The sequence below is a fragment of the Triturus cristatus genome, chromosome 8, assembly GCF_964204655.1.
Source record: "Triturus cristatus chromosome 8, aTriCri1.1, whole genome shotgun sequence".
NCBI classification, from domain to species: Eukaryota; Metazoa; Chordata; class Amphibia; order Caudata; family Salamandridae; genus Triturus; species Triturus cristatus.
The window spans coordinates 113,262,367-113,334,455 of NC_140591.1; positions in this window are offsets into that span (position 1 = coordinate 113,262,367).

The window sequence follows — 72,089 nt, forward strand, 5'->3', positions numbered from 1 at the left end:
GGCCAGAAGAGTTGTCTACAGTGACCATGTGTGTCTTTACCGGCGCCGACGGCCCCGGGGTTCCTCGAGTCAGCTGTCCATCATAGTGGGGGAAAGGGCGGGAAGACGATGCCCACCGCTGGTGTGTGGGGCGGGGCCAAACGGGCGTGGCTTCCACGCAGTTCACATGCCTCTTGTTTATAAAGGGCCAGAGACCGATCAGAGCAGCAGATGAGGAGACAGAACCTCCTGGAGTCAGGAACCACACGGGGATTGCGCTCGAGCAAGTCATGGATGCACAGCTCTATCCAGGATCACAGCTAATTGTTGACGGTAGATATGGGGAGAACAGCACACCTGCCCAGCCTCGACCTAGCTCCCGAATGTATTGTGCTGATGAATGCGTTACTGAATTTGAGCTTCAACTCGGGCACCTGCTTTATTTATATCTGTAAGTGCTTCCTGTTGAGGTTTAATTTTTGTGACAGGAGCATCGTGCCAGAATGAATCCTGCCCTGCATATTTACCCACGAAGATGCCACCGCCGTTTTGTGCAATACCTCTACTCAACTGGAGTACTTTCTACTGGCTAATCAGTAAGTGCTACCTCGTTGGGTAAATGTATAGTGCTTTTCCTACACTACAACTGCGTAAAGGGCCAGAAGAGTTGTCTACAGTGACCATGTGTGTCTTTACCGGCGCCGACGGGCCCCGGGGTTTCTCGAGTCAGCTGTCCATCATAGTGGGGGAAAGGGCGGGAAGACGATGCCCACCGCTGGTGTGTGGGGCGGGGCCAAACGGGCGTGGCTTCCACGCAGTTCACATGCCTCTTGTTTATAAAGGGCCAGAGACCGATCGGAGCAGCAGATGAGGAGACAGAACCTCCTGGTGTCAGGAACCACACGGGGATTGCGCTCGAGCAAGTCATGGATGCACAGCTCTATCCAGGATCACAGCTAATTGTTGACGGTAGATATGGGGAGAACAGCACACCTGCCCAGCCTCGACCTAGCTCCCGAATGTATTGTGCTGATGAATGCGTTACTGAATTTGAGCTTCAACTCGAGCACCTGCTTTATTTATATCTGTAAGTGCTTCCTGTTGAGGTTTAATTTTTGTGACAGGAGCATCGTGCCAGAATGAATCCTGCCCTGCATATTTACCCACGAAGATGCCACCGCTGTTTTGTGCAATACCTCTACTCAACTGGAGTACTTTCTACTGGCTAATCAGTAAGTGCTACCTCGTTGGGTAAATGTATAGTGCTTTTCCTACACTACAACTGCGTAAAGGGCCAGAAGAGTTGTCTACAGTGACCATGTGTGTCTTTACCGGCGCCGACGGGCCCCGGGGTTCCTCGAGTCAGCTGTCCATCATAGTGGGGGAAAGGGCGGGAAGACGATGCCCACCGCTGGTGTGTGGGGCGGGGCCAAACGGGCGGGGCTTCCATGCAGTTCACATGCCTCTTGTTTATAAAGGGTCAGAGCAGTGTCTCTGAGGCAGACAAGGAGAAGGAGCCGCCTTGGCACAGGAACTACTCGAGGATTGCGCTCGAGAAAATGAAGGATGCAAAGACCACCATCAAGGATTGCAGCTATCATTTCAGGGTGGAAATCAGGAGAAGGCACATCTGCTTAACCACGCTCACGAATTCTACACGAGGATTGCGCTCGAAAAAATGAAGGATGCAAAGACCACCATCAAGTATTACAGCTAACATTTCAGGGTGGAAATGGGGAGAAGGCCCCTCTGCTTAACCACGCTCACGAATTCTAGACGAGGATTGCGCTCGAAAAAATGAAGGATGCAAAGACCACCATCAAGTATTACAGCTAACATTTCAGGGTGGAAATGAGGAGAAGGCACATCTGCTAAGCTACCACCAGGCTCACGAATTTTTTGGCTCATAATGCGTTACTGAATTTGAGCTTCCACTCGGGCACCTGCTTTATTTATACCTGTAAGTGCTTCCTGTTGAGGTTTAATTTTTGTGACAGGAGCATCGTGCCAGAATGAATCCTGCCCTGCATATTCACCCAAGAAGATGCCACCGTTTTGTGCAATACCTCTTCTCAACTGGAGTACTTTCTACTGGCTAATCAGTAAGTGCTACCTCGTTGGGTAAATGTATAGTTGTTTTCCAACACTAAAGCTGTGTATAGGGCCAGAAGAGTCATCTACAGTGACCATCTATGTCTGTAACGTTGCCACGGCGCCGACGGCCCCGGGGTCCCTCGAGTCAGCTGTCCATCATAGTGGGGGAAAGGGCGGGAAGACGTTGCCCACCGCTGGTGTGTGGGGCGGGGCCAAACGGGCGGGGCTTCCATGCAGTTCACATGCCTCTTGTTTATAAAGGGTCAGAGCAGTGTCTCTGAGGCAGACAAGGAGAAGGAACCGCCTTGGCACAGGAACTACTCTAGGATTGCGCTCGAGAAAATGAAGGATGCAAAGACCACCATCAAGGATTGCAGCTGTCATTTCAGGGTGGAAATCGGGAGAAGGCACATCTGCTTAACCACGCTCACGTTTCAGGGTGGAAATGGGGAGAAGGCCCCTCTGCTTAACCACGCTCACGAATTCTACACGAGGATTGCGCTCGAAAAAATGAAGGATGCAAAGACCACCATCAAGGATTGCAGCTATCATTTCAGGGTGGAAATCGGGAGAAGGCACATCTGCTTAACCACGCTCACGAATTCTACACGAGGATTGCGCTCGAAAAAATGAAGGATGCAAAGACCACCATCAAGTATTACAGCTAACATTTCAGGGTGGAAATGGGGAGAAGGCCCCTCTGCTTAACCACGCTCACGAATTCTACACGAGGATTGCGCTCGAAAAAATGAAGGATGTAAAGACCACCATCAAGTATTACAGCTAACATTTCAGGGTGGAAATGAGGAGAAGGCACATCTGCTAAGCCACCACCAGGCTCACGAATTTTTTGGCTCATAATGCGTTACTGAATTTGAGCTTCCACTCGGGCACCTGCTTTATTTATACCTGTAAGTGCTTCCTGTTGAGGTTTAATTTTTGTGACAGGAGCGTCGTGCCAGAATGAATCCTGCCCTGCATATTCACCCAAGAAGATGCCACCGTTTTGTGCAATACCTCTACTCAACTGGGGTACTTTCTACTGGCTAATCAGTAAGTGCTACCTCGTTGGGTAAATGTATAGTTGTTTTCCAACACTAAAGCTGTGTATAGTGCCAGAAGAGTCGTCTACAGTGACCATGTATGTCTGTAACGTTGCCACGGCGCCGACGGCCCCGGGGTCCCTCGAGTCAGCTGTCCATCATAGTGGGGGAAAGGGCGGGAAGACGTTGCCCACCGCTGGTGTGTGGGGCGGGGCCAAACGGGCGGGGCTTCCATGCAGTTCACATGCCTCTTGTTTAAAAAGGGTCAGAGCAGTGTCTCTGAGGCAGACAAGGAGAAGGAACCGCCTTGGCACAGGAACTACTCGAGGATTGCGCTCGAGAAAATGAAGGATGCAAAGACCACCATCAAGGATTGCAGCTATCATTTCAGGGTGGAAATCGGGAGAAGGCACATCTGCTTAACCACGCTCACGAATTCTACACGAGGATTGCGCTCGAAATAATGAAGGATGCAAAGACCACCATCAAGTATTACAGCTAACATTTCAGGGTGGAAATGGGGAGAAGGCCCCTCTGCTTAACCACGCTCACGAATTCTACACGAGGATTGCGCTCGAAAAAATGAAGGATGCAAAGACCACCATCAAGTATTACAGCTAACATTTCAGGGTGGAAATGAGGAGAAGGCGCATCTGCTAAGCCACCACCACGCTCACGAATTTTTTAGCTCATAATGCGTTACTGAATTTGAGCTTCCACTCGGGCACCTGCTTTATTTATACCTGTAAGTGCTTCCTGTTGAGGTTTAATTTTTGTGACAGGAGCATCGTGCCAGAATGAATCCTGCCCTGCATATTCACCCAAGAAGATGCCACCGTTTTGTGCAATACCTCTACTCAACTGGAGTACTTTCTACTGGCTAATCAGTAAGTGCTACCTCGTTGGGTAAATGTATAGTGCTTTTCCTACACTACAACTGCGTAAAGGGCCAGAAGAGTTGTCTACAGTGACCATGTGTGTCTTTACCGGCGCCGACGGCCCCGGGGTTCCTCGAGTCAGCTGTCCATCATAGTGGGGGAAAGGGCGGGAAGACGATGCCCACCGCTGGTGTGTGGGGCGGGGCCAAACGGGCGTGGCTTCCACGCAGTTCACATGCCTCTTGTTTATAAAGGGCCAGAGACCGATCAGAGCAGCAGATGAGGAGACAGAACCTCCTGGAGTCAGGAACCACACGGGGATTGCGCTCGAGCAAGTCATGGATGCACAGCTCTATCCAGGATCACAGCTAATTGTTGACGGTAGATATGGGGAGAACAGCACACCTGCCCAGCCTCGACCTAGCTCCCGAATGTATTGTGCTGATGAATGCGTTACTGAATTTGAGCTTCAACTCGGGCACCTGCTTTATTTATATCTGTAAGTGCTTCCTGTTGAGGTTTAATTTTTGTGACAGGAGCATCGTGCCAGAATGAATCCTGCCCTGCATATTTACCCACGAAGATGCCACCGCCGTTTTGTGCAATACCTCTACTCAACTGGAGTACTTTCTACTGGCTAATCAGTAAGTGCTACCTCGTTGGGTAAATGTATAGTGCTTTTCCTACACTACAACTGCGTAAAGGGCCAGAAGAGTTGTCTACAGTGACCATGTGTGTCTTTACCGGCGCCGACGGGCCCCGGGGTTTCTCGAGTCAGCTGTCCATCATAGTGGGGGAAAGGGCGGGAAGACGATGCCCACCGCTGGTGTGTGGGGCGGGGCCAAACGGGCGTGGCTTCCACGCAGTTCACATGCCTCTTGTTTATAAAGGGCCAGAGACCGATCGGAGCAGCAGATGAGGAGACAGAACCTCCTGGTGTCAGGAACCACACGGGGATTGCGCTCGAGCAAGTCATGGATGCACAGCTCTATCCAGGATCACAGCTAATTGTTGACGGTAGATATGGGGAGAACAGCACACCTGCCCAGCCTCGACCTAGCTCCCGAATGTATTGTGCTGATGAATGCGTTACTGAATTTGAGCTTCAACTCGAGCACCTGCTTTATTTATATCTGTAAGTGCTTCCTGTTGAGGTTTAATTTTTGTGACAGGAGCATCGTGCCAGAATGAATCCTGCCCTGCATATTTACCCACGAAGATGCCACCGCTGTTTTGTGCAATACCTCTACTCAACTGGAGTACTTTCTACTGGCTAATCAGTAAGTGCTACCTCGTTGGGTAAATGTATAGTGCTTTTCCTACACTACAACTGCGTAAAGGGCCAGAAGAGTTGTCTACAGTGACCATGTGTGTCTTTACCGGCGCCGACGGGCCCCGGGGTTCCTCGAGTCAGCTGTCCATCATAGTGGGGGAAAGGGCGGGAAGACGATGCCCACCGCTGGTGTGTGGGGCGGGGCCAAACGGGCGGGGCTTCCATGCAGTTCACATGCCTCTTGTTTATAAAGGGTCAGAGCAGTGTCTCTGAGGCAGACAAGGAGAAGGAACCGCCTTGGCACAGGAACTACTCGAGGATTGCGCTCGAGAAAATGAAGGATGCAAAGACCACCATCAAGGATTGCAGCTATCATTTCAGGGTGGAAATCGGGAGAAGGCACATCTGCTTAACCACGCTCACGTTTCAGGGTGGAAATGGGGAGAAGGCCCCTCTGCTTAACCACGCTCACGAATTCTACACGAGGATTGCGCTCGAAAAAATGAAGGATGCAAAGACCACCATCAAGTATTACAGCTAACATTTCAGGGTGGAAATGAGGAGAAGGCGCATCTGCTAAGCCACCACCACGCTCACGAATTTTTTGGCTCATAATGCGTTACTGAATTTGAGCTTCCACTCGGGCACCTGCTTTATTTATACCTGTAAGTGCTTCCTGTTGAGGTTTAATTTTTGTGACAAGAGCATCGTGCCAGAATGAATCCTGCCCTGCATATTCACCCAAGAAGATGCCACCGTTTTGTGCAATACCTCTACTCAACTGGAGTACTTTCTACTGGCTAATCAGTAAGTGCTACCTCGTTGGGTAAATGTATAGTTGTTTTCCAACACTAAAGCTGTGTATAGGGCCAGAAGAGTCGTCTACAGTGACCATGTATGTCTGTAACGTTGCCACGGCGCCGACGGCCCCAGGGTCCCTCAAGTCAGCTGTCCATCATAGTGGGGGAAAGAGCGGGAAGACGTTGCCCACCGCTGGTGTGTGGGGCGGGGCCAAACGGGCGGGGCTTCCATGCAGTTCACATGCCTCTTGTTTATAAAGGGTCAGAGCAGTGTCTCTGAGGCAGACAAGGAGAAGGAGCCGCCTTGGCACAGGAACTACTCGAGGATTGCGCTCAAGAAAATGAAGGATGCAAAGACCACCATCAAGTATTACAGCTGACATTTCAGGGTGGAAATCGGGAGAAGGCACATCTGCTTAACCACGCTCACGAATTCTACACGAGGATTGCGCTCGAAAAAATGAAGGATGCAAAGACCACCATCAAGTATTACAGCTAACATTTCAGGGTGGAAATGAGGAGAAGGCGCATCTGCTTAACCACGCTCACGAATTCTACACGAGGATTGCGCTCGAAAAAATGAAGGATGTAAAGACCACCATCAAGTATTACAGCTAACATTTCAGGGTGGAAATGGGGAGAAGGCCCCTCTGCTTAACCACGCTCACGAATTCTACACGAGGATTGCGCTCGAAAAAATGAAGGATGCAAACACCACCATCAAGTATTACAGCTAACATTTCAGGGTGGAAATGAGGAGAAGGCACATCTGCTAAGCCACCACCAGGCTCACGAATTTTTTGGCTCATAATGCGTTACTGAATTTGAGCTTCCACTCGGGCACCTGCTTTATTTATACCTGTAAGTGCTTCCTGTAGAGATTTAATTTTTGTGACAGGAGCATCGTGCCAGAATGAATCCTGCCCTGCATATTCACCCAAGAAGATGCCACCGTTTTGTGCAATACCTCTTCTCAACTGGAGTACTTTCTACTGGCTAATCAGTAAGTGCTACCTCGTTGGGTAAATGTATAGTTGTTTTCCAACACTAAAGCTGTGTATAGGGCCAGAAGAGTCGTCTACAGTGACCATGTATGTCTGTAACGTTGCCACGGCGCCGACGGCCCCGGGGTCCCTGGAGTCAGCTATCCATCACAGTGGGGGGAAGGGCGGGAAGACGTTGCCCACCGCTGGTGTGTGGGGCGGGGCCAAACGGGCGGGGCTTCCATGCAGTTCACATGCCTCTTGTTTATAAAGGGTCAGAGCAGTGTCTCTGAGGCAGACAAGGAGAAGGAGCCGCCTTGGCACAGGAACTACTCGAGGATTGCGCTCGAGAAAATGAAGGATGCAAAGACCACCATCAAGGATTGCAGCTATCATTTCAGGGTGGAAATCGGGAGAAGGCACATCTGCTAAGCCACCACCACGCTCACGAATTTTTTGGCTCATAATGCGTTACTGAATTTGAGCTTCCACTCGGGCACCTGCTTTATTTATACCTGTAAGTGCTTCCTGTTGAGGTTTAATTTTTGTGACAGGAGCATCGTGCCAGAATGAATCCTGCCCTGCATATTCACCCAAGAAGATGCCACCGTTTTGTGCAATACCTCTTCTCAACTGCAGTACTTTCTACTGGCTAATCAGTAAGTGCTACCTCGTTGGGTAAATGTATAGTTGTTTTCCAACACTAAAGCTGTGTATAGGGCCAGAAGAGTCGTCTACAGTGACCATGTATGTCTGTAACGTTGCCACGGCGCCGACGGCCCCAGGGTCCCTCAAGTCAGCTGTCCATCATAGTGGGGGAAAGGGCGGGAAGACGTTGCCCACCGCTGGTGTGTGGGGCGGGGCCAAACGGGCGGGGCTTCCATGCAGTTCACATGCCTCTTGTTTATAAAGGGTCAGAGCCGTGTCTCTGAGGCAGACAAGGAGAAGGAGCCGCCTTGGCACAGGAACTACTCGAGGATTGCGCTCGAGAAAATGAAGGATGCAAAGACCACCATCAAGGATTGCAGCTATCATTTCAGGGTGGAAATCAGGAGAAGGCACATCTGCTTAACCACGCTCACGAATTCTACACGAGGATTGCGCTCGAAAAAATGAAGGATGCAAAGACCACCATCAAGTATTACAGCTAACATTTCAGGGTGGAAATGGGGAGAAGGCCCCTCTGCTTAACCACGCTCACGAATTCTAGACGAGGATTGCGCTCGAAAAAATGAAGGATGCAAAGACCACCATCAAGTATTACAGCTAACATTTCAGGGTGGAAATGAGGAGAAGGCACATCTGCTAAGCTACCACCAGGCTCACGAATTTTTTGGCTCATAATGCGTTACTGAATTTGAGCTTCCACTCGGGCACCTGCTTTATTTATACCTGTAAGTGCTTCCTGTTGAGGTTTAATTTTTGTGACAGGAGCATCGTGCCAGAATGAATCCTGCCCTGCATATTCACCCAAGAAGATGCCACCGTTTTGTGCAATACCTCTTCTCAACTGGAGTACTTTCTACTGGCTAATCAGTAAGTGCTACCTCGTTGGGTAAATGTATAGTTGTTTTCCAACACTAAAGCTGTGTATAGGGCCAGAAGAGTCATCTACAGTGACCATCTATGTCTGTAACGTTGCCACGGCGCCGACGGCCCCGGGGTCCCTCGAGTCAGCTGTCCATCATAGTGGGGGAAAGGGCGGGAAGACGTTGCCCACCGCTGGTGTGTGGGGCGGGGCCAAACGGGCGGGGCTTCCATGCAGTTCACATGCCTCTTGTTTATAAAGGGTCAGAGCAGTGTCTCTGAGGCAGACAAGGAGAAGGAACCGCCTTGGCACAGGAACTACTCGAGGATTGCGCTCGAGAAAATGAAGGATGCAAAGACCACCATCAAGGATTGCAGCTGTCATTTCAGGGTGGAAATCGGGAGAAGGCACATCTGCTTAACCACGCTCACGTTTCAGGGTGGAAATGGGGAGAAGGCCCCTCTGCTTAACCACGCTCACGAATTCTACACGAGGATTGCGCTCGAAAAAATGAAGGATGCAAAGACCACCATCAAGTATTACAGCTAACATTTCAGGGTGGAAATGAGAAGAAGGCGCATCTGCTAAGCCACCACCACGCTCACAAATTTTTTGGCTCATAATGCGTTACTGAATTTGAGCTTCCACTCGGGCACCTGCTTTATTTATACCTGTAAGTGCTTCCTGTTGAGGTTTAATTTTTGTGACAGGAGCATCGTGCCAGAATGAATCCTGCCCTGCATATTCACCCAAGAAGATGCCACCGTTTTGTGCAATACCTCTACTCAACTGGAGTACTTTCTACTGGCTAATCAGTAAGTGCTACCTCGTTGGGTAAATGTATAGTTCTTTTCCAACACTAAAGCTGTGTATAGGGCCAGAAGAGTCGTCTACAGTGACCATGTATGTCTGTAACGTTGCCACGGCGCCGACGGCCCCGGGGTCCCTCGAGTCAGCTGTCCATCATAGTGGGGGAAAGGGCGGGAAGACGTTGCCCACCGCTGGTGTGTGGGGCGGGGCCAAACGGGCGGGGCTTCCATGCAGTTCACATGCCTCTTGTTTATAAAGGGTCAGAGCAGTGTCTCTGAGGCAGACAAGGAGAAGGAACCGCCTTGGCACAGGAACTACTCGAGGATTGCGCTCGAGAAAATGAAGGATGCAAAGACCACCATCAAGGATTGCAGCTATCATTTCAGGGTGGAAATCGGGAGAAGGCACATCTGCTTAACCACGCTCACGAATTCTACACGAGGATTGCGCTCGAAAAAATGAAGGATGCAAAGACCACCATCAAGTATTACAGCTAACATTTCAGGGTGGAAATGGGGAGAAGGCCCCTCTGCTTAACCACGCTCACGAATTCTACACGAGGATTGCGCTCGAAAAAATGAAGGATGCAAAGACCACCATCAAGTATTACAGCTAACATTTCAGGGTGGAAATGAGGAGAAGGCACATCTGCTAAGCCACCACCAGGCTCACGAATTTTTTGGCTCATAATGCGTTACTGAATTTGAGCTTCCACTCGGGCACCTGCTTTATTTATACCTGTAAGTGCTTCCTGTTGAGGTTTAATTTTTGTGACAGGAGCGTCGTGCCAGAATGAATCCTGCCCTGCATATTCACCCAAGAAGATGCCACCGTTTTGTGCAATACCTTGACTCAACTGGGGTACTTTCTACTGGCTAATCAGTAAGTGCTACCTCGTTGGGTAAATGTATAGTTGTTTTCCAACACTAAAGCTGTGTATAGTGCCAGAAGAGTCGTCTACAGTGACCATGTATGTCTGTAACGTTGCCACGGCGCCGACGGCCCCGGGGTCCCTCGAGTCAGCTGTCCATCATAGTGGGGGAAAGGGCGGGAAGACGTTGCCCACCGCTGGTGTGTGGGGCGGGGCCAAACGGGCGGGGCTTCCATGCAGTTCACATGCCTCTTGTTTATAAAGGGTCAGAGCAGTGTCTCTGAGGCAGACAAGGAGAAGGAACCGCCTTGGCACAGGAACTACTCGAGGATTGCGCTCGAGAAAATGAAGGATGCAAAGACCACCATCAAGGATTGCAGCTATCATTTCAGGGTGGAAATCGGGAGAAGGCACATCTGCTTAACCACGCTCACGAATTCTACACGAGGATTGCGCTCGAAAAAATGAAGGATGCAAAGACCACCATCAAGTATTACAGCTAACATTTCAGGGTGGAAATGGGGAGAAGGCCCCTCTGCTTAACCACGCTCACGAATTCTACACGAGGATTGCGCTCGAAAAAATGAAGGATGCAAAGACCACCATCAAGTATTACAGCTAACATTTCAGGGTGGAAATGAGGAGAAGGCGCATCTGCTAAGCCACCACCACGCTCACGAATTTTTTAGCTCATAATGCGTTACTGAATTTGAGCTTCCACTCGGGCACCTGCTTTATTTATACCTGTAAGTGCTTCCTGTTGAGGTTTAATTTTTGTGACAGGAGCATCGTGCCAGAATGAATCCTGCCCTGCATATTCACCCAAGAAGATGCCACCGTTTTGTGCAATACCTCTACTCAACTGGAGTACTTTCTACTGGCTAATCAGTAAGTGCTACCTCGTTGGGTAAATGTATAGTGCTTTTCCTACACTACAACTGCGTAAAGGGCCAGAAGAGTTGTCTACAGTGACCATGTGTGTCTTTACCGGCGCCGACGGCCCCGGGGTTCCTCGAGTCAGCTGTCCATCATAGTGGGGGAAAGGGCGGGAAGACGATGCCCACCGCTGGTGTGTGGGGCGGGGCCAAACGGGCGTGGCTTCCACGCAGTTCACATGCCTCTTGTTTATAAAGGGCCAGAGACCGATCAGAGCAGCAGATGAGGAGACAGAACCTCCTGGAGTCAGGAACCACACGGGGATTGCGCTCGAGCAAGTCATGGATGCACAGCTCTATCCAGGATCACAGCTAATTGTTGACGGTAGATATGGGGAGAACAGCACACCTGCCCAGCCTCGACCTAGCTCCCGAATGTATTGTGCTGATGAATGCGTTACTGAATTTGAGCTTCAACTCGGGCACCTGCTTTATTTATATCTGTAAGTGCTTCCTGTTGAGGTTTAATTTTTGTGACAGGAGCATCGTGCCAGAATGAATCCTGCCCTGCATATTTACCCACGAAGATGCCACCGCCGTTTTGTGCAATACCTCTACTCAACTGGAGTACTTTCTACTGGCTAATCAGTAAGTGCTACCTCGTTGGGTAAATGTATAGTGCTTTTCCTACACTACAACTGCGTAAAGGGCCAGAAGAGTTGTCTACAGTGACCATGTGTGTCTTTACCGGCGCCGACGGGCCCCGGGGTTTCTCGAGTCAGCTGTCCATCATAGTGGGGGAAAGGGCGGGAAGACGATGCCCACCGCTGGTGTGTGGGGCGGGGCCAAACGGGCGTGGCTTCCACGCAGTTCACATGCCTCTTGTTTATAAAGGGCCAGAGACCGATCGGAGCAGCAGATGAGGAGACAGAACCTCCTGGTGTCAGGAACCACACGGGGATTGCGCTCGAGCAAGTCATGGATGCACAGCTCTATCCAGGATCACAGCTAATTGTTGACGGTAGATATGGGGAGAACAGCACACCTGCCCAGCCTCGACCTAGCTCCCGAATGTATTGTGCTGATGAATGCGTTACTGAATTTGAGCTTCAACTCGAGCACCTGCTTTATTTATATCTGTAAGTGCTTCCTGTTGAGGTTTAATTTTTGTGACAGGAGCATCGTGCCAGAATGAATCCTGCCCTGCATATTTACCCACGAAGATGCCACCGCTGTTTTGTGCAATACCTCTACTCAACTGGAGTACTTTCTACTGGCTAATCAGTAAGTGCTACCTCGTTGGGTAAATGTATAGTGCTTTTCCTACACTACAACTGCGTAAAGGGCCAGAAGAGTTGTCTACAGTGACCATGTGTGTCTTTACCGGCGCCGACGGGCCCCGGGGTTCCTCGAGTCAGCTGTCCATCATAGTGGGGGAAAGGGCGGGAAGACGATGCCCACCGCTGGTGTGTGGGGCGGGGCCAAACGGGCGGGGCTTCCATGCAGTTCACATGCCTCTTGTTTATAAAGGGTCAGAGCAGTGTCTCTGAGGCAGACAAGGAGAAGGAGCCGCCTTGGCACAGGAACTACTCGAGGATTGCGCTCGAGAAAATGAAGGATGCAAAGACCACCATCAAGTATTACAGCTAACATTTCAGGGTGGAAATGAGGAGAAGGCGCATCTGCTAAGCCACCACCACGCTCACGAATTTTTTAGCTCATAATGCGTTACTGAATTTGAGCTTCCACTCGGGCACCTGCTTTATTTATACCTGTAAGTGCTTCCTGTTGAGGTTTAATTTTTGTGACAGGAGCATCGTGCCAGAATGAATCCTGCCCTGCATATTCACCCAAGAAGATGCCACCGTTTTGTGCAATACCTCTACTCAACTGGAGTACTTTCTACTGGCTAATCAGTAAGTGCTACCTCGTTGGGTAAATGTATAGTTCTTTTCCAACACTAAAGCTGTGTATAGGGCCAGAAGAGTCGTCTACAGTGACCATGTATGTCTGTAACGTTGCCACGGCGCCGACGGCCCCGGGGTCCCTCGAGTCAGCTGTCCATCATAGTGGGGGAAAGGGCGGGAAGACGTTGCCCACCGCTGGTGTGTGGGGCGGGGCCAAACGGGCGGGGCTTCCATGCAGTTCACATGCCTCTTGTTTATAAAGGGTCAGAGCAGTGTCTCTGAGGCAGACAAGGAGAAGGAACCGCCTTGGCACAGGAACTACTCGAGGATTGCGCTCGAGAAAATGAAGGATGCAAAGACCACCATCAAGGATTGCAGCTATCATTTCAGGGTGGAAATCGGGAGAAGGCACATCTGCTTAACCACGCTCACGAATTCTACACGAGGATTGCGCTCGAAAAAATGAAGGATGCAAAGACCACCATCAAGTATTACAGCTAACATTTCAGTGTGGAAATGGGGAGAAGGCCCCTCTGCTTAACCACGCTCACGAATTCTACACGAGGATTGCGCTCGAAAAAATGAAGGATGCAAAGACCACCATCAAGTATTACAGCTAACATTTCAGGGTGGAAATGGGGAGAAGGCCCCTCTGCTTAACCACGCTCACGAATTCTAGACGAGGATTGCGCTCGAAAAAATGAAGGATGCAAAGACCACCATCAAGTATTACAGCTAACATTTCAGGGTGGAAATGAGGAGAAGGCACATCTGCTAAGCTACCACCAGGCTCACGAATTTTTTGGCTCATAATGCGTTACTGAATTTGAGCTTCCACTCGGGCACCTGCTTTATTTATACCTGTAAGTGCTTCCTGTTGAGGTTTAATTTTTGTGACAGGAGCATCGTGCCAGAATGAATCCTGCCCTGCATATTCACCCAAGAAGATGCCACCGTTTTGTGCAATACCTCTTCTCAACTGGAGTACTTTCTACTGGCTAATCAGTAAGTGCTACCTCGTTGGGTAAATGTATAGTTGTTTTCCAACACTAAAGCTGTGTATAGGGCCAGAAGAGTCATCTACAGTGACCATCTATGTCTGTAACGTTGCCACGGCGCCGACGGCCCCGGGGTCCCTCGAGTCAGCTGTCCATCATAGTGGGGGAAAGGGCGGGAAGACGTTGCCCACCGCTGGTGTGTGGGGCGGGGCCAAACGGGCGGGGCTTCCATGCAGTTCACATGCCTCTTGTTTATAAAGGGTCAGAGCAGTGTCTCTGAGGCAGACAAGGAGAAGGAACCGCCTTGGCACAGGAACTACTCGAGGATTGCGCTCGAGAAAATGAAGGATGCAAAGACCACCATCAAGGATTGCAGCTGTCATTTCAGGGTGGAAATCGGGAGAAGGCACATCTGCTTAACCACGCTCACGTTTCAGGGTGGAAATGGGGAGAAGGCCCCTCTGCTTAACCACGCTCACGAATTCTACACGAGGATTGCGCTCGAAAAAATGAAGGATGCAAAGACCACCATCAAGTATTACAGCTAACATTTCAGGGTGGAAATGAGAAGAAGGCGCATCTGCTAAGCCACCACCACGCTCACAAATTTTTTGGCTCATAATGCGTTACTGAATTTGAGCTTCCACTCTGGCACCTGCTTTATTTATACCTGTAAGTGCTTCCTGTTGAGTTTTAATTTTTGTGACAGGAGCATCGTGCCAGAATGAATCCTGCCCTGCATATTCACCCAAGAAGATGCCACCGTTTTGTGCAATACCTCTACTCAACTGGAGTACTTTCTACTGGCTAATCAGTAAGTGCTACCTCGTTGGGTAAATGTATAGTTCTTTTCCAACACTAAAGCAGTGTATAGGGCCAGAAGAGTCGTCTACAGTGACCATGTATGTCTGTAACGTTGCCACGGCGCCGACGGCCCCGGGGTCCCTCGAGTCAGCTGTCCATCATAGTGGGGGAAAGGGCGGGAAGACGTTGCCCACCGCTGGTGTGTGGGGCGGGGCCAAACGGGCGGGGCTTCCATGCAGTTCACATGCCTCTTGTTTATAAAGGGTCAGAGCAGTGTCTCTGAGGCAGACAAGGAGAAGGAACCGCCTTGGCACAGGAACTACTCGAGGATTGCGCTCGAGAAAATGAAGGATGCAAAGACCACCATCAAGGATTGCAGCTATCATTTCAGGGTGGAAATCGGGAGAAGGCACATCTGCTTAACCACGCTCACGAATTCTACACGAGGATTGCGCTCGAAAATATGAAGGATGCAAAGACCACCATCAAGTATTACAGCTAACATTTCAGGGTGGAAATGGGGAGAAGGCCCCTCTGCTTAACCACGCTCACGAATTCTACACGAGGATTGCGCTCGAAAAAATGAAGGATGTAAAGACCACCATCAAGTATTACAGCTAACATTTCAGGGTGGAAATGAGGAGAAGGCACATCTGCTAAGCCACCACCAGGCTCACGAATTTTTTGGCTCATAATGCGTTACTGAATTTGAGCTTCCACTCGGGCACCTGCTTTATTTATACCTGTAAGTGCTTCCTGTTGAGGTTTAATTTTTGTGACAGGAGCGTCGTGCCAGAATGAATCCTGCCCTGCATATTCACCCAAGAAGATGCCACCGTTTTGTGCAATACCTCTACTCAACTGGGGTACTTTCTACTGGCTAATCAGTAAGTGCTACCTCGTTGGGTAAATGTATAGTTGTTTTCCAACACTAAAGCTGTGTATAGTGCCAGAAGAGTCGTCTACAGTGACCATGTATGTCTGTAACGTTGCCACGGCGCCGACGGCCCCAGGGTCCCTCAAGTCAGCTGTCCATCATAGTGGGGGAAAGGGCGGGAAGACGTTGCCCACCGCTGGTGTGTGGGGCGGGGCCAAACGGGCGGGGCTTCCATGCAGTTCACATGCCTCTTGTTTAAAAAGGGTCAGAGCAGTGTCTCTGAGGCAGACAAGGAGAAGGAACCGCCTTGGCACAGGAACTACTCGAGGATTGCGCTCGAGAAAATGAAGGATGCAAAGACCACCATCAAGGATTGCAGCTATCATTTCAGGGTGGAAATCGGGAGAAGGCACATCTGCTTAACCACGCTCACGAATTCTACACGAGGATTGCGCTCGAAAAAATGAAGGATGCAAAGACCACCATCAAGTATTACAGCTAACATTTCAGGGTGGAAATGGGGAGAAGGCCCCTCTGCTTAACCACGCTCACGAATTCTACACGAGGATTGCGCTCGAAAAAATGAAGGATGCAAAGACCACCATCAAGTATTACAGCTAACATTTCAGGGTGGAAATGAGGAGAAGGCGCATCTGCTAAGCCACCACCACGCTCACGAATTTTTTAGCTCATAATGCGTTACTGAATTTGAGCTTCCACTCGGGCACCTGCTTTATTTATACCTGTAAGTGCTTCCTGTTGAGGTTTAATTTTTGTGACAGGAGCATCGTGCCAGAATGAATCCTGCCCTGCATATTCACCCAAGAAGATGCCACCGTTTTGTGCAATACCTCTACTCAACTGGAGTACTTTCTACTGGCTAATCAGTAAGTGCTACCTCGTTGGGTAAATGTATAGTGCTTTTCCTACACTACAACTGCGTAAAGGGCCAGAAGAGTTGTCTACAGTGACCATGTGTGTCTTTACCGGCGCCGACGGCCCCGGGGTTCCTCGAGTCAGCTGTCCATCATAGTGGGGGAAAGGGCGGGAAGACGATGCCCACCGCTGGTGTGTGGGGCGGGGCCAAACGGGCGTGGCTTCCACGCAGTTCACATGCCTCTTGTTTATAAAGGGCCAGAGACCGATCAGAGCAGCAGATGAGGAGACAGAACCTCCTGGAGTCAGGAACCACACGGGGATTGCGCTCGAGCAAGTCATGGATGCACAGCTCTATCCAGGATCACAGCTAATTGTTGACGGTAGATATGGGGAGAACAGCACACCTGCCCAGCCTCGACCTAGCTCCCGAATGTATTGTGCTGATGAATGCGTTACTGAATTTGAGCTTCAACTCGGGCACCTGCTTTATTTATATCTGTAAGTGCTTCCTGTTGAGGTTTAATTTTTGTGACAGGAGCATCGTGCCAGAATGAATCCTGCCCTGCATATTTACCCACGAAGATGCCACCGCCGTTTTGTGCAATACCTCTACTCAACTGGAGTACTTTCTACTGGCTAATCAGTAAGTGCTACCTCGTTGGGTAAATGTATAGTGCTTTTCCTACACTACAACTGCGTAAAGGGCCAGAAGAGTTGTCTACAGTGACCATGTGTGTCTTTACCGGCGCCGACGGGCCCCGGGGTTTCTCGAGTCAGCTGTCCATCATAGTGGGGGAAAGGGCGGGAAGACGATGCCCACCGCTGGTGTGTGGGGCGGGGCCAAACGGGCGTGGCTTCCACGCAGTTCACATGCCTCTTGTTTATAAAGGGCCAGAGACCGATCGGAGCAGCAGATGAGGAGACAGAACCTCCTGGTGTCAGGAACCACACGGGGATTGCGCTCGAGCAAGTCATGGATGCACAGCTCTATCCAGGATCACAGCTAATTGTTGACGGTAGATATGGGGAGAACAGCACACCTGCCCAGCCTCGACCTAGCTCCCGAATGTATTGTGCTGATGAATGCGTTACTGAATTTGAGCTTCAACTCGAGCACCTGCTTTATTTATATCTGTAAGTGCTTCCTGTTGAGGTTTAATTTTTGTGACAGGAGCATCGTGCCAGAATGAATCCTGCCCTGCATATTTACCCACGAAGATGCCACCGCTGTTTTGTGCAATACCTCTACTCAACTGGAGTACTTTCTACTGGCTAATCAGTAAGTGCTACCTCGTTGGGTAAATGTATAGTTGTTTTCCAACACTAAAGCTGTGTATAGGGCCAGAAGAGTCGTCTACAGTGACCATGTATGTCTGTAACGTTGCCACGGCGCCGACGGCCCCGGGGTCCCTGGAGTCAGCTATCCATCACAGTGGGGGGAAGGGCGGGAAGACGTTGCCCACCGCTGGTGTGTGGGGCGGGGCCAAACGGGCGGGGCTTCCATGCAGTTCACATGCCTCTTGTTTTTAAAGGGTCAGAGCAGTGTCTCTGAGGCAGACAAGGAGAAGGAGCCGCCTTGGCACAGGAACTACTCGAGGATTGCGCTCGAGAAAATGAAGGATGCAAAGACCACCATCAAGGATTGCAGCTATCATTTCAGGGTGGAAATCGGGAGAAGGCACATCTGCTAAGCCACCACCACGCTCACGAATTTTTTGGCTCATAATGCGTTACTGAATTTGAGCTTCCACTCGGGCACCTGCTTTATTTATACCTGTAAGTGCTTCCTGTTGAGGTTTAATTTTTGTGACAGGAGCATCGTGCCAGAATGAATCCTGCCCTGCATATTCACCCAAGAAGATGCCACCGTTTTGTGCAATACCTCTTCTCAACTGCAGTACTTTCTACTGGCTAATCAGTAAGTGCTACCTCGTTGGGTAAATGTATAGTTGTTTTCCAACACTAAAGCTGTGTATAGGGCCAGAAGAGTCGTCTACAGTGACCATGTATGTCTGTAACGTTGCCACGGCGCCGACGGCCCCAGGGTCCCTCAAGTCAGCTGTCCATCATAGTGGGGGAAAGGGCGGGAAGACGTTGCCCACCGCTGGTGTGTGGGGCGGGGCCAAACGGGCGGGGCTTCCATGCAGTTCACATGCCTCTTGTTTATAAAGGGTCAGAGCAGTGTCTCTGAGGCAGACAAGGAGAAGGAGCCGCCTTGGCACAGGAACTACTCGAGGATTGCGCTCGAGAAAATGAAGGATGCAAAGACCACCATCAAGGATTGCAGCTATCATTTCAGGGTGGAAATCAGGAGAAGGCACATCTGCTTAACCACGCTCACGAATTCTACACGAGGATTGCGCTCGAAAAAATGAAGGATGCAAAGACCACCATCAAGTATTACAGCTAACATTTCAGGGTGGAAATGGGGAGAAGGCCCCTCTGCTTAACCACGCTCACGAATTCTAGACGAGGGTTGCGCTCGAAAAAATGAAGGATGCAAAGACCACCATCAAGTATTACAGCTAACATTTCAGGGTGGAAATGAGGAGAAGGCACATCTGCTAAGCTACCACCAGGCTCACGAATTTTTTGGCTCATAATGCGTTACTGAATTTGAGCTTCCACTCGGGCACCTGCTTTATTTATACCTGTAAGTGCTTCCTGTTGAGGTTTAATTTTTGTGACAGGAGCATCGTGCCAGAATGAATCCTGCCCTGTATATTCACCCAAGAAGATGCCACCGTTTTGTGCAATACCTCTTCTCAACTGGAGTACTTTCTACTGGCTAATCAGTAAGTGCTACCTCGTTGGGTAAATGTATAGTTGTTTTCCAACACTAAAGCTGTGTATAGGGCCAGAAGAGTCATCTACAGTGACCATCTATGTCTGTAACGTTGCCACGGCGCCGACGGCCCCGGGGTCCCTCGAGTCAGCTGTCCATCATAGTGGGGGAAAGGGCGGGAAGACGTTGCCCACCGCTGGTGTGTGGGGCGGGGCCAAACGGGCGGGGCTTCCATGCAGTTCACATGCCTCTTGTTTATAAAGGGTCAGAGCAGTGTCTCTGAGGCAGACAAGGAGAAGGAACCGCCTTGGCACAGGAACTACTCTAGGATTGCGCTCGAGAAAATGAAGGATGCAAAGACCACCATCAAGGATTGCAGCTGTCATTTCAGGGTGGAAATCGGGAGAAGGCACATCTGCTTAACCACGCTCACGTTTCAGGGTGGAAATGGGGAGAAGGCCCCTCTGCTTAACCACGCTCACGAATTCTACACGAGGATTGCGCTCGAAAAAATGAAGGATGCAAAGACCACCATCAAGTATTACAGTCAACATTTCACGGTGGAAGTGAGAAGAAGGCGCATCTGCTAAGCCACCACCACGCTCACAAATTTTTTGGCTCATAATGCGTTACTGAATTTGAGCTTCCACTCGGGCACCTGCTTTATTTATACCTGTAAGTGCTTCCTGTTGAGGTTTAATTTTTGTGACAGGAGCATCGTGCCAGAATGAATCCTGCCCTGCATATTCACCCAAGAAGATGCCACCGTTTTGTGCAATACCTCTACTCAACTGGGGTACTTTCTACTGGCTAATCAGTAAGTGCTACCTCGTTGGGTAAATGTATAGTTGTTTTCCAACACTAAAGCTGTGTATAGGGCCAGAAGAGTCGTCTACAGTGACCATGTATGTCTGTAACGTTGCCACGGCGCCGACGGCCCCGGGGTCCCTGGAGTCAGCTATCCATCACAGTGGGGGGAAGGGCGGGAAGACGTTGCCCACCGCTGGCGTGTGGGGCGGGGCCAAACGGTCGGGGCTTCCATGCAGTTCACATGCCTCTTGTTTTTAAAGGGTCAGAGCAGTGTCTCTGAGGCAGACAAGGAGAAGGAGCCGCCTTGGCACAGGAACTACTCGAGGATTGCGCTCGAGAAAATGAAGGATGCAAAGACCACCATCAAGGATTGCAGCTATCATTTCAGGGTGGAAATCGGGAGAAGGCACATCTGCTAAGCCACCACCACGCTCACGAATTTTTTGGCTCATAATGCGTTACTGAATTTGAGCTTCCACTCGGGCACCTGCTTTATTTATACCTGTAAGTGCTTCCTGTTGAGGTTTAATTTTTGTGACAGGAGCATCGTGCCAGAATGAATCCTGCCCTGCATATTCACCCAAGAAGATGCCACCGTTTTGTGCAATACCTCTTCTCAACTGCAGTACTTTCTACTGGCTAATCAGTAAGTGCTACCTCGTTGGGTAAATGTATAGTTGTTTTCCAACACTAAAGCTGTGTATAGGGCCAGAAGAGTCGTCTACAGTGACCATGTATGTCTGTAACGTTGCCACGGCGCCGACGGCCCCAGGGTCCCTCAAGTCAGCTGTCCATCATAGTGGGGGAAAGGGCGGGAAGACGTTGCCCACCGCTGGTGTGTGGGGCGGGGCCAAACGGGCGGGGCTTCCATGCAGTTCACATGCCTCTTGTTTATAAAGGGTCAGAGCAGTGTCTCTGAGGCAGACAAGGAGAAGGAGCCGCCTTGGCACAGGAACTACTCGAGGATTGCGCTCGAGAAAATGAAGGATGCAAAGACCACCATCAAGGATTGCAGCTATCATTTCAGGGTGGAAATCAGGAGAAGGCACATCTGCTTAACCACGCTCACGAATTCTACACGAGGATTGCGCTCGAAAAAATGAAGGATGCAAAGACCACCATCAAGTATTACAGCTAACATTTCAGGGTGGAAATGGGGAGAAGGCCCCTCTGCTTAACCACGCTCACGAATTCTAGACGAGGATTGCGCTCGAAAAAATGAAGGATGCAAAGACCACCATCAAGTATTACAGCTAACATTTCAGGGTGGAAATGAGGAGAAGGCACATCTGCTAAGCTACCACCAGGCTCACGAATTTTTTGGCTCATAATGCGTTACTGAATTTGAGCTTCCACTCGGGCACCTGCTTTATTTATACCTGTAAGTGCTTCCTGTTGAGGTTTAATTTTTGTGACAGGAGCATCGTGCCAGAATGAATCCTGCCCTGCATATTCACCCAAGAAGATGCCACCGTTTTGTGCAATACCTCTTCTCAACTGGAGTACTTTCTACTGGCTAATCAGTAAGTGCTACCTCGTTGGGTAAATGTATAGTTGTTTTCCAACACTAAAGCTGTGTATAGGGCCAGAAGAGTCGTCTACAGTGACCATGTATGTCTGTAACGTTGCCACGGCGCCGACGGCCCCGGGGTCCCTCGAGTCAGCTGTCCATCATAGTGGGGGAAAGGGCGGGAAGACGTTGCCCACCGCTGGTGTGTGGGGCGGGGCCAAACGGGCGGGGCTTCCATGCAGTTCACATGCCTCTTGTTTATAAAGGGTCAGAGCAGTGTCTCTGAGGCAGACAAGGAGAAGGAACCGCCTTGGCACAGGAACTACTCGAGGATTGCGCTCGAGAAAATGAAGGATGCAAAGACCACCATCAAGGATTGCAGCTATCATTTCAGGGTGGAAATCGGGAGAAGGCACATCTGCTTAACCACGCTCACGAATTCTACACGAGGATTGCGCTCGAAAAAATGAAGGATGCAAAGACCACCATCAAGTATTACAGCTAACATTTCAGGGTGGAAATGGGGAGAAGGCCCCTCTGCTTAACCACGCTCACGAATTCTACACGAGGATTGCGCTCGAAAAAATGAAGGATGTAAAGACCACCATCAAGTATTACAGCTAACATTTCAGGGTGGAAATGAGGAGAAGGCACATCTGCTAAGCCACCACCAGGCTCACGAATTTTTTGGCTCATAATGCGTTACTGAATTTGAGCTTCCACTCGGGCACCTGCTTTATTTATACCTGTAAGTGCTTCCTGTTGAGGTTTAATTTTTGTGACAGGAGCGTCGTGCCAGAATGAATCCTGCCCTGCATATTCACCCAAGAAGATGCCACCGCCGTTTTGTGCAATACCTCTACTCAACTGGAGTACTTTCTACTGGCTAATCAGTAAGTGCTACCTCGTTGGGTAAATGTATAGTGCTTTTCCTACACTACAACTGCGTAAAGGGCCAGAAGAGTTGTCTACAGTGACCATGTGTGTCTTTACCGGCGCCGACGGGCCCCGGGGTTTCTCGAGTCAGCTGTCCATCATAGTGGGGGAAAGGGCGGGAAGACGATGCCCACCGCTGGTGTGTGGGGCGGGGCCAAACGGGTGTGGCTTCCACGCAGTTCACATGCCTCTTGTTTATAAAGGGCCAGAGACCGATCGGAGCAGCAGATGAGGAGACAGAACCTCCTGGTGTCAGGAACCACACGGGGATTGCGCTCGAGCAAGTCATGGATGCACAGCTCTATCCAGGATCACAGCCAATTGTTGACGGTAGATATGGGGAGAACAGCACACCTGCCCAGCCTCGACCTAGCTCCCGAATGTATTGTGCTGATGAATGCGTTACTGAATTTGAGCTTCAACTCGGGCACCTGCTTTATTTATATCTGTAAGTGCTTCCTGTTGAGGTTTAATTTTTGTGACAGGAGCATCGTGCCAGAATGAATCCTGCCCTGCATATTTACCCACGAAGATGCCACCGCTGTTTTGTGCAATACCTCTACTCAACTGGAGTACTTTCTACTGGCTAATCAGTAAGTGCTACCTCGTTGGGTAAATGTATAGTGCTTTTCTTACACTACAACTGCGTAAAGGGCCAGAAGAGTTGTCTACAGTGACCATGTGTGTCTTTACCGGCGCCGACGGGCCCCGGGGTTCCTTGAGTCAGCTGTCCATCATAGTGGGGGAAAGGGCGGGAAGACGATGCCCACCGCTGGTGTGTGGGGCGGGGCCAAACGGGCGGGGCTTCCATGCAGTTCACATGCCTCTTGTTTATAAAGGGTCAGAGCAGTGTCTCTGAGGCAGACAAGGAGAAGGAACCGCCTTGGCACAGGAACTACTCGAGGATTGCGCTCGAGAAAATGAAGGATGCAAAGACCACCATCAAGGATTGCAGCTATCATTTCAGGGTGGAAATCGGGAGAAGGCACATCTGCTTAACCACGCTCACGTTTCAGGGTGGAAATGGGGAGAAGGCCCCTCTGCTTAACCACGCTCACGAATTCTACACGAGGATTGCGCTCGAAAAAATGAAGGATGCAAAGACCACCATCAAGTATTACAGCTAACATTTCAGGGTGGAAATGAGGAGAAGGCGCATCTGCTAAGCCACCACCACGCTCACGAATTTTTTGGCTCATAATGCGTTACTGAATTTGAGCTTCCACTCGGGCACCTGCTTTATTTATACCTGTAAGTGCTTCCTGTTGAGGTTTAATTTTTGTGACAGGAGCATCGTGCCAGAATGAATCCTGCCCTGCATATTCACCCAAGAAGATGCCACCGTTTTGTGCAATACCTCTACTCAACTGGAGTACTTTCTACTGGCTAATCAGTAAGTGCTACCTCGTTGGGTAAATGTATAGTTGTTTTCCAACACTAAAGCTGTGTATAGGGCCAGAAGAGTCGTCTACAGTGACCATGTATGTCTGTAACGTTGCCACGGCGCTGACGGCCCCAGGGTCCCTCAAGTCAGCTGTCCATCATAGTGGGGGAAAGAGCGGGAAGACGTTGCCCACCGCTGGTGTGTGGGGCGGGGCCAAACGGGCGGGGCTTCCATGCAGTTCACATGCCTCTTGTTTATAAAGGGTCAGAGCAGTGTCTCTGAGGCAGACAAGGAGAAGGAGCCGCCTTGGCACAGGAACTACTCGAGGATTGCGCTCAAGAAAATGAAGGATGCAAAGACCACCATCAAGTATTACAGCTGACATTTCAGGGTGGAAATCGGGAGAAGACACATCTGCTTAACCACGCTCACGAATTCTACACGAGGATTGCGCTCGAAAAAATGAAGGATGCAAAGACCACCATCAAGTATTACAGCTAACATTTCAGGGTGGAAATGAGGAGAAGGCGCATCTGCTTAACCACGCTCACGAATTCTACACGAGGATTGCGCTCGAAAAAATGAAGGATGCAAAGACCACCATCAAGTATTACAGCTAACATTTCAGGGTGGAAATGGGGAGAAGGCCCCTCTGCTTAACCACGCTCACGAATTCTACACGAGGATTGCGCTCGAAAAAATGAAGGATGCAAAGACCACCATCAAGTATTACAGCTAACATTTCAGGGTGGAAATGAGGAGAAGGCACATCTGCTAAGCCACCACCAGGCTCACGAATTTTTTGGCTCATAATGCGTTACTGAATTTGAGCTTCCACTCGGGCACCTGCTTTATTTATACCTGTAAGTGCTTCCTGTAGAGGTTTAATTTTTGTGACAGGAGCATCGTGCCAGAATGAATCCTGCCCTGCATATTCACCCAAGAAGATGCCACCGTTTTGTGCAATACCTCTTCTCAACTGGAGTACTTTCTACTGGCTAATCAGTAAGTGCTACCTCGTTGGGTAAATGTATAGTTGTTTTCCAACACTAAAGCTGTGTATAGGGCCAGAAGAGTCGTCTACAGTGACCATGTATGTCTGTAACGTTGCCACGGCGCCGACGGCCCCGGGGTCCCTGGAGTCAGCTATCCATCACAGTGGGGGGAAGGGCGGGAAGACGTTGCCCACCGCTGGTGTGTGGGGCGGGGCCAAACGGGCGGGGCTTCCATGCAGTTCACATGCCTCTTGTTTTTAAAGGGTCAGAGCAGTGTCTCTGAGGCAGACAAGGAGAAGGAGCCGCCTTGGCACAGGAACTACTCGAGGATTGCGCTCGAGAAAATGAAGGATGCAAAGACCACCATCAAGGATTGCAGCTATCATTTCAGGGTGGAAATCGGGAGAAGGCACATCTGCTAAGCCACCACCACGCTCACGAATTTTTTGGCTCATAATGCGTTACTGAATTTGAGCTTCCACTCGGGCACCTGCTTTATTTATACCTGTAAGTGCTTCCTGTTGAGGTTTAATTTTTGTGACAGGAGCATCGTGCCAGAATGAATCCTGCCCTGCATATTCACCCAAGAAGATGCCACCGTTTTGTGCAATACCTCTTCTCAACTGCAGTACTTTCTACTGGCTAATCAGTAAGTGCTACCTCGTTGGGTAAATGTATAGTTGTTTTCCAACACTAAAGCTGTGTATAGGGCCAGAAGAGTCGTCTACAGTGACCATGTATGTCTGTAACGTTGCCACGGCGCCGACGGCCCCAGGGTCCCTCAAGTCAGCTGTCCATCATAGTGGGGGAAAGGGCGGGAAGACGTTGCCCACCGCTGGTGTGTGGGGCGGGGCCAAACGGGCGGGGCTTCCATGCAGTTCACATGCCTCTTGTTTATAAAGGGTCAGAGCAGTGTCTCTGAGGCAGACAAGGAGAAGGAGCCGCCTTGGCACAGGAACTACTCGAGGATTGCGCTCGAGAAAATGAAGGATGCAAAGACCACCATCAAGGATTGCAGCTATCATTTCAGGGTGGAAATCAGGAGAAGGCACATCTGCTTAACCACGCTCACGAATTCTACACGAGGATTGCGCTCGAAAAAATGAAGGATGCAAAGACCACCATCAAGTATTACAGCTAACATTTCAGGGTGGAAATGGGGAGAAGGCCCCTCTGCTTAACCACGCTCACGAATTCTAGACGAGGGTTGCGCTCGAAAAAATGAAGGATGCAAAGACCACCATCAAGTATTACAGCTAACATTTCAGGGTGGAAATGAGGAGAAGGCACATCTGCTAAGCTACCACCAGGCTCACGAATTTTTTGGCTCATAATGCGTTACTGAATTTGAGCTTCCACTCGGGCACCTGCTTTATTTATACCTGTAAGTGCTTCCTGTTGAGGTTTAATTTTTGTGACAGGAGCATCGTGCCAGAATGAATCCTGCCCTGTATATTCACCCAAGAAGATGCCACCGTTTTGTGCAATACCTCTTCTCAACTGGAGTACTTTCTACTGGCTAATCAGTAAGTGCTACCTCGTTGGGTAAATGTATAGTTGTTTTCCAACACTAAAGCTGTGTATAGGGCCAGAAGAGTCATCTACAGTGACCATCTATGTCTGTAACGTTGCCACGGCGCCGACGGCCCCGGGGTCCCTCGAGTCAGCTGTCCATCATAGTGGGGGAAAGGGCGGGAAGACGTTGCCCACCGCTGGTGTGTGGGGCGGGGCCAAACGGGCGGGGCTTCCATGCAGTTCACATGCCTCTTGTTTATAAAGGGTCAGAGCAGTGTCTCTGAGGCAGACAAGGAGAAGGAACCGCCTTGGCACAGGAACTACTCTAGGATTGCGCTCGAGAAAATGAAGGATGCAAAGACCACCATCAAGGATTGCAGCTGTCATTTCAGGGTGGAAATCGGGAGAAGGCACATCTGCTTAACCACGCTCACGTTTCAGGGTGGAAATGGGGAGAAGGCCCCTCTGCTTAACCACGCTCACGAATTCTACACGAGGATTGCGCTCGAAAAAATGAAGGATGCAAAGACCACCATCAAGTATTACAGCTAACATTTCACGGTGGAAGTGAGAAGAAGGCGCATCTGCTAAGCCACCACCACGCTCACAAATTTTTTGGCTCATAATGCGTTACTGAATTTGAGCTTCCACTCGGGCACCTGCTTTATTTATACCTGTAAGTGCTTCCTGTTGAGGTTTAATTTTTGTGACAGGAGCATCGTGCCAGAATGAATCCTGCCCTGCATATTCACCCAAGAAGATGCCACCGTTTTGTGCAATACCTCTACTCAACTGGGGTACTTTCTACTGGCTAATCAGTAAGTGCTACCTCGTTGGGTAAATGTATAGTTGTTTTCCAACACTAAAGCTGTGTATAGGGCCAGAAGAGTCGTCTACAGTGACCATGTATGTCTGTAACGTTGCCACGGCGCCGACGGCCCCGGGGTCCCTGGAGTCAGCTATCCATCACAGTGGGGGGAAGGGCGGGAAGACGTTGCCCACCGCTGGTGTGTGGGGCGGGGCCAAACGGGCGGGGCTTCCATGCAGTTCACATGCCTCTTGTTTTTAAAGGGTCAGAGCAGTGTCTCTGAGGCAGACAAGGAGAAGGAGCCGCCTTGGCACAGGAACTACTCGAGGATTGCGCTCGAGAAAATGAAGGATGCAAAGACCACCATCAAGGATTGCAGCTATCATTTCAGGGTGGAAATCGGGAGAAGGCACATCTGCTAAGCCACCACCACGCTCACGAATTTTTTGGCTCATAATGCGTTACTGAATTTGAGCTTCCACTCGGGCACCTGCTTTATTTATACCTGTAAGTGCTTCCTGTTGAGGTTTAATTTTTGTGACAGGAGCATCGTGCCAGAATGAATCCTGCCCTGCATATTCACCCAAGAAGATGCCACCGTTTTGTGCAATACCTCTTCTCAACTGCAGTACTTTCTACTGGCTAATCAGTAAGTGCTACCTCGTTGGGTAAATGTATAGTTGTTTTCCAACACTAAAGCTGTGTATAGGGCCAGAAGAGTCGTCTACAGTGACCATGTATGTCTGTAACGTTGCCACGGCGCCGACGGCCCCAGGGACCCTCAAGTCAGCTGTCCATCATAGTGGGGGAAAGGGCGGGAAGACGTTGCCCACCGCTGGTGTGTGGGGCGGGGCCAAACGGGCGGGGCTTCCATGCAGTTCACATGCCTCTTGTTTATAAAGGGTCAGAGCAGTGTCTCTGAGGCAGACAAGGAGAAGGAGCCGCCTTGGCACAGGAACTACTCGAGGATTGCGCTCGAGAAAATGAAGGATGCAAAGACCACCATCAAGGATTGCAGCTATCATTTCAGGGTGGAAATCAGGAGAAGGCACATCTGCTTAACCACGCTCACGAATTCTACACGAGGATTGCGCTCGAAAAAATGAAGGATGCAAAGACCACCATCAAGTATTACAGCTAACATTTCAGGGTGGAAATGGGGAGAAGGCCCCTCTGCTTAACCACGCTCACGAATTCTAGACGAGGATTGCGCTCGAAAAAATGAAGGATGCAAAGACCACCATCAAGTATTACAGCTAACATTTCAGGGTGGAAATGAGGAGAAGGCACATCTGCTAAGCTACCACCAGGCTCACGAATTTTTTGGCTCATAATGCGTTACTGAATTTGAGCTTCCACTCGGGCACCTGCTTTATTTATACCTGTAAGTGCTTCCTGTTGAGGTTTAATTTTTGTGACAGGAGCATCGTGCCAGAATGAATCCTGCCCTGCATATTCACCCAAGAAGATGCCACCGTTTTGTGCAATACCTCTTCTCAACTGGAGTACTTTCTACTGGCTAATCAGTAAGTGCTACCTCGTTGGGTAAATGTATAGTTGTTTTCCAACACTAAAGCTGTGTATAGGGCCAGAAGAGTCATCTACAGTGACCATCTATGTCTGTAACGTTGCCACGGCGCCGACGGCCCCGGGGTCCCTCGAGTCAGCTGTCCATCATAGTGGGGGAAAGGGCGGGAAGACGTTGCCCACCGCTGGTGTGTGGGGCGGGGCCAAACGGGCGGGGCTTCCATGCAGTTCACATGCCTCTTGTTTATAAAGGGTCAGAGCAGTGTCTCTGAGGCAGACAAGGAGAAGGAACCGCCTTGGCACAGGAACTACTCTAGGATTGCGCTCGAGAAAATGAAGGATGCAAAGACCACCATCAAGGATTGCAGCTGTCATTTCAGGGTGGAAATCGGGAGAAGGCACATCTGCTTAACCACGCTCACGTTTCAGGGTGGAAATGGGGAGAAGGCCCCTCTGCTTAACCACGCTCACGAATTCTACACGAGGATTGCGCTCGAAAAAATGAAGGATGCAAAGACCACCATCAAGTATTACAGCTAACATTTCACGGTGGAAGTGAGAAGAAGGCGCATCTGCTAAGCCACCACCACGCTCACAAATTTTTTGGCTCATAATGCGTTACTGAATTTGAGCTTCCACTCGGGCACCTGCTTTATTTATACCTGTAAGTGCTTCCTGTTGAGGTTTAATTTTTGTGACAGGAGCATCGTGCCAGAATGAATCCTGCCCTGCATATTCACCCAAGAAGATGCCACCGTTTTGTGCAATACCTCTACTCAACTGGGGTACTTTCTACTGGCTAATCAGTAAGTGCTACCTCGTTGGGTAAATGTATAGTTGTTTTCCAACACTAAAGCTGTGTATAGGGCCAGAAGAGTCGTCTACAGTGACCATGTATGTCTGTAACGTTGCCACGGCGCCGACGGCCCCGGGGTCCCTCGAGTCAGCTGTCCATCATAGTGGGGGAAAGGGCGGGAAGACGTTGCCCACCGCTGGTGTGTGGGGCGGGGCCAAACGGGCGGGGCTTCCATGCAGTTCACATGCCTCTTGTTTATAAAGGGTCAGAGCAGTGTCTCTGAGGCAGACAAGGAGAAGGAACCGCCTTGGCACAGGAACTACTCGAGGATTGCGCTCGAGAAAATGAAGGATGCAAAGACCACCATCAAGGATTGCAGCTATCATTTCAGGGTGGAAATCGGGAGAAGGCACATCTGCTTAACCACGCTCACGAATTCTACACGAGGATTGCGCTCGAAAAAATGAAGGATGCAAAGACCACCATCAAGTATTACAGCTAACATTTCAGGGTGGAAATGGGGAGAAGGCCCCTCTGCTTAACCACGCTCACGAATTCTACACGAGGATTGCGCTCGAAAAAATGAAGGATGTAAAGACCACCATCAAGTATTACAGCTAACATTTCAGGGTGGAAATGAGGAGAAGGCACATCTGCTAAGCCACCACCAGGCTCACGAATTTTTTGGCTCATAATGCGTTACTGAATTTGAGCTTCCACTCGGGCACCTGCTTTATTTATACCTGTAAGTGCTTCCTGTTGAGGTTTAATTTTTGTGACAGGAGCGTCGTGCCAGAATGAATCCTGCCCTGCATATTCACCCAAGAAGATGCCACCGTTTTGTGCAATACCTCTACTCAACTGGGGTACTTTCTACTGGCTAATCAGTAAGTGCTACCTCGTTGGGTAAATGTATAGTTGTTTTCCAACACTAAAGCTGTGTATAGTGCCAGAAGAGTCGTCTACAGTGACCATGTATGTCTGTAACGTTGCCACGGCGCCGACGGCCCCGGGGTCCCTCGAGTCAGCTGTCCATCATAGTGGGGGAAAGGGCGGGAAGACGTTGCCCACCGCTGGTGTGTGGGGCGGGGCCAAACGGGCGGGGCTTCCATGCAGTTCACATGCCTCTTGTTTAAAAAGGGTCAGAGCAGTGTCTCTGAGGCAGACAAGGAGAAGGAACCGCCTTGGCACAGGAACTACTCGAGGATTGCGCTCGAGAAAATGAAGGATGCAAAGACCACCATCAAGGATTGCAGCTATCATTTCAGGGTGGAAATCGGGAGAAGGCACATCTGCTTAACCACGCTCACGAATTCTACACGAGGATTGCGCTCGAAAAAATGAAGGATGCAAAGACCACCATCAAGTATTACAGCTAACATTTCAGGGTGGAAATGGGGAGAAGGCCCCTCTGCTTAACCACGCTCACGAATTCTACACGAGGATTGCGCTCGAAAAAATGAAGGATGCAAAGACCACCATCAAGTATTACAGCTAACATTTCAGGGTGGAAATGAGGAGAAGGCGCATCTGCTAAGCCACCACCACGCTCACGAATTTTTTAGCTCATAATGCGTTACTGAATTTGAGCTTCCACTCGGGCACCTGCTTTATTTATACCTGTAAGTGCTTCCTGTTGAGGTTTAATTTTTGTGACAGGAGCATCGTGCCAGAATGAATCCTGCCCTGCATATTCACCCAAGAAGATGCCACCGTTTTGTGCAATACCTCTACTCAACTGGAGTACTTTCTACTGGCTAATCAGTAAGTGCTACCTCGTTGGGTAAATGTATAGTGCTTTTCCTACACTACAACTGCGTAAAGGGCCAGAAGAGTTGTCTACAGTGACCATGTGTGTCTTTACCGGCGCCGACGGCCCCGGGGTTCCTCGAGTCAGCTGTCCATCATAGTGGGGGAAAGGGCGGGAAGACGATGCCCACCGCTGGTGTGTGGGGCGGGGCCAAACGGGCGTGGCTTCCACGCAGTTCACATGCCTCTTGTTTATAAAGGGCCAGAGACCGATCAGAGCAGCAGATGAGGAGACAGAACCTCCTGGAGTCAGGAACCACACGGGGATTGCGCTCGAGCAAGTCATGGATGCACAGCTCTATCCAGGATCACAGCTAATTGTTGACGGTAGATATGGGGAGAACAGCACACCTGCCCAGCCTCGACCTAGCTCCCGAATGTATTGTGCTGATGAATGCGTTACTGAATTTGAGCTTCAACTCGGGCACCTGCTTTATTTATATCTGTAAGTGCTTCCTGTTGAGGTTTAATTTTTGTGACAGGAGCATCGTGCCAGAATGAATCCTGCCCTGCATATTCACCCAAGAAGATGCCACCGTTTTGTGCAATACCTCTACTCAACTGGAGTACTTTCTACTGGCTAATCAGTAAGTGCTACCTCGTTGGGTAAATGTATAGTTGTTTTCCAACACTAAAGCTGTGTATAGGGCCAGAAGAGTCGTCTACAGTGACCATGTATGTCTGTAACGTTGCCACGGCGCCGACGGCCCCAGGGTCCCTCAAGTCAGCTGTCCATCATAGTGGGGGAAAGAGCGGGAAGACGTTGCCCACCGCTGGTGTGTGGGGCGGGGCCAAACGGGCGGGGCTTCCATGCAGTTCACATGCCTCTTGTTTATAAAGGGTCAGAGCAGTGTCTCTGAGGCAGACAAGGAGAAGGAGCCGCCTTGGCACAGGAACTACTCGAGGATTGCGCTCAAGAAAATGAAGGATGCAAAGACCACCATCAAGTATTACAGCTGACATTTCAGGGTGGAAATCGGGAGAAGACACATCTGCTTAACCACGCTCACGAATTCTACACGAGGATTGCGCTCGAAAAAATGAAGGATGCAAAGACCACCATCAAGTATTACAGCTAACATTTCAGGGTGGAAATGAGGAGAAGGCGCATCTGCTTAACCACGCTCACGAATTCTACACGAGGATTGCGCTCGAAAAAATGAAGGATGCAAAGACCACCATCAAGTATTACAGCTAACATTTCAGGGTGGAAATGGGGAGAAGGCCCCTCTGCTTAACCACGCTCACGAATTCTACACGAGGATTGCGCTCGAAAAAATGAAGGATGCAAAGACCACCATCAAGTATTACAGCTAACATTTCAGGGTGGAAATGAGGAGAAGGCACATCTGCTAAGCCACCACCAGGCTCACGAATTTTTTGGCTCATAATGCGTTACTGAATTTGAGCTTCCACTCGGGCACCTGCTTTATTTATACCTGTAAGTGCTTCCTGTAGAGGTTTAATTTTTGTGACAGGAGCATCGTGCCAGAATGAATCCTGCCCTGCATATTCACCCAAGAAGATGCCACCGTTTTGTGCAATACCTCTTCTCAACTGGAGTACTTTCTACTGGCTAATCAGTAAGTGCTACCTCGTTGGGTAAATGTATAGTTGTTTTCCAACACTAAAGCTGTGTATAGGGCCAGAAGAGTCGTCTACAGTGACCATGTATGTCTGTAACGTTGCCACGGCGCCGACGGCCCCGGGGTCCCTGGAGTCAGCTATCCATCACAGTGGGGGGAAGGGCGGGAAGACGTTGCCCACCGCTGGTGTGTGGGGCGGGGCCAAACGGGCGGGGCTTCCATGCAGTTCACATGCCTCTTGTTTTTAAAGGGTCAGAGCAGTGTCTCTGAGGCAGACAAGGAGAAGGAGCCGCCTTGGCACAGGAACTACTCGAGGATTGCGCTCGAGAAAATGAAGGATGCAAAGACCACCATCAAGGATTGCAGCTATCATTTCAGGGTGGAAATCGGGAGAAGGCACATCTGCTAAGCCACCACCACGCTCACGAATTTTTTGGCTCATAATGCGTTACTGAATTTGAGCTTCCACTCGGGCACCTGCTTTATTTATACCTGTAAGTGCTTCCTGTTGAGGTTTAATTTTTGTGACAGGAGCATCGTGCCAGAATGAATCCTGCCCTGCATATTCACCCAAGAAGATGCCACCGTTTTGTGCAATACCTCTTCTCAACTGCAGTACTTTCTACTGGCTAATCAGTAAGTGCTACCTCGTTGGGTAAATGTATAGTTGTTTTCCAACACTAAAGCTGTGTATAGGGCCAGAAGAGTCGTCTACAGTGACCATGTATGTCTGTAACGTTGCCACGGCGCCGACGGCCCCAGGGTCCCTCAAGTCAGCTGTCCATCATAGTGGGGGAAAGGGCGGGAAGACGTTGCCCACCGCTGGTGTGTGGGGCGGGGCCAAACGGGCGGGGCTTCCATGCAGTTCACATGCCTCTTGTTTATAAAGGGTCAGAGCAGTGTCTCTGAGGCAGACAAGGAGAAGGAGCCGCCTTGGCACAGGAACTACTCGAGGATTGCGCTCGAGAAAATGAAGGATGCAAAGACCACCATCAAGGATTGCAGCTATCATTTCAGGGTGGAAATCAGGAGAAGGCACATCTGCTTAACCACGCTCACGAATTCTACACGAGGATTGCGCTCGAAAAAATGAAGGATGCAAAGACCACCATCAAGTATTACAGCTAACATTTCAGGGTGGAAATGGGGAGAAGGCCCCTCTGCTTAACCACGCTCACGAATTCTAGACGAGGGTTGCGCTCGAAAAAATGAAGGATGCAAAGACCACCATCAAGTATTACAGCTAACATTTCAGGGTGGAAATGAGGAGAAGGCACATCTGCTAAGCTACCACCAGGCTCACGAATTTTTTGGCTCATAATGCGTTACTGAATTTGAGCTTCCACTCGGGCACCTGCTTTATTTATACCTGTAAGTGCTTCCTGTTGAGGTTTAATTTTTGTGACAGGAGCATCGTGCCAGAATGAATCCTGCCCTGTATATTCACCCAAGAAGATGCCACCGTTTTGTGCAATACCTCTTCTCAACTGGAGTACTTTCTACTGGCTAATCAGTAAGTGCTACCTCGTTGGGTAAATGTATAGTTGTTTTCCAACACTAAAGCTGTGTATAGGGCCAGAAGAGTCATCTACAGTGACCATCTATGTCTGTAACGTTGCCACGGCGCCGACGGCCCCGGGGTCCCTCGAGTCAGCTGTCCATCATAGTGGGGGAAAGGGCGGGAAGACGTTGCCCACCGCTGGTGTGTGGGGCGGGGCCAAACGGGCGGGGCTTCCATGCAGTTCACATGCCTCTTGTTTATAAAGGGTCAGAGCAGTGTCTCTGAGGCAGACAAGGAGAAGGAACCGCCTTGGCACAGGAACTACTCTAGGATTGCGCTCGAGAAAATGAAGGATGCAAAGACCACCATCAAGGATTGCAGCTGTCATTTCAGGGTGGAAATCGGGAGAAGGCACATCTGCTTAACCACGCTCACGTTTCAGGGTGGAAATGGGGAGAAGGCCCCTCTGCTTAACCACGCTCACGAATTCTACACGAGGATTGCGCTCGAAAAAATGAAGGATGCAAAGACCACCATCAAGTATTACAGCTAACATTTCACGGTGGAAGTGAGAAGAAGGCGCATCTGCTAAGCCACCACCACGCTCACAAATTTTTTGGCTCATAATGCGTTACTGAATTTGAGCTTCCACTCGGGCACCTGCTTTATTTATACCTGTAAGTGCTTCCTGTTGAGGTTTAATTTTTGTGACAGGAGCATCGTGCCAGAATGAATCCTGCCCTGCATATTCACCCAAGAAGATGCCACCGTTTTGTGCAATACCTCTACTCAACTGGGGTACTTTCTACTGGCTAATCAGTAAGTGCTACCTCGTTGGGTAAATGTATAGTTGTTTTCCAACACTAAAGCTGTGTATAGGGCCAGAAGAGTCGTCTACAGTGACCATGTATGTCTGTAACGTTGCCACGGCGCCGACGGCCCCGGGGTCCCTGGAGTCAGCTATCCATCACAGTGGGGGGAAGGGCGGGAAGACGTTGCCCACCGCTGGTGTGTGGGGCGGGGCCAAACGGGCGGGGCTTCCATGCAGTTCACATGCCTCTTGTTTTTAAAGGGTCAGAGCAGTGTCTCTGAGGCAGACAAGGAGAAGGAGCCGCCTTGGCACAGGAACTACTCGAGGATTGCGCTCGAGAAAATGAAGGATGCAAAGACCACCATCAAGGATTGCAGCTATCATTTCAGGGTGGAAATCGGGAGAAGGCACATCTGCTAAGCCACCACCACGCTCACGAATTTTTTGGCTCATAATGCGTTACTGAATTTGAGCTTCCACTCGGGCACCTGCTTTATTTATACCTGTAAGTGCTTCCTGTTGAGGTTTAATTTTTGTGACAGGAGCATCGTGCCAGAATGAATCCTGCCCTGCATATTCACCCAAGAAGATGCCACCGTTTTGTGCAATACCTCTTCTCAACTGCAGTACTTTCTACTGGCTAATCAGTAAGTGCTACCTCGTTGGGTAAATGTATAGTTGTTTTCCAACACTAAAGCTGTGTATAGGGCCAGAAGAGTCGTCTACAGTGACCATGTATGTCTGTAACGTTGCCACGGCGCCGACGGCCCCAGGGACCCTCAAGTCAGCTGTCCATCATAGTGGGGGAAAGGGCGGGAAGACGTTGCCCACCGCTGGTGTGTGGGGCGGGGCCAAACGGGCGGGGCTTCCATGCAGTTCACATGCCTCTTGTTTATAAAGGGTCAGAGCAGTGTCTCTGAGGCAGACAAGGAGAAGGAGCCGCCTTGGCACAGGAACTACTCGAGGATTGCGCTCGAGAAAATGAAGGATGCAAAGACCACCATCAAGGATTGCAGCTATCATTTCAGGGTGGAAATCAGGAGAAGGCACATCTGCTTAACCACGCTCACGAATTCTACACGAGGATTGCGCTCGAAAAAATGAAGGATGCAAAGACCACCATCAAGTATTACAGCTAACATTTCAGGGTGGAAATGGGGAGAAGGCCCCTCTGCTTAACCACGCTCACGAATTCTAGACGAGGATTGCGCTCGAAAAAATGAAGGATGCAAAGACCACCATCAAGTATTACAGCTAACATTTCAGGGTGGAAATGAGGAGAAGGCACATCTGCTAAGCTACCACCAGGCTCACGAATTTTTTGGCTCATAATGCGTTACTGAATTTGAGCTTCCACTCGGGCACCTGCTTTATTTATACCTGTAAGTGCTTCCTGTTGAGGTTTAATTTTTGTGACAGGAGCATCGTGCCAGAATGAATCCTGCCCTGCATATTCACCCAAGAAGATGCCACCGTTTTGTGCAATACCTCTTCTCAACTGGAGTACTTTCTACTGGCTAATCAGTAAGTGCTACCTCGTTGGGTAAATGTATAGTTGTTTTCCAACACTAAAGCTGTGTATAGGGCCAGAAGAGTCATCTACAGTGACCATCTATGTCTGTAACGTTGCCACGGCGCCGACGGCCCCGGGGTCCCTCGAGTCAGCTGTCCATCATAGTGGGGGAAAGGGCGGGAAGACGTTGCCCACCGCTGGTGTGTGGGGCGGGGCCAAACGGGCGGGGCTTCCATGCAGTTCACATGCCTCTTGTTTATAAAGGGTCAGAGCAGTGTCTCTGAGGCAGACAAGGAGAAGGAACCGCCTTGGCACAGGAACTACTCTAGGATTGCGCTCGAGAAAATGAAGGATGCAAAGACCACCATCAAGGATTGCAGCTGTCATTTCAGGGTGGAAATCGGGAGAAGGCACATCTGCTTAACCACGCTCACGTTTCAGGGTGGAAATGGGGAGAAGGCCCCTCTGCTTAACCACGCTCACGAATTCTACACGAGGATTGCGCTCGAAAAAATGAAGGATGCAAAGACCACCATCAAGTATTACAGCTAACATTTCACGGTGGAAGTGAGAAGAAGGCGCATCTGCTAAGCCACCACCACGCTCACAAATTTTTTGGCTCATAATGCGTTACTGAATTTGAGCTTCCACTCGGGCACCTGCTTTATTTATACCTGTAAGTGCTTCCTGTTGAGGTTTAATTTTTGTGACAGGAGCATCGTGCCAGAATGAATCCTGCCCTGCATATTCACCCAAGAAGATGCCACCGTTTTGTGCAATACCTCTACTCAACTGGGGTACTTTCTACTGGCTAATCAGTAAGTGCTACCTCGTTGGGTAAATGTATAGTTGTTTTCCAACACTAAAGCTGTGTATAGGGCCAGAAGAGTCGTCTACAGTGACCATGTATGTCTGTAACGTTGCCACGGCGCCGACGGCCCCGGGGTCCCTCGAGTCAGCTGTCCATCATAGTGGGGGAAAGGGCGGGAAGACGTTGCCCACCGCTGGTGTGTGGGGCGGGGCCAAACGGGCGGGGCTTCCATGCAGTTCACATGCCTCTTGTTTATAAAGGGTCAGAGCAGTGTCTCTGAGGCAGACAAGGAGAAGGAACCGCCTTGGCACAGGAACTACTCGAGGATTGCGCTCGAGAAAATGAAGGATGCAAAGACCACCATCAAGGATTGCAGCTATCATTTCAGGGTGGAAATCGGGAGAAGGCACATCTGCTTAACCACGCTCACGAATTCTACACGAGGATTGCGCTCGAAAAAATGAAGGATGCAAAGACCACCATCAAGTATTACAGCTAACATTTCAGGGTGGAAATGGGGAGAAGGCCCCTCTGCTTAACCACGCTCACGAATTCTACACGAGGATTGCGCTCGAAAAAATGAAGGATGTAAAGACCACCATCAAGTATTACAGCTAACATTTCAGGGTGGAAATGAGGAGAAGGCACATCTGCTAAGCCACCACCAGGCTCACGAATTTTTTGGCTCATAATGCGTTACTGAATTTGAGCTTCCACTCGGGCACCTGCTTTATTTATACCTGTAAGTGCTTCCTGTTGAGGTTTAATTTTTGTGACAGGAGCGTCGTGCCAGAATGAATCCTGCCCTGCATATTCACCCAAGAAGATGCCACCGTTTTGTGCAATACCTCTACTCAACTGGGGTACTTTCTACTGGCTAATCAGTAAGTGCTACCTCGTTGGGTAAATGTATAGTTGTTTTCCAACACTAAAGCTGTGTATAGTGCCAGAAGAGTCGTCTACAGTGACCATGTATGTCTGTAACGTTGCCACGGCGCCGACGGCCCCGGGGTCCCTCGAGTCAGCTGTCCATCATAGTGGGGGAAAGGGCGGGAAGACGTTGCCCACCGCTGGTGTGTGGGGCGGGGCCAAACGGGCGGGGCTTCCATGCAGTTCACATGCCTCTTGTTTAAAAAGGGTCAGAGCAGTGTCTCTGAGGCAGACAAGGAGAAGGAACCGCCTTGGCACAGGAACTACTCGAGGATTGCGCTCGAGAAAATGAAGGATGCAAAGACCACCATCAAGGATTGCAGCTATCATTTCAGGGTGGAAATCGGGAGAAGGCACATCTGCTTAACCACGCTCACGAATTCTACACGAGGATTGCGCTCGAAAAAATGAAGGATGCAAAGACCACCATCAAGTATTACAGCTAACATTTCAGGGTGGAAATGGGGAGAAGGCCCCTCTGCTTAACCACGCTCACGAATTCTACACGAGGATTGCGCTCGAAAAAATGAAGGATGCAAAGACCACCATCAAGTATTACAGCTAACATTTCAGGGTGGAAATGAGGAGAAGGCGCATCTGCTAAGCCACCACCACGCTCACGAATTTTTTAGCTCATAATGCGTTACTGAATTTGAGCTTCCACTCGGGCACCTGCTTTATTTATACCTGTAAGTGCTTCCTGTTGAGGTTTAATTTTTGTGACAGGAGCATCGTGCCAGAATGAATCCTGCCCTGCATATTCACCCAAGAAGATGCCACCGTTTTGTGCAATACCTCTACTCAACTGGAGTACTTTCTACTGGCTAATCAGTAAGTGCTACCTCGTTGGGTAAATGTATAGTGCTTTTCCTACACTACAACTGCGTAAAGGGCCAGAAGAGTTGTCTACAGTGACCATGTGTGTCTTTACCGGCGCCGACGGCCCCGGGGTTCCTCGAGTCAGCTGTCCATCATAGTGGGGGAAAGGGCGGGAAGACGATGCCCACCGCTGGTGTGTGGGGCGGGGCCAAACGGGCGTGGCTTCCACGCAGTTCACATGCCTCTTGTTTATAAAGGGCCAGAGACCGATCAGAGCAGCAGATGAGGAGACAGAACCTCCTGGAGTCAGGAACCACACGGGGATTGCGCTCGAGCAAGTCATGGATGCACAGCTCTATCCAGGATCACAGCTAATTGTTGACGGTAGATATGGGGAGAACAGCACACCTGCCCAGCCTCGACCTAGCTCCCGAATGTATTGTGCTGATGAATGCGTTACTGAATTTGAGCTTCAACTCGGGCACCTGCTTTATTTATATCTGTAAGTGCTTCCTGTTGAGGTTTAATTTTTGTGACAGGAGCATCGTGCCAGAATGAATCCTGCCCTGCATATTTACCCACGAAGATGCCACCGCCGTTTTGTGCAATACCTCTACTCAACTGGAGTACTTTCTACTGGCTAATCAGTAAGTGCTACCTCGTTGGGTAAATGTATAGTGCTTTTCCTACACTACAACTGCGTAAAGGGCCAGAAGAGTTGTCTACAGTGACCATGTGTGTCTTTACCGGCGCCGACGGGCCCCGGGGTTTCTCGAGTCAGCTGTCCATCATAGTGGGGGAAAGGGCGGGAAGACGATGCCCACCGCTGGTGTGTGGGGCGGGGCCAAACGGGCGTGGCTTCCACGCAGTTCACATGCCTCTTGTTTATAAAGGGCCAGAGACCGATCGGAGCAGCAGATGAGGAGACAGAACCTCCTGGTGTCAGGAACCACACGGGGATTGCGCTCGAGCAAGTCATGGATGCACAGCTCTATCCAGGATCACAGCTAATTGTTGACGGTAGATATGGGGAGAACAGCACACCTGCCCAGCCTCGACCTAGCTCCCGAATGTATTGTGCTGATGAATGCGTTACTGAATTTGAGCTTCAACTCGAGCACCTGCTTTATTTATATCTGTAAGTGCTTCCTGTTGAGGTTTAATTTTTGTGACAGGAGCATCGTGCCAGAATGAATCCTGCCCTGCATATTTACCCACGAAGATGCCACCGCTGTTTTGTGCAATACCTCTACTCAACTGGAGTACTTTCTACTGGCTAATCAGTAAGTGCTACCTCGTTGGGTAAATGTATAGTGCTTTTCCTACACTACAACTGCGTAAAGGGCCAGAAGAGTTGTCTACAGTGACCATGTGTGTCTTTACCGGCGCCGACGGGCCCCGGGGTTCCTCGAGTCAGCTGTCCATCATAGTGGGGGAAAGGGCGGGAAGACGATGCCCACCGCTGGTGTGTGGGGCGGGGCCAAACGGGCGGGGCTTCCATGCAGTTCACATGCCTCTTGTTTATAAAGGGTCAGAGCAGTGTCTCTGAGGCAGACAAGGAGAAGGAGCCGCCTTGGCACAGGAACTACTCGAGGATTGCGCTCGAGAAAATGAAGGATGCAAAGACCACCATCAAGGATTGCAGCTATCATTTCAGGGTGGAAATCAGGAGAAGGCACATCTGCTTAACCACGCTCACGAATTCTACACGAGGATTGCGCTCGAAAAAATGAAGGATGCAAAGACCACCATCAAGTATTACAGCTAACATTTCAGGGTGGAAATGGGGAGAAGGCCCCTCTGCTTAACCACGCTCACGAATTCTAGACGAGGATTGCGCTCGAAAAAATGAAGGATGCAAAGACCACCATCAAGTATTACAGCTAACATTTCAGGGTGGAAATGAGGAGAAGGCACATCTGCTAAGCTACCACCAGGCTCACGAATTTTTTGGCTCATAATGCGTTACTGAATTTGAGCTTCCAATCGGGCACCTGCTTTATTTATACCTGTAAGTGCTTCCTGTTGAGGTTTAATTTTTGTGACAGGAGCATCGTGCCAGAATGAATCCTGCCCTGCATATTCACCCAAGAAGATGCCACCGTTTTGTGCAATACCTCTTCTCAACTGGAGTACTTTCTACTGGCTAATCAGTAAGTGCTACCTCGTTGGGTAAATGTATAGTTGTTTTCCAACACTAAAGCTGTGTATAGTGCCAGAAGAGTCGTCTACAGTGACCATGTATGTCTGTAACGTTGCCACGGCGCCGACGGCCCCGGGGTCCCTCGAGTCAGCTGTCCATCATAGTGGGGGAAAGGGCGGGAAGACGTTGCCCACCGCTGGTGTGTGGGGCGGGGCCAAACGGGCGGGGCTTCCATGCAGTTCACATGCCTCTTGTTTAAAAAGGGTCAGAGCAGTGTCTCTGAGGCAGACAAGGAGAAGGAACCGCCTTGGCACAGGAACTACTCGAGGATTGCGCTCGAGAAAATGAAGGATGCAAAGACCACCATCAAGGATTGCAGCTATCATTTCAGGGTGGAAATCGGGAGAAGGCACATCTGCTTAACCACGCTCACGAATTCTACACGAGGATTGCGCTCGAAATAATGAAGGATGCAAAGACCACCATCAAGTATTACAGCTAACATTTCAGGGTGGAAATGGGGAGAAGGCCCCTCTGCTTAACCACGCTCACGAATTCTACACGAGGATTGCGCTCGAAAAAATGAAGGATGCAAAGACCACCATCAAGTATTACAGCTAACATTTCAGGGTGGAAATGAGGAGAAGGCGCATCTGCTAAGCCACCACCACGCTCACGAATTTTTTAGCTCATAATGCGTTACTGAATTTGAGCTTCCACTCGGGCACCTGCTTTATTTATACCTGTAAGTGCTTCCTGTTGAGGTTTAATTTTTGTGACAGGAGCATCGTGCCAGAATGAATCCTGCCCTGCATATTCACCCAAGAAGATGCCACCGTTTTGTGCAATACCTCTACTCAACTGGAGTACTTTCTACTGGCTAATCAGTAAGTGCTACCTCGTTGGGTAAATGTATAGTGCTTTTCCTACACTACAACTGCGTAAAGGGCCAGAAGAGTTGTCTACAGTGACCATGTGTGTCTTTACCGGCGCCGACGGCCCCGGGGTTCCTCGAGTCAGCTGTCCATCATAGTGGGGGAAAGGGCGGGAAGACGATGCCCACCGCTGGTGTGTGGGGCGGGGCCAAACGGGCGTGGCTTCCACGCAGTTCACATGCCTCTTGTTTATAAAGGGCCAGAGACCGATCAGAGCAGCAGATGAGGAGACAGAACCTCCTGGAGTCAGGAACCACACGGGGATTGCGCTCGAGCAAGTCATGGATGCACAGCTCTATCCAGGATCACAGCTAATTGTTGACGGTAGATATGGGGAGAACAGCACACCTGCCCAGCCTCGACCTAGCTCCCGAATGTATTGTGCTGATGAATGCGTTACTGAATTTGAGCTTCAACTCGGGCACCTGCTTTATTTATATCTGTAAGTGCTTCCTGTTGAGGTTTAATTTTTGTGACAGGAGCATCGTGCCAGAATGAATCCTGCCCTGCATATTTACCCACGAAGATGCCACCGCCGTTTTGTGCAATACCTCTACTCAACTGGAGTACTTTCTACTGGCTAATCAGTAAGTGCTACCTCGTTGGGTAAATGTATAGTGCTTTTCCTACACTACAACTGCGTAAAGGGCCAGAAGAGTTGTCTACAGTGACCATGTGTGTCTTTACCGGCGCCGACGGGCCCCGGGGTTTCTCGAGTCAGCTGTCCATCATAGTGGGGGAAAGGGCGGGAAGACGATGCCCACCGCTGGTGTGTGGGGCGGGGCCAAACGGGCGTGGCTTCCACGCAGTTCACATGCCTCTTGTTTATAAAGGGCCAGAGACCGATCGGAGCAGCAGATGAGGAGACAGAACCTCCTGGTGTCAGGAACCACACGGGGATTGCGCTCGAGCAAGTCATGGATGCACAGCTCTATCCAGGATCACAGCTAATTGTTGACGGTAGATATGGGGAGAACAGCACACCTGCCCAGCCTCGACCTAGCTCCCGAATGTATTGTGCTGATGAATGCGTTACTGAATTTGAGCTTCAACTCGAGCACCTGCTTTATTTATATCTGTAAGTGCTTCCTGTTGAGGTTTAATTTTTGTGACAGGAGCATCGTGCCAGAATGAATCCTGCCCTGCATATTTACCCACGAAGATGCCACCGCTGTTTTGTGCAATACCTCTACTCAACTGGAGTACTTTCTACTGGCTAATCAGTAAGTGCTACCTCGTTGGGTAAATGTATAGTGCTTTTCCTACACTACAACTGCGTAAAGGGCCAGAAGAGTTGTCTACAGTGACCATGTGTGTCTTTACCGGCGCCGACGGGCCCCGGGGTTCCTCGAGTCAGCTGTCCATCATAGTGGGGGAAAGGGCGGGAAGACGATGCCCACCGCTGGTGTGTGGGGCGGGGCCAAACGGGCGGGGCTTCCATGCAGTTCACATGCCTCTTGTTTATAAAGGGTCAGAGCAGTGTCTCTGAGGCAGACAAGGAGAAGGAGCCGCCTTGGCACAGGAACTACTCGAGGATTGCGCTCGAGAAAATGAAGGATGCAAAGACCACCATCAAGGATTGCAGCTATCATTTCAGGGTGGAAATCAGGAGAAGGCACATCTGCTTAACCACGCTCACGAATTCTACACGAGGATTGCGCTCGAAAAAATGAAGGATGCAAAGACCACCATCAAGTATTACAGCTAACATTTCAGGGTGGAAATGGGGAGAAGGCCCCTCTGCTTAACCACGCTCACGAATTCTAGACGAGGATTGCGCTCGAAAAAATGAAGGATGCAAAGACCACCATCAAGTATTACAGCTAACATTTCAGGGTGGAAATGAGGAGAAGGCACATCTGCTAAGCTACCACCAGGCTCACGAATTTTTTGGCTCATAATGCGTTACTGAATTTGAGCTTCCACTCGGGCACCTGCTTTATTTATACCTGTAAGTGCTTCCTGTTGAGGTTTAATTTTTGTGACAGGAGCATCGTGCCAGAATGAATCCTGCCCTGCATATTCACCCAAGAAGATGCCACCGTTTTGTGCAATACCTCTTCTCAACTGGAGTACTTTCTACTGGCTAATCAGTAAGTGCTACCTCGTTGGGTAAATGTATAGTTGTTTTCCAACACTAAAGCTGTGTATAGTGCCAGAAGAGTCGTCTACAGTGACCATGTATGTCTGTAACGTTGCCACGGCGCCGACGGCCCCGGGGTCCCTCGAGTCAGCTGTCCATCATAGTGGGGGAAAGGGCGGGAAGACGTTGCCCACCGCTGGTGTGTGGGGCGGGGCCAAACGGGCGGGGCTTCCATGCAGTTCACATGCCTCTTGTTTAAAAAGGGTCAGAGCAGTGTCTCTGAGGCAGACAAGGAGAAGGAACCGCCTTGGCACAGGAACTACTCGAGGATTGCGCTCGAGAAAATGAAGGATGCAAAGACCACCATCAAGGATTGCAGCTATCATTTCAGGGTGGAAATCGGGAGAAGGCACATCTGCTTAACCACGCTCACGAATTCTACACGAGGATTGCGCTCGAAATAATGAAGGATGCAAAGACCACCATCAAGTATTACAGCTAACATTTCAGGGTGGAAATGGGGAGAAGGCCCCTCTGCTTAACCACGCTCACGAATTCTACACGAGGATTGCGCTCGAAAAAATGAAGGATGCAAAGACCACCATCAAGTATTACAGCTAACATTTCAGGGTGGAAATGAGGAGAAGGCGCATCTGCTAAGCCACCACCACGCTCACGAATTTTTTAGCTCATAATGCGTTACTGAATTTGAGCTTCCACTCGGGCACCTGCTTTATTTATACCTGTAAGTGCTTCCTGTTGAGGTTTAATTTTTGTGACAGGAGCATCGTGCCAGAATGAATCCTGCCCTGCATATTCACCCAAGAAGATGCCACCGTTTTGTGCAATACCTCTACTCAACTGGAGTACTTTCTACTGGCTAATCAGTAAGTGCTACCTCGTTGGGTAAATGTATAGTGCTTTTCCTACACTACAACTGCGTAAAGGGCCAGAAGAGTTGTCTACAGTGACCATGTGTGTCTTTACCGGCGCCGACGGCCCCGGGGTTCCTCGAGTCAGCTGTCCATCATAGTGGGGGAAAGGGCGGGAAGACGATGCCCACCGCTGGTGTGTGGGGCGGGGCCAAACGGGCGTGGCTTCCACGCAGTTCACATGCCTCTTGTTTATAAAGGGCCAGAGACCGATCAGAGCAGCAGATGAGGAGACAGAACCTCCTGGAGTCAGGAACCACACGGGGATTGCGCTCGAGCAAGTCATGGATGCACAGCTCTATCCAGGATCACAGCTAATTGTTGACGGTAGATATGGGGAGAACAGCACACCTGCCCAGCCTCGACCTAGCTCCCGAATGTATTGTGCTGATGAATGCGTTACTGAATTTGAGCTTCAACTCGGGCACCTGCTTTATTTATATCTGTAAGTGCTTCCTGTTGAGGTTTAATTTTTGTGACAGGAGCATCGTGCCAGAATGAATCCTGCCCTGCATATTTACCCACGAAGATGCCACCGCCGTTTTGTGCAATACCTCTACTCAACTGGAGTACTTTCTACTGGCTAATCAGTAAGTGCTACCTCGTTGGGTAAATGTATAGTGCTTTTCCTACACTACAACTGCGTAAAGGGCCAGAAGAGTTGTCTACAGTGACCATGTGTGTCTTTACCGGCGCCGACGGGCCCCGGGGTTTCTCGAGTCAGCTGTCCATCATAGTGGGGGAAAGGGCGGGAAGACGATGCCCACCGCTGGTGTGTGGGGCGGGGCCAAACGGGCGTGGCTTCCACGCAGTTCACATGCCTCTTGTTTATAAAGGGCCAGAGACCGATCGGAGCAGCAGATGAGGAGACAGAACCTCCTGGTGTCAGGAACCACACGGGGATTGCGCTCGAGCAAGTCATGGATGCACAGCTCTATCCAGGATCACAGCTAATTGTTGACGGTAGATATGGGGAGAACAGCACACCTGCCCAGCCTCGACCTAGCTCCCAAATGTATTGTGCTGATGAATGCGTTACTGAATTTGAGCTTCAACTCGAGCACCTGCTTTATTTATATCTGTAAGTGCTTCCTGTTGAGGTTTAATTTTTGTGACAGGAGCATCGTGCCAGAATGAATCCTGCCCTGCATATTTACCCACGAAGATGCCACCGCTGTTTTGTGCAATACCTCTACTCAACTGGAGTACTTTCTACTGGCTAATCAGTAAGTGCTACCTCGTTGGGTAAATGTATAGTGCTTTTCCTACACTACAACTGCGTAAAGGGCCAGAAGAGTTGTCTACAGTGACCATGTGTGTCTTTACCGGCGCCGACGGGCCCCGGGGTTCCTCGAGTCAGCTGTCCATCATAGTGGGGGAAAGGGCGGGAAGACGATGCCCACCGCTGGTGTGTGGGGCGGGGCCAAACGGGCGGGGCTTCCATGCAGTTCACATGCCTCTTGTTTATAAAGGGTCAGAGCAGTGTCTCTGAGGCAGACAAGGAGAAGGAACCGCCTTGGCACAGGAACTACTCGAGGATTGCGCTCGAGAAAATGAAGGATGCAAAGACCACCATCAAGGATTGCAGCTATCATTTCAGGGTGGAAATCGGGAGAAGGCACATCTGCTTAACCACGCTCACGTTTCAGGGTGGAAATGGGGAGAAGGCCCCTCTGCTTAACCACGCTCACGAATTCTACACGAGGATTGCGCTCGAAAAAATGAAGGATGCAAAGACCACCATCAAGTATTACAGCTAACATTTCAGGGTGGAAATGAGGAGAAGGCGCATCTGCTAAGCCACCACCACGCTCACGAATTTTTTGGCTCATAATGCGTTACTGAATTTGAGCTTCCACTCGGGCACCTGCTTTATTTATACCTGTAAGTGCTTCCTGTTGAGGTTTAATTTTTGTGACAAGAGCATCGTGCCAGAATGAATCCTGCCCTGCATATTCACCCAAGAAGATGCCACCGTTTTGTGCAATACCTCTACTCAACTGGAGTACTTTCTACTGGCTAATCAGTAAGTGCTACCTCGTTGGGTAAATGTATAGTTGTTTTCCAACACTAAAGCTGTGTATAGGGCCAGAAGAGTCGTCTACAGTGACCATGTATGTCTGTAACGTTGCCACGGCGCCGACGGCCCCAGGGTCCCTCAAGTCAGCTGTCCATCATAGTGGGGGAAAGAGCGGGAAGACGTTGCCCACCGCTGGTGTGTGGGGCGGGGCCAAACGGGCGGGGCTTCCATGCAGTTCACATGCCTCTTGTTTATAAAGGGTCAGAGCAGTGTCTCTGAGGCAGACAAGGAGAAGGAGCCGCCTTGGCACAGGAACTACTCGAGGATTGCGCTCAAGAAAATGAAGGATGCAAAGACCACCATCAAGTATTACAGCTGACATTTCAGGGTGGAAATCGGGAGAAGGCACATCTGCTTAACCACGCTCACGAATTCTACACGAGGATTGCGCTCGAAAAAATGAAGGATGCAAAGACCACCATCAAGTATTACAGCTAACATTTCAGGGTGGAAATGAGGAGAAGGCGCATCTGCTTAACCACGCTCACGAATTCTACACGAGGATTGCGCTCGAAAAAATGAAGGATGTAAAGACCACCATCAAGTATTACAGCTAACATTTCAGGGTGGAAATGGGGAGAAGGCCCCTCTGCTTAACCACGCTCACGAATTCTACACGAGGATTGCGCTCGAAAAAATGAAGGATGCAAACACCACCATCAAGTATTACAGCTAACATTTCAGGGTGGAAATGAGGAGAAGGCACATCTGCTAAGCCACCACCAGGCTCACGAATTTTTTGGCTCATAATGCGTTACTGAATTTGAGCTTCCACTCGGGCACCTGCTTTATTTATACCTGTAAGTGCTTCCTGTAGAGATTTAATTTTTGTGACAGGAGCATCGTGCCAGAATGAATCCTGCCCTGCATATTCACCCAAGAAGATGCCACCGTTTTGTGCAATACCTCTTCTCAACTGGAGTACTTTCTACTGGCTAATCAGTAAGTGCTACCTCGTTGGGTAAATGTATAGTTGTTTTCCAACACTAAAGCTGTGTATAGGGCCAGAAGAGTCGTCTACAGTGACCATGTATGTCTGTAACGTTGCCACGGCGCCGACGGCCCCGGGGTCCCTGGAGTCAGCTATCCATCACAGTGGGGGGAAGGGCGGGAAGACGTTGCCCACCGCTGGTGTGTGGGGCGGGGCCAAACGGGCGGGGCTTCCATGCAGTTCACATGCCTCTTGTTTATAAAGGGTCAGAGCAGTGTCTCTGAGGCAGACAAGGAGAAGGAGCCGCCTTGGCACAGGAACTACTCGAGGATTGCGCTCGAGAAAATGAAGGATGCAAAGACCACCATCAAGGATTGCAGCTATCATTTCAGGGTGGAAATCGGGAGAAGGCACATCTGCTAAGCCACCACCACGCTCACGAATTTTTTGGCTCATAATGCGTTACTGAATTTGAGCTTCCACTCGGGCACCTGCTTTATTTATACCTGTAAGTGCTTCCTGTTGAGGTTTAATTTTTGTGACAGGAGCATCGTGCCAGAATGAATCCTGCCCTGCATATTCACCCAAGAAGATGCCACCGTTTTGTGCAATACCTCTTCTCAACTGCAGTACTTTCTACTGGCTAATCAGTAAGTGCTACCTCGTTGGGTAAATGTATAGTTGTTTTCCAACACTAAAGCTGTGTATAGGGCCAGAAGAGTCGTCTACAGTGACCATGTATGTCTGTAACATTGCCACGGCGCCGACGGCCCCAGGGTCCCTCAAGTCAGCTGTCCATCATAGTGGGGGAAAGGGCGGGAAGACGTTGCCCACCGCTGGTGTGTGGGGCGGGGCCAAACGGGCGGGGCTTCCATGCAGTTCACATGCCTCTTGTTTATAAAGGGTCAGAGCCGTGTCTCTGAGGCAGACAAGGAGAAGGAGCCGCCTTGGCACAGGAACTACTCGAGGATTGCGCTCGAGAAAATGAAGGATGCAAAGACCACCATCAAGGATTGCAGCTATCATTTCAGGGTGGAAATCAGGAGAAGGCACATCTGCTTAACCACGCTCACGAATTCTACACGAGGATTGCGCTCGAAAAAATGAAGGATGCAAAGACCACCATCAAGTATTACAGCTAACATTTCAGGGTGGAAATGGGGAGAAGGCCCCTCTGCTTAACCACGCTCACGAATTCTAGACGAGGATTGCGCTCGAAAAAATGAAGGATGCAAAGACCACCATCAAGTATTACAGCTAACATTTCAGGGTGGAAATGAGGAGAAGGCACATCTGCTAAGCTACCACCAGGCTCACGAATTTTTTGGCTCATAATGCGTTACTGAATTTGAGCTTCCACTCGGGCACCTGCTTTATTTATACCTGTAAGTGCTTCCTGTTGAGGTTTAATTTTTGTGACAGGAGCATCGTGCCAGAATGAATCCTGCCCTGCATATTCACCCAAGAAGATGCCACCGTTTTGTGCAATACCTCTTCTCAACTGGAGTACTTTCTACTGGCTAATCAGTAAGTGCTACCTCGTTGGGTAAATGTATAGTTGTTTTCCAACACTAAAGCTGTGTATAGGGCCAGAAGAGTCATCTACAGTGACCATCTATGTCTGTAACGTTGCCACGGCGCCGACGGCCCCGGGGTCCCTCGAGTCAGCTGTCCATCATAGTGGGGGAAAGGGCGGGAAGACGTTGCCCACCGCTGGTGTGTGGGGCGGGGCCAAACGGGCGGGGCTTCCATGCAGTTCACATGCCTCTTGTTTATAAAGGGTCAGAGCAGTGTCTCTGAGGCAGACAAGGAGAAGGAACCGCCTTGGCACAGGAACTACTCGAGGATTGCGCTCGAGAAAATGAAGGATGCAAAGACCACCATCAAGGATTGCAGCTGTCATTTCAGGGTGGAAATCGGGAGAAGGCACATCTGCTTAACCACGCTCACGTTTCAGGGTGGAAATGGGGAGAAGGCCCCTCTGCTTAACCACGCTCACGAATTCTACACGAGGATTGCGCTCGAAAAAATGAAGGATGCAAAGACCACCATCAAGTATTACAGCTAACATTTCAGGGTGGAAATGAGAAGAAGGCGCATCTGCTAAGCCACCACCACGCTCACAAATTTTTTGGCTCATAATGCGTTACTGAATTTGAGCTTCCACTCGGGCACCTGCTTTATTTATACCTGTAAGTGCTTCCTGTTGAGGTTTAATTTTTGTGACAGGAGCATCGTGCCAGAATGAATCCTGCCCTGCATATTCACCCAAGAAGATGCCACCGTTTTGTGCAATACCTCTACTCAACTGGAGTACTTTCTACTGGCTAATCAGTAAGTGCTACCTCGTTGGGTAAATGTATAGTTCTTTTCCAACACTAAAGCTGTGTATAGGGCCAGAAGAGTCGTCTACAGTGACCATGTATGTCTGTAACGTTGCCACGGCGCCGACGGCCCCGGGGTCCCTCGAGTCAGCTGTCCATCATAGTGGGGGAAAGGGCGGGAAGACGTTGCCCACCGCTGGTGTGTGGGGCGGGGCCAAACGGGCGGGGCTTCCATGCAGTTCACATGCCTCTTGTTTATAAAGGGTCAGAGCAGTGTCTCTGAGGCAGACAAGGAGAAGGAACCGCCTTGGCACAGGAACTACTCGAGGATTGCGCTCGAGAAAATGAAGGATGCAAAGACCACCATCAAGGATTGCAGCTATCATTTCAGGGTGGAAATCGGGAGAAGGCACATCTGCTTAACCACGCTCACGAATTCTACACGAGGATTGCGCTCGAAAAAATGAAGGATGCAAAGACCACCATCAAGTATTACAGCTAACATTTCAGGGTGGAAATGGGGAGAAGGCCCCTCTGCTTAACCACGCTCACGAATTCTACACGAGGATTGCGCTCGAAAAAATGAAGGATGCAAAGACCACCATCAAGTATTACAGCTAACATTTCAGGGTGGAAATGAGGAGAAGGCACATCTGCTAAGCCACCACCAGGCTCACGAATTTTTTGGCTCATAATGCGTTACTGAATTTGAGCTTCCACTCGGGCACCTGCTTTATTTATACCTGTAAGTGCTTCCTGTTGAGGTTTAATTTTTGTGACAGGAGCGTCGTGCCAGAATGAATCCTGCCCTGCATATTCACCCAAGAAGATGCCACCGTTTTGTGCAATACCTTGACTCAACTGGGGTACTTTCTACTGGCTAATCAGTAAGTGCTACCTCGTTGGGTAAATGTATAGTTGTTTTCCAACACTAAAGCTGTGTATAGTGCCAGAAGAGTCGTCTACAGTGACCATGTATGTCTGTAACGTTGCCACGGCGCCGACGGCCCCGGGGTCCCTCGAGTCAGCTGTCCATCATAGTGGGGGAAAGGGCGGGAAGACGTTGCCCACCGCTGGTGTGTGGGGCGGGGCCAAACGGGCGGGGCTTCCATGCAGTTCACATGCCTCTTGTTTATAAAGGGTCAGAGCAGTGTCTCTGAGGCAGACAAGGAGAAGGAACCGCCTTGGCACAGGAACTACTCGAGGATTGCGCTCGAGAAAATGAAGGATGCAAAGACCACCATCAAGGATTGCAGCTATCATTTCAGGGTGGAAATCGGGAGAAGGCACATCTGCTTAACCACGCTCACGAATTCTACACGAGGATTGCGCTCGAAAAAATGAAGGATGCAAAGACCACCATCAAGTATTACAGCTAACATTTCAGGGTGGAAATGGGGAGAAGGCCCCTCTGCTTAACCACGCTCACGAATTCTACACGAGGATTGCGCTCGAAAAAATGAAGGATGCAAAGACCACCATCAAGTATTACAGCTAACATTTCAGGGTGGAAATGAGGAGAAGGCGCATCTGCTAAGCCACCACCACGCTCACGAATTTTTTAGCTCATAATGCGTTACTGAATTTGAGCTTCCACTCGGGCACCTGCTTTATTTATACCTGTAAGTGCTTCCTGTTGAGGTTTAATTTTTGTGACAGGAGCATCGTGCCAGAATGAATCCTGCCCTGCATATTCACCCAAGAAGATGCCACCGTTTTGTGCAATACCTCTACTCAACTGGAGTACTTTCTACTGGCTAATCAGTAAGTGCTACCTCGTTGGGTAAATGTATAGTGCTTTTCCTACACTACAACTGCGTAAAGGGCCAGAAGAGTTGTCTACAGTGACCATGTGTGTCTTTACCGGCGCCGACGGCCCCGGGGTTCCTCGAGTCAGCTGTCCATCATAGTGGGGGAAAGGGCGGGAAGACGATGCCCACCGCTGGTGTGTGGGGCGGGGCCAAACGGGCGTGGCTTCCACGCAGTTCACATGCCTCTTGTTTATAAAGGGCCAGAGACCGATCAGAGCAGCAGATGAGGAGACAGAACCTCCTGGAGTCAGGAACCACACGGGGATTGCGCTCGAGCAAGTCATGGATGCACAGCTCTATCCAGGATCACAGCTAATTGTTGACGGTAGATATGGGGAGAACAGCACACCTGCCCAGCCTCGACCTAGCTCCCGAATGTATTGTGCTGATGAATGCGTTACTGAATTTGAGCTTCAACTCGGGCACCTGCTTTATTTATATCTGTAAGTGCTTCCTGTTGAGGTTTAATTTTTGTGACAGGAGCATCGTGCCAGAATGAATCCTGCCCTGCATATTTACCCACGAAGATGCCACCGCCGTTTTGTGCAATACCTCTACTCAACTGGAGTACTTTCTACTGGCTAATCAGTAAGTGCTACCTCGTTGGGTAAATGTATAGTGCTTTTCCTACACTACAACTGCGTAAAGGGCCAGAAGAGTTGTCTACAGTGACCATGTGTGTCTTTACCGGCGCCGACGGGCCCCGGGGTTTCTCGAGTCAGCTGTCCATCATAGTGGGGGAAAGGGCGGGAAGACGATGCCCACCGCTGGTGTGTGGGGCGGGGCCAAACGGGCGTGGCTTCCACGCAGTTCACATGCCTCTTGTTTATAAAGGGCCAGAGACCGATCGGAGCAGCAGATGAGGAGACAGAACCTCCTGGTGTCAGGAACCACACGGGGATTGCGCTCGAGCAAGTCATGGATGCACAGCTCTATCCAGGATCACAGCTAATTGTTGACGGTAGATATGGGGAGAACAGCACACCTGCCCAGCCTCGACCTAGCTCCCGAATGTATTGTGCTGATGAATGCGTTACTGAATTTGAGCTTCAACTCGAGCACCTGCTTTATTTATATCTGTAAGTGCTTCCTGTTGAGGTTTAATTTTTGTGACAGGAGCATCGTGCCAGAATGAATCCTGCCCTGCATATTTACCCACGAAGATGCCACCGCTGTTTTGTGCAATACCTCTACTCAACTGGAGTACTTTCTACTGGCTAATCAGTAAGTGCTACCTCGTTGGGTAAATGTATAGTGCTTTTCCTACACTACAACTGCGTAAAGGGCCAGAAGAGTTGTCTACAGTGACCATGTGTGTCTTTACCGGCGCCGACGGGCCCCGGGGTTCCTCGAGTCAGCTGTCCATCATAGTGGGGGAAAGGGCGGGAAGACGATGCCCACCGCTGGTGTGTGGGGCGGGGCCAAACGGGCGGGGCTTCCATGCAGTTCACATGCCTCTTGTTTATAAAGGGTCAGAGCAGTGTCTCTGAGGCAGACAAGGAGAAGGAGCCGCCTTGGCACAGGAACTACTCGAGGATTGCGCTCGAGAAAATGAAGGATGCAAAGACCACCATCAAGTATTACAGCTAACATTTCAGGGTGGAAATGAGGAGAAGGCGCATCTGCTAAGCCACCACCACGCTCACGAATTTTTTAGCTCATAATGCGTTACTGAATTTGAGCTTCCACTCGGGCACCTGCTTTATTTATACCTGTAAGTGCTTCCTGTTGAGGTTTAATTTTTGTGACAGGAGCATCGTGCCAGAATGAATCCTGCCCTGCATATTCACCCAAGAAGATGCCACCGTTTTGTGCAATACCTCTACTCAACTGGAGTACTTTCTACTGGCTAATCAGTAAGTGCTACCTCGTTGGGTAAATGTATAGTTCTTTTCCAACACTAAAGCTGTGTATAGGGCCAGAAGAGTCGTCTACAGTGACCATGTATGTCTGTAACGTTGCCACGGCGCCGACGGCCCCGGGGTCCCTCGAGTCAGCTGTCCATCATAGTGGGGGAAAGGGCGGGAAGACGTTGCCCACCGCTGGTGTGTGGGGCGGGGCCAAACGGGCGGGGCTTCCATGCAGTTCACATGCCTCTTGTTTATAAAGGGTCAGAGCAGTGTCTCTGAGGCAGACAAGGAGAAGGAACCGCCTTGGCACAGGAACTACTCGAGGATTGCGCTCGAGAAAATGAAGGATGCAAAGACCACCATCAAGGATTGCAGCTATCATTTCAGGGTGGAAATCGGGAGAAGGCACATCTGCTTAACCACGCTCACGAATTCTACACGAGGATTGCGCTCGAAAAAATGAAGGATGCAAAGACCACCATCAAGTATTACAGCTAACATTTCAGTGTGGAAATGGGGAGAAGGCCCCTCTGCTTAACCACGCTCACGAATTCTACACGAGGATTGCGCTCGAAAAAATGAAGGATGCAAAGACCACCATCAAGTATTACAGCTAACATTTCAGGGTGGAAATGGGGAGAAGGCCCCTCTGCTTAACCACGCTCACGAATTCTAGACGAGGATTGCGCTCGAAAAAATGAAGGATGCAAAGACCACCATCAAGTATTACAGCTAACATTTCAGGGTGGAAATGAGGAGAAGGCACATCTGCTAAGCTACCACCAGGCTCACGAATTTTTTGGCTCATAATGCGTTACTGAATTTGAGCTTCCACTCGGGCACCTGCTTTATTTATACCTGTAAGTGCTTCCTGTTGAGGTTTAATTTTTGTGACAGGAGCATCGTGCCAGAATGAATCCTGCCCTGCATATTCACCCAAGAAGATGCCACCGTTTTGTGCAATACCTCTTCTCAACTGGAGTACTTTCTACTGGCTAATCAGTAAGTGCTACCTCGTTGGGTAAATGTATAGTTGTTTTCCAACACTAAAGCTGTGTATAGGGCCAGAAGAGTCATCTACAGTGACCATCTATGTCTGTAACGTTGCCACGGCGCCGACGGCCCCGGGGTCCCTCGAGTCAGCTGTCCATCATAGTGGGGGAAAGGGCGGGAAGACGTTGCCCACCGCTGGTGTGTGGGGCGGGGCCAAACGGGCGGGGCTTCCATGCAGTTCACATGCCTCTTGTTTATAAAGGGTCAGAGCAGTGTCTCTGAGGCAGACAAGGAGAAGGAACCGCCTTGGCACAGGAACTACTCGAGGATTGCGCTCGAGAAAATGAAGGATGCAAAGACCACCATCAAGGATTGCAGCTGTCATTTCAGGGTGGAAATCGGGAGAAGGCACATCTGCTTAACCACGCTCACGTTTCAGGGTGGAAATGGGGAGAAGGCCCCTCTGCTTAACCACGCTCACGAATTCTACACGAGGATTGCGCTCGAAAAAATGAAGGATGCAAAGACCACCATCAAGTATTACAGCTAACATTTCAGGGTGGAAATGAGAAGAAGGCGCATCTGCTAAGCCACCACCACGCTCACAAATTTTTTGGCTCATAATGCGTTACTGAATTTGAGCTTCCACTCTGGCACCTGCTTTATTTATACCTGTAAGTGCTTCCTGTTGAGGTTTAATTTTTGTGACAGGAGCATCGTGCCAGAATGAATCCTGCCCTGCATATTCACCCAAGAAGATGCCACCGTTTTGTGCAATACCTCTACTCAACTGGAGTACTTTCTACTGGCTAATCAGTAAGTGCTACCTCGTTGGGTAAATGTATAGTTCTTTTCCAACACTAAAGCAGTGTATAGGGCCAGAAGAGTCGTCTACAGTGACCATGTATGTCTGTAACGTTGCCACGGCGCCGACGGCCCCGGGGTCCCTCGAGTCAGCTGTCCATCATAGTGGGGGAAAGGGCGGGAAGACGTTGCCCACCGCTGGTGTGTGGGGCGGGGCCAAACGGGCGGGGCTTCCATGCAGTTCACATGCCTCTTGTTTATAAAGGGTCAGAGCAGTGTCTCTGAGGCAGACAAGGAGAAGGAACCGCCTTGGCACAGGAACTACTCGAGGATTGCGCTCGAGAAAATGAAGGATGCAAAGACCACCATCAAGGATTGCAGCTATCATTTCAGGGTGGAAATCGGGAGAAGGCACATCTGCTTAACCACGCTCACGAATTCTACACGAGGATTGCGCTCGAAAATATGAAGGATGCAAAGACCACCATCAAGTATTACAGCTAACATTTCAGGGTGGAAATGGGGAGAAGGCCCCTCTGCTTAACCACGCTCACGAATTCTACACGAGGATTGCGCTCGAAAAAATGAAGGATGCAAAGACCACCATCAAGTATTACAGCTAACATTTCAGGGTGGAAATGAGGAGAAGGCACATCTGCTAAGCCACCACCAGGCTCACGAATTTTTTGGCTCATAATGCGTTACTGAATTTGAGCTTCCACTCGGGCACCCGCTTTATTTATACCTGTAAGTGCTTCCTGTTGAGGTTTAATTTTTGTGACAGGAGCGTCGTGCCAGAATGAATCCTGCCCTGCATATTCACCCAAGAAGATGCCACCGTTTTGTGCAATACCTCTACTCAACTGGGGTACTTTCTACTGGCTAATCAGTAAGTGCTACCTCGTTGGGTAAATGTATAGTTGTTTTCCAACACTAAAGCTGTGTATAGTGCCAGAAGAGTCGTCTACAGTGACCATGTATGTCTGTAACGTTGCCACGGCGCCGACGGCCCCAGGGTCCCTCAAGTCAGCTGTCCATCATAGTGGGGGAAAGAGCGGGAAGACGTTGCCCACCGCTGGTGTGTGGGGCGGGGCCAAACGGGCGGGGCTTCCATGCAGTTCACATGCCTCTTGTTTATAAAGGGTCAGAGCAGTGTCTCTGAGGCAGACAAGGAGAAGGAGCCGCCTTGGCACAGGAACTACTCGAGGATTGCGCTCAAGAAAATGAAGGATGCAAAGACCACCATCAAGTATTACAGCTGACATTTCAGGGTGGAAATCGGGAGAAGGCACATCTGCTTAACCACGCTCACGAATTCTACACGAGGATTGCGCTCGAAAAAATGAAGGATGCAAAGACCACCATCAAGTATTACAGCTAACATTTCAGGGTGGAAATGAGGAGAAGGCGCATCTGCTTAACCACGCTCACGAATTCTACACGAGGATTGCGCTCGAAAAAATGAAGGATGTAAAGACCACCATCAAGTATTACAGCTAACATTTCAGGGTGGAAATGGGGAGAAGGCCCCTCTGCTTAACCACGCTCACGAATTCTACACGAGTATTGCGCTCGAAAAAATGAAGGATGCAAAGACCACCATCAAGTATTACAGCTAACATTTCAGGGTGGAAATGAGGAGAAGGCACATCTGCTAAGCCACCACCAGGCTCACGAATTTTTTGGCTCATAATGCGTTACTGAATTTGAGCTTCCACTCGGGCACCTGCTTTATTTATACCTGTAAGTGCTTCCTGTAGAGGTTTAATTTTTGTGACAGGAGCATCGTGCCAGAATGAATCCTGCCCTGCATATTCACCCAAGAAGATGCCACCGTTTTGTGCAATACCTCTTCTCAACTGGAGTACTTTCTACTGGCTAATCAGTAAGTGCTACCTCGTTGGGTAAATGTATAGTTGTTTTCCAACACTAAAGCTGTGTATAGGGCCAGAAGAGTCGTCTACAGTGACCATGTATGTCTGTAACGTTGCCACGGCGCCGACGGCCCCGGGGTCCCTGGAGTCAGCTATCCATCACAGTGGGGGGAAGGGCGGGAAGACGTTGCCCACCGCTGGTGTGTGGGGCGGGGCCAAACGGGCGGGGCTTCCATGCAGTTCACATGCCTCTTGTTTATAAAGGGTCAGAGCAGTGTCTCTGAGGCAGACAAGGAGAAGGAGCCGCCTTGGCACAGGAACTACTCGAGGATTGCGCTCGAGAAAATGAAGGATGCAAAGACCACCATCAAGGATTGCAGCTATCATTTCAGGGTGGAAATCAGGAGAAGGCACATCTGCTTAACCACGCTCACGAATTCTACACGAGGATTGCGCTCGAAAAAATGAAGGATGCAAAGACCACCATCAAGTATTACAGCTAACATTTCAGGGTGGAAATGGGGAGAAGGCCCCACTGCTTAACCACGCTCACGAATTCTAGACGAGGATTGCGCTCGAAAAAATGAAGGATGCAAAGACCACCATCAAGTATTACAGCTAACATTTCAGGGTGGAAATGAGGAGAAGGCACATCTGCTAAGCTACCACCAGGCTCACGAATTTTTTGGCTCATAATGCGTTACTGAATTTGAGCTTCCACTCGGGCACCTGCTTTATTTATACCTGTAAGTGCTTCCTGTTGAGGTTTAATTTTTGTGACAGGAGCATCGTGCCAGAATGAATCCTGCCCTGCATATTCACCCAAGAAGATGCCACCGTTTTGTGCAATACCTCTTCTCAACTGGAGTACTTTCTACTGGCTAATCAGTAAGTGCTACCTCGTTGGGTAAATGTATAGTTGTTTTCCAACACTAAAGCTGTGTATAGGGCCAGAAGAGTCATCTACAGTAACCATCTATGTCTGTAACGTTGCCACGGCGCCGACGGCCCCGGGGTCCCTCGAGTCAGCTGTCCATCATAGTGGGGGAAAGGGCGGGAAGACGTTGCCCACCGCTGGTGTGTGGGGCGGGGCCAAACGGGCGGGGCTTCCATGCAGTTCACATGCCTCTTGTTTATAAAGGGTCAGAGCAGTGTCTCTGAGGCAGACAAGGAGAAGGAACCGCCTTGGCACAGGAACTACTCGAGGATTGCGCTCGAGAAAATGAAGGATGCAAAGACCACCATCAAGGATTGCAGCTATCATTTCAGGGTGGAAATCGGGAGAAGGCACATCTGCTTAACCACGCTCACGAATTCTACACGAGGATTGCGCTCGAAAAAATGAAGGATGCAAAGACCACCATCAAGTATTACAGCTAACATTTCAGGGTGGAAATGGGGAGAAGGCCCCTCTGCTTAACCACGCTCACGAATTCTACACGAGGATTGCGCTCGAAAAAATGAAGGATGCAAAGACCACCATCAAGTATTACAGCTAACATTTCAGGGTGGAAATGAGGAGAAGGCACATCTGCTAAGCCACCACCAGGCTCACGAATTTTTTGGCTCATAATGCGTTACTGAATTTGAGCTTCCACTCGGGCACCTGCTTTATTTATACCTGTAAGTGCTTCCTGTTGAGGTTTAATTTTTGTGACAGGAGCGTCGTGCCAGAATGAATCCTGCCCTGCATATTCACCCAAGAAGATGCCACCGTTTTGTGCAATACCTCTACTCAACTGGGGTACTTTCTACTGGCTAATCAGTAAGTGCTACCTCGTTGGGTAAATGTATAGTTGTTTTCCAACACTAAAGCTGTGTATAGTGCCAGAAGAGTCGTCTACAGTGACCATGTATGTCTGTAACGTTGCCACGGCGCCGACGGCCCCGGGGTCCCTCGAGTCAGCTGTCCATCATAGTGGGGGAAAGGGCGGGAAGACGTTGCCCACCGCTGGTGTGTGGGGCGGGGCCAAACGGGCGGGGCTTCCATGCAGTTCACATGCCTCTTGTTTATAAAGGGTCAGAGCAGTGTCTCTGAGGCAGACAAGGAGAAGGAACCGCCTTGGCACAGGAACTACTCGAGGATTGCGCTCGAGAAAATGAAGGATGCAAAGACCACCATCAAGGATTGCAGCTATCATTTCAGGGTGGAAATCGGGAGAAGGCACATCTGCTTAACCACGCTCACGAATTCTACACGAGGATTGCGCTCGAAAAAATGAAGGATGCAAAGACCACCATCAAGTATTACAGCTAACATTTCAGGGTGGAAATGGGGAGAAGGCCCCTCTTCTTAACCACGCTCACGAATTCTACACGAGGATTGCGCTCGAAAAAATGAAGGATGCAAAGACCACCATCAAGTATTACAGCTAACATTTCAGGGTGGAAATGAGGAGAAGGCGCATCTGCTAAGCCACCACCACGCTCACGAATTTTTTAGCTCATAATGCGTTACTGAATTTGAGCTTCCACTCGGGCACCTGCTTTATTTATACCTGTAAGTGCTTCCTGTTGAGGTTTAATTTTTGTGACAGGAGCATCGTGCCAGAATGAATCCTGCCCTGCATTTTCACCCAAGAAGATGCCACCGTTTTGTGCAATACCTCTACTCAACTGGAGTACTTTCTACTGGCTAATCAGTAAGTGCTACCTCGTTGGGTAAATGTATAGTTCTTTTCCAACACTAAAGCTGTGTATAGGGCCAGAAGAGTCGTCTACAGTGACCATGTATGTCTGTAACGTTGCCACGGCGCCGACGGCCCCGGGGTCCCTCGAGTCAGCTGTCCATCATAGTGGGGGAAAGGGCGGGAAGACGTTGCCCACCGCTGGTGTGTGGGGCGGGGCCAAACGGGCGGGGCTTCCATGCAGTTCACATGCCTCTTGTTTATAAAGGGTCAGAGCAGTGTCTCTGAGGCAGACAAGGAGAAGGAACCGCCTTGGCACAGGAACTACTCGAGGATTGCGCTCGAGAAAATGAAGGATGCAAAGACCACCATCAAGGATTGCAGCTATCATTTCAGGGTGGAAATCGGGAGAAGGCACATCTGCTTAACCACGCTCACGAATTCTACACGAGGATTGCGCTCGAGAAAATGAAGGATGCAAAGACCACCATCAAGTATTACAGCTGACATTTCAGGGTGGAAATGGGGAGAAGGCCCCTCTGCTTAACCACGCTCACGAATTCTACACGAGGATTGCGCTCGAAAAAATGAAGGATGCAAAGACCACCATCAAGTATTACAGCTAACATTTCAGGGTGGAAATGAGAAGAAGGCGCATCTGCTAAGCCACCACCACGCTCACAAATTTTTTGGCTCATAATGCGTTACTGAATTTGAGCTTCCACTCGGGCACCTGCTTTATTTATATCTGTAAGTGCTTCCTGTTGAGGTTTAATTTTTGTGACAGGAGCATCGTGCCAGAATGAATCCTGCCCTGCATATTCACCCAAGAAGATGCCACCGCCGTTTTGTGCAATACCTCTACTCAACTGGAGTACTTTCTACTGGCTAATCAGTAAGTGCTACCTCGTTGGGTAAATGTATAGTGCTTTTCCTACACTACAACTGCGTAAAGGGCCAGAAGAGTTGTCTACAGTGACCATGTGTGTCTTTACCGGCGCCGACGGCCCCGGGGTTCCTCGAGTCAGCTGTCCATCATAGTGGGGGAAAGGGCGGGAAGACGATGCCCACCGCTGGTGTGTGGGGCGGGGCCAAACGGGCGTGGCTTCCACGCAGTTCACATGCCTCTTGTTTATAAAGGGCCAGAGACCGATCAGAGCAGCAGATGAGGAGACAGAACCTCCTGGAGTCAGGAACCACACGGGGATTGCGCTCGAGCAAGTCATGGATGCACAGCTCTATCCAGGATCACAGCTAATTGTTGACGGTAGATATGGGGAGAACAGCACACCTGCCCAGCCTCGACCTAGCTCCCGAATGTATTGTGCTGATGAATGCGTTACTGAATTTGAGCTTCAACTCGGGCACCTGCTTTATTTATATCTGTAAGTGCTTCCTGTTGAGGTTTAATTTTTGTGACAGGAGCATCGTGCCAGAATGAATCCTGCCCTGCATATTTACCCACGAAGATGCCACCGCCGTTTTGTGCAATACCTCTACTCAACTGGAGTACTTTCTACTGGCTAATCAGTAAGTGCTACCTCGTTGGGTAAATGTATAGTGCTTTTCCTACACTACAACTGCGTAAAGGGCCAGAAGAGTTGTCTACAGTGACCATGTGTGTCTTTACCGGCGCCGACGGGCCCCGGGGTTTCTCGAGTCAGCTGTCCATCATAGTGGGGGAAAGGGCGGGAAGACGATGCCCACCGCTGGTGTGTGGGGCGGGGCCAAACGGGCGTGGCTTCCACGCAGTTCACATGCCTCTTGTTTATAAAGGGCCAGAGACCGATCGGAGCAGCAGATGAGGAGACAGAACCTCCTGGTGTCAGGAACCACACGGGGATTGCGCTCGAGCAAGTCATGGATGCACAGCTCTATCCAGGATCACAGCTAATTGTTGACGGTAGATATGGGGAGAACAGCACACCTGCCCAGCCTCGACCTAGCTCCCGAATGTATTGTGCTGATGAATGCGTTACTGAATTTGAGCTTCAACTCGAGCACCTGCTTTATTTATATCTGTAAGTGCTTCCTGTTGAGGTTTAATTTTTGTGACAGGAGCATCGTGCCAGAATGAATCCTGGCCTGCATATTTACCCACGAAGATGCCACCGCCGTTTTGTGCAATACCTCTACTCAACTGGAGTACTTTCTACTGGCTAATCAGTAAGTGCTACCTCGTTGGGTAAATGTATAGTGCTTTTCCTACACTACAACTGCGTAAAGGGCCAGAAGAGTTGTCTACAGTGACCATGTGTGTCTTTACCGGCGCGACGGGCCCCGGGGTTCCTCGAGTCAGATGTCCATCATAGTGGGGGATAGGGCGGGAAGACGTTGCCCACCGCTGGTGTGTGGGGTGGGGCCAAACGGGCGGGGCTTCCACGCAGTTCACATGCCTCTTGTTTATAAAGGGCCAGAGACCGATCAGAGCAGCAGATGAGGAGACAGAACCTCCTGGTGTCAGGAACCACACGGGGATTGCGCTCGAGCAAGTCATGGATGCACAGCTCTATCCAGGATCACAGCTAATTGTTGACGGTAGATATGGGGAGAACAGCACACCTGCCCAGCCTCGACCTAGCTCCCGAATGTATTGTGCTGATGAATGCGTTACTGAATTTGAGCTTCAACTCGGGCACCTGCTTTATTTATATCTGTAAGTGCTTCCTGTTGAGGTTTAATTTTTGTGACAGGAGCATCGTGCCAGAATGAATCCTGCCCTGCATATTTACCCACGAAGATGCCACCGCCGTTTTGTGCAATACCTCTACTCAACTGGAGTACTTTCTACTGGCTAATCAGTAAGTGCTACCTCGTTGGGTAAATGTATAGTGCTTTTCCTACACTACAACTGCGTAAAGGGCCAGAAGAGTTGTCTACAGTGACCATGTGTGTCTTTACCGGCGCCGACGGGCCCCGGGGTTCCTCGAGTCAGCTGTCCATCATAGTGGGGGAAAGGGCGGGTAGACGATGCCCACCGCTGGTGTGTGGGGCGGGGCCAAACGGGCGTGGCTTCCACGCAGTTCACATGCCTCTTGTTTATAAAGGGCCAGAGACCGATCAGAGCAGCAGATGAGGAGACAGAACCTCCTGGAGTCAGGAACCACACGGGGATTGCGCTCGAGCAAGTCATGGATGCACAGCTCTATCCAGGATCACAGCTAATTGCTGACGGTAGATATGGGGAGAACAGCACACCTGCCCAGCCTCGACCTAGCTCCCGAATGTATTGTGCTGATGAATGCGTTACTGAATTTGAGCTTCAACTCGAGCACCTGCTTTATTTATATCTGTAAGTGCTTCCTGTTGAGGTTTAATTTTTGTGACAGGAGCATCGTGCCAGAATGAATCCTGCCCTGCATATTCACCCAAGAAGATGCCACCGTTTTGTGCAATACCTCTTCTCAACTGCAGTACTTTCTACTGGCTAATCAGTAAGTGCTACCTCGTTGGGTAAATGTATAGTTGTTTTCCAACACTAAAGCTGTGTATAGGGCCAGAAGAGTCGTCTACAGTGACCATGTATGTCTGTAACGTTGCCACGGCGCCGACGGCCCCAGGGTCCCTCAAGTCAGCTGTCCATCATAGTGGGGGAAAGGGCGGGAAGACGTTGCCCACCGCTGGTGTGTGGGGCGGGGCCAAACGGGCGGGGCTTCCATGCAGTTCACATGCCTCTTGTTTATAAAGGGTCAGAGCAGTGTCTCTGAGGCAGACAAGGAGAAGGAGCCGCCTTGGCACAGGAACTACTCGAGGATTGCGCTCGAGAAAATGAAGGATGCAAAGACCACCATCAAGGATTGCAGCTATCATTTCAGGGTGGAAATCAGGAGAAGGCACATCTGCTTAACCACGCTCACGAATTCTACACGAGGATTGCGCTCGAAAAAATGAAGGATGCAAAGACCACCATCAAGTATTACAGCTAACATTTCAGGGTGGAAATGGGGAGAAGGCCCCTCTGCTTAACCACGCTCACGAATTCTAGACGAGGATTGCGCTCGAAAAAATGAAGGATGCAAAGACCACCATCAAGTATTACAGCTAACATTTCAGGGTGGAAATGAGGAGAAGGCACATCTGCTAAGCTACCACCAGGCTCACGAATTTTTTGGCTCATAATGCGTTACTGAATTTGAGCTTCCACTCGGGCACCTGCTTTATTTATACCTGTAAGTGCTTCCTGTTGAGGTTTAATTTTTGTGACAGGAGCATCGTGCCAGAATGAATCCTGCCCTGCATATTCACCCAAGAAGATGCCACCGTTTTGTGCAATACCTCTTCTCAACTGGAGTACTTTCTACTGGCTAATCAGTAAGTGCTACCTCGTTGGGTAAATGTATAGTTGTTTTCCAACACTAAAGCTGTGTATAGGGCCAGAAGAGTCATCTACAGTGACCATCTATGTCTGTAACGTTGCCACGGCGCCGACGGCCCCGGGGTCCCTCGAGTCAGCTGTCCATCATAGTGGGGGAAAGGGCGGGAAGACGTTGCCCACCGCTGGTGTGTGGGGCGGGGCCAAACGGGCGGGGCTTCCATGCAGTTCACATGCCTCTTGTTTATAAAGGGTCAGAGCAGTGTCTCTGAGGCAGACAAGGAGAAGGAACCGCCTTGGCACAGGAACTACTCGAGGATTGCGCTCGAGAAAATGAAGGATGCAAAGACCACCATCAAGGATTGCAGCTGTCATTTCAGGGTGGAAATCGGGAGAAGGCACATCTGCTTAACCACGCTCACGTTTCAGGGTGGAAATGGGGAGAAGGCCCCTCTGCTTAACCACGCTCACGAATTCTACACGAGGATTGCGCTCGAAAAAATGAAGGATGCAAAGACCACCATCAAGTATTACAGCTAACATTTCAGGGTGGAAATGAGGAGAAGGCGCATCTGCTTAACCACGCTCACGAATTCTACACGAGGATTGCGCTCGAAAAAATGAAGGATGCAAAGACCACCATCAAGTATTACAGCTAACATTTCAGGGTGGAAATGGGGAGAAGGCCCCTCTGCTTAACCACGCTCACGAATTCTACACGAGGATTGCGCTCGAAAAAATGAAGGATGCAAAGACCACCATCAAGTATTACAGCTAACATTTCAGGGTGGAAATGAGGAGAAGGCACATCTGCTAAGCCACCACCAGGCTCACGAATTTTTTGGCTCATAATGCGTTACTGAATTTGAGCTTCCACTCGGGCACCTGCTTTATTTATACCTGTAAGTGCTTCCTGTAGAGGTTTAATTTTTGTGACAGGAGCATCGTGCCAGAATGAATCCTGCCCTGCATATTCACCCAAGAAGATGCCACCGTTTTGTGCAATACCTCTTCTCAACTGGAGTACTTTCTACTGGCTAATCAGTAAGTGCTACCTCGTTGGGTAAATGTATAGTTGTTTTCCAACACTAAAGCTGTGTATAGGGCCAGAAGAGTCGTCTACAGTGACCATGTATGTCTGTAACGTTGCCACGGCGCCGACGGCCCCGGGGTCCCTGGAGTCAGCTATCCATCACAGTGGGGGGAAGGGCGGGAAGACGTTGCCCACCGCTGGTGTGTGGGGCGGGGCCAAACGGGCGGGGCTTCCATGCAGTTCACATGCCTCTTGTTTTTAAAGGGTCAGAGCAGTGTCTCTGAGGCAGACAAGGAGAAGGAGCCGCCTTGGCACAGGAACTACTCGAGGATTGCGCTCGAGAAAATGAAGGATGCAAAGACCACCATCAAGGATTGCAGCTATCATTTCAGGGTGGAAATCGGGAGAAGGCACATCTGCTAAGCCACCACCACGCTCACGAATTTTTTGGCTCATAATGCGTTACTGAATTTGAGCTTCCACTCGGGCACCTGCTTTATTTATACCTGTAAGTGCTTCCTGTTGAGGTTTAATTTTTGTGACAGGAGCATCGTGCCAGAATGAATCCTGCCCTGCATATTCACCCAAGAAGATGCCACCGTTTTGTGCAATACCTCTTCTCAACTGCAGTACTTTCTACTGGCTAATCAGTAAGTGCTACCTCGTTGGGTAAATGTATAGTTGTTTTCCAACACTAAAGCTGTGTATAGGGCCAGAAGAGTCGTCTACAGTGACCATGTATGTCTGTAACGTTGCCACGGCGCCGACGGCCCCAGGGTCCCTCAAGTCAGCTGTCCATCATAGTGGGGGAAAGGGCGGGAAGACGTTGCCCACCGCTGGTGTGTGGGGCGGGGCCAAACGGGCGGGGCTTCCATGCAGTTCACATGCCTCTTGTTTATAAAGGGTCAGAGCAGTGTCTCTGAGGCAGACAAGGAGAAGGAGCCGCCTTGGCACAGGAACTACTCGAGGATTGCGCTCGAGAAAATGAAGGATGCAAAGACCACCATCAAGGATTGCAGCTATCATTTCAGGGTGGAAATCAGGAGAAGGCACATCTGCTTAACCACGCTCACGAATTCTACACGAGGATTGCGCTCGAAAAAATGAAGGATGCAAAGACCACCATCAAGTATTACAGCTAACATTTCAGGGTGGAAATGGGGAGAAGGCCCCTCTGCTTAACCACGCTCACGAATTCTAGACGAGGATTGCGCTCGAAAAAATGAAGGATGCAAAGACCACCATCAAGTATTACAGCTAACATTTCAGGGTGGAAATGAGGAGAAGGCACATCTGCTAAGCTACCACCAGGCTCACGAATTTTTTGGCTCATAATGCGTTACTGAATTTGAGCTTCCACTCGGGCACCTGCTTTATTTATACCTGTAAGTGCTTCCTGTTGAGGTTTAATTTTTGTGACAGGAGCATCGTGCCAGAATGAATCCTGCCCTGCATATTCACCCAAGAAGATGCCACCGTTTTGTGCAATACCTCTTCTCAACTGGAGTACTTTCTACTGGCTAATCAGTAAGTGCTACCTCGTTGGGTAAATGTATAGTTGTTTTCCAACACTAAAGCTGTGTATAGGGCCAGAAGAGTCATCTACAGTGACCATCTATGTCTGTAACGTTGCCACGGCGCCGACGGCCCCGGGGTCCCTCGAGTCAGCTGTCCATCATAGTGGGGGAAAGGGCGGGAAGACGTTGCCCACCGCTGGTGTGTGGGGCGGGGCCAAACGGGCGGGGCTTCCATGCAGTTCACATGCCTCTTGTTTATAAAGGGTCAGAGCAGTGTCTCTGAGGCAGACAAGGAGAAGGAACCGCCTTGGCACAGGAACTACTCGAGGATTGCGCTCGAGAAAATGAAGGATGCAAAGACCACCATCAAGGATTGCAGCTGTCATTTCAGGGTGGAAATCGGGAGAAGGCACATCTGCTTAACCACGCTCACGTTTCAGGGTGGAAATGGGGAGAAGGCCCCTCTGCTTAACCACGCTCACGAATTCTACACGAGGATTGCGCTCGAAAAAATGAAGGATGCAAAGACCACCATCAAGTATTACAGCTAACATTTCAGGGTGGAAATGAGAAGAAGGCGCATCTGCTAAGCCACCACCACGCTCACGAATTTTTTGGCTCATAATGCGTTACTGAATTTGAGCTTCCACTCGGGCACCTGCTTTATTTATACCTGTAAGTGCTTCCTGTTGAGGTTTAATTTTTGTGACAGGAGCATCGTGCCAGAATGAATCCTGCCCTGCATATTCACCCAAGAAGATGCCACCGTTTTGTGCAATACCTCTACTCAACTGGGGTACTTTCTACTGGCTAATCAGTAAGTGCTACCTCGTTGGGTAAATGTATAGTTGTTTTCCAACACTAAAGCTGTGTATAGGGCCAGAAGAGTCGTCTACAGTGACCATGTATGTCTGTAACGTTGCCACGGCGCCGACGGCCCCGGGGTCCCTCAAGTCAGCTGTCCATCATAGTGGGGGAAAGAGCGGGAAGACGTTGCCCACCGCTGGTGTGTGGGGCGGGGCCAAACGGGCGGGGCTTCCATGCAGTTCACATGCCTCTTGTTTATAAAGGGTCAGAGCAGTGTCTCTGAGGCAGACAAGGAGAAGGAGCCGCCTTGGCACAGGAACTACTCGAGGATTGCGCTCAAGAAAATGAAGGATGCAAAGACCACCATCAAGTATTACAGCTGACATTTCAGGGTGGAAATCGGGAGAAGGCACATCTGCTTAACCACGCTCACGAATTCTACACGAGGATTGCGCTCGAAAAAATGAAGGATGCAAAGACCACCATCAAGTATTACAGCTAACATTTCAGGGTGGAAATGAGGAGAAGGCGCATCTGCTTAACCACGCTCACGAATTCTACACGAGGATTGCGCTCGAAAAAATGAAGGATGCAAAGACCACCATCAAGTATTACAGCTAACATTTCAGGGTGGAAATGGGGAGAAGGCCCCTCTGCTTAACCACGCTCACGAATTCTACACGAGGATTGCGCTCGAAAAAATGAAGGATGCAAAGACCACCATCAAGTATTACAGCTAACATTTCAGGGTGGAAATGAGGAGAAGGCACATCTGCTAAGCCACCACCAGGCTCACGAATTTTTTGGCTCATAATGCGTTACTGAATTTGAGCTTCCACTCGGGCACCTGCTTTATTTATACCTGTAAGTGCTTCCTGTAGAGGTTTAATTTTTGTGACAGGAGCATCGTGCCAGAATGAATCCTGCCCTGCATATTCACCCAAGAAGATGCCACCGTTTTGTGCAATACCTCTTCTCAACTGGAGTACTTTCTACTGGCTAATCAGTAAGTGCTACCTCGTTGGGTAAATGTATAGTTGTTTTCCAACACTAAAGCTGTGTATAGGGCCAGAAGAGTCGTCTACAGTGACCATGTATGTCTGTAACGTTGCCACGGCGCCGACGGCCCCGGGGTCCCTGGAGTCAGCTATCCATCACAGTGGGGGGAAGGGCGGGAAGACGTTGCCCACCGCTGGTGTGTGGGGCGGGGCCAAACGGGCGGGGCTTCCATGCAGTTCACATGCCTCTTGTTTTTAAAGGGTCAGAGCAGTGTCTCTGAGGCAGACAAGGAGAAGGAGCCGCCTTGGCACAGGAACTACTCGAGGATTGCGCTCGAGAAAATGAAGGATGCAAAGACCACCATCAAGGATTGCAGCTATCATTTCAGGGTGGAAATCGGGAGAAGGCACATCTGCTAAGCCACCACCACGCTCACGAATTTTTTGGCTCATAATGCGTTACTGAATTTGAGCTTCCACTCGGGCACCTGCTTTATTTATACCTGTAAGTGCTTCCTGTTGAGGTTTAATTTTTGTGACAGGAGCATCGTGCCAGAATGAATCCTGCCCTGCATATTCACCCAAGAAGATGCCACCGTTTTGTGCAATACCTCTTCTCAACTGCAGTACTTTCTACTGGCTAATCAGTAAGTGCTACCTCGTTGGGTAAATGTATAGTTGTTTTCCAACACTAAAGCTGTGTATAGGGCCAGAAGAGTCGTCTACAGTGACCATGTATGTCTGTAACGTTGCCACGGCGCCGACGGCCCCAGGGTCCCTCAAGTCAGCTGTCCATCATAGTGGGGGAAAGGGCGGGAAGACGTTGCCCACCGCTGGTGTGTGGGGCGGGGCCAAACGGGCGGGGCTTCCATGCAGTTCACATGCCTCTTGTTTATAAAGGGTCAGAGCAGTGTCTCTGAGGCAGACAAGGAGAAGGAGCCGCCTTGGCACAGGAACTACTCGAGGATTGCGCTCGAGAAAATGAAGGATGCAAAGACCACCATCAAGGATTGCAGCTATCATTTCAGGGTGGAAATCAGGAGAAGGCACATCTGCTTAACCACGCTCACGAATTCTACACGAGGATTGCGCTCGAAAAAATGAAGGATGCAAAGACCACCATCAAGTATTACAGCTAACATTTCAGGGTGGAAATGGGGAGAAGGCCCCTCTGCTTAACCACGCTCACGAATTCTAGACGAGGATTGCGCTCGAAAAAATGAAGGATGCAAAGACCACCATCAAGTATTACAGCTAACATTTCAGGGTGGAAATGAGGAGAAGGCACATCTGCTAAGCTACCACCAGGCTCACGAATTTTTTGGCTCATAATGCGTTACTGAATTTGAGCTTCCACTCGGGCACCTGCTTTATTTATACCTGTAAGTGCTTCCTGTTGAGGTTTAATTTTTGTGACAGGAGCATCGTGCCAGAATGAATCCTGCCCTGCATATTCACCCAAGAAGATGCCACCGTTTTGTGCAATACCTCTTCTCAACTGGAGTACTTTCTACTGGCTAATCAGTAAGTGCTACCTCGTTGGGTAAATGTATAGTTGTTTTCCAACACTAAAGCTGTGTATAGGGCCAGAAGAGTCATCTACAGTGACCATCTATGTCTGTAACGTTGCCACGGCGCCGACGGCCCCGGGGTCCCTCGAGTCAGCTGTCCATCATAGTGGGGGAAAGGGCGGGAAGACGTTGCCCACCGCTGGTGTGTGGGGCGGGGCCAAACGGGCGGGGCTTCCATGCAGTTCACATGCCTCTTGTTTATAAAGGGTCAGAGCAGTGTCTCTGAGGCAGACAAGGAGAAGGAACCGCCTTGGCACAGGAACTACTCGAGGATTGCGCTCGAGAAAATGAAGGATGCAAAGACCACCATCAAGGATTGCAGCTGTCATTTCAGGGTGGAAATCGGGAGAAGGCACATCTGCTTAACCACGCTCACGTTTCAGGGTGGAAATGGGGAGAAGGCCCCTCTGCTTAACCACGCTCACGAATTCTACACGAGGATTGCGCTCGAAAAAATGAAGGATGCAAAGACCACCATCAAGTATTACAGCTAACATTTCAGGGTGGAAATGAGAAGAAGGCGCATCTGCTAAGCCACCACCACGCTCACAAATTTTTTGGCTCATAATGCGTTACTGAATTTGAGCTTCCACTCGGGCACCTGCTTTATTTATACCTGTAAGTGCTTCCTGTTGAGGTTTAATTTTTGTGACAGGAGCATCGTGCCAGAATGAATCCTGCCCTGCATATTCACCCAAGAAGATGCCACCGTTTTGTGCAATACCTCTACTCAACTGGGGTACTTTCTACTGGCTAATCAGTAAGTGCTACCTCGTTGGGTAAATGTATAGTTGTTTTCCAACACTAAAGCTGTGTATAGGGCCAGAAGAGTCGTCTACAGTGACCATGTATGTCTGTAACGTTGCCACGGCGCCGACGGCCCCGGGGTCCCTCGAGTCAGCTGTCCATCATAGTGGGGGAAAGGGCGGGAAGACGTTGCCCACCGCTGGTGTGTGGGGCGGGGCCAAACGGGCGGGGCTTCCATGCAGTTCACATGCCTCTTGTTTATAAAGGGTCAG